This window comes from Bubalus kerabau, chromosome 12 (genome assembly GCF_029407905.1).
Source record: "Bubalus kerabau isolate K-KA32 ecotype Philippines breed swamp buffalo chromosome 12, PCC_UOA_SB_1v2, whole genome shotgun sequence".
NCBI lineage: Eukaryota > Metazoa > Chordata > Mammalia > Artiodactyla > Bovidae > Bubalus > Bubalus kerabau.
In genome coordinates, this window is record NC_073635.1 from 90,787,321 (window position 1) to 90,841,136 (window position 53,816).

Sequence of the window (53,816 nt, forward strand, 5' to 3'; positions counted from 1 at the left end):
TCCAAGTGTGTCCCAGGTGTGTCTTAGGTGAGCGCCAAGTGAGTCTCAGGTGAGCCCCAGATGAGCTCCAGGTGTGTCCCAGGCGTGTCTCAGGTGTGTTCTAGGCATGTCCCATGTGTGTCCAAGTGTGTCCCTGATATGTCTCAGGCGAGCCCCAGGTGTCTCAGGTGAGCCCCAGGTGTCTCAGGTGAGCCCTTGGTGAGCCCCAGGTGTGTCTCAAGTGTGTTCTAGGCATGTCCCAGGTGTGTCCCAAGTGTGTCCCAGGTGTGTCTTAGGTGAGCCCCAGGTGAGCCCCAGGCGTGTCTCGTATGTTCTAGGCGTGTCCCAGATGTGTCCAAGTATGTCCCTGGTGAGCCCTGGGTGAGCCCCAGGCGTGTCTCGGGTGAGTCCCAGATGAGCCCCGGGTGAGCCCCGGGCATGTCTCAGGTATGTTCTAGGCATGTCCCAGGTGTGTCCAAGTGTGTCCCTGGTGTGTTTCGGGTGAGCCCCGGGTGAGCCCCGGGTGAGCCCCAGGCGTGTCTCAGGTATGTTCTAGGCATGTCCCAGGTGTGTCTCGGGTGAGCCGTGGGTGAGCCCCGGGTACCCCCCGGGGCAGCCCGGGCATGTCCCTGGTCTCTTCGTTCCCCATCCTGCCGCTCTCCGTGGGGCCTCAGCCCCAGCTGCAGTTGGTGTGTGCTGCGTCCCTTTCTGTTTTAACCTGGATGCTTCTCTTGGCATTCCTGCTCCACCAGCCACACAGGTGAGGGCAGGGGCTGACAGGGAGCTGATTCTTCGGCAAGAGCCAGGGTTACCCCAGGGCGACGACGCCACCAGCCTGACAGGCTGTTCTCAGTGTCAGGTCGGGACGAATGTCAGGGCTCACATACTGACCAGTCCCCTGGCCAGGGTCTCGCCTGTGGACATGCGGGAAGTCTACTCCTAAACCATCATCTGCCGGTCTTCTCACCGATTGCTTTTCTAAAGACGAAAATGGCACACGGTGAGGAAAACCAGCCAGGTGCGTGGACTGAGGTTCCTCCTGGGCCCCGTGTCCCCACCAGGAAACAGATGAGAGTCTGGCCTGTCTGTTCAGGCCAGCAGGCTGGACAGGGCGGCTCCCATGAGGCAGGGGCTCCAGGCTCGTGAGGTGGGCCTGGGCCCCACGTGTCCTTCCTTGCAGGAAGCAGTGGGCAGCACGGCCTGGCTAATCCGTCTGCGAGCAGCTTAGGGATTGTCTTTTTCTGGCACCTGCTCGCTGCCCTGCACGTCCTCCACTCTGGCCGGGATTTAGCCCAAGCTGCGTCAGCGGGCTTCCCAGGGCTCCCACCGCCCGGCCAGCCTCCCGTCCCGAGGGCGGGCACAGGCCACAGGCCAAGGGCGGCGGATCAGTCCGGCTGGGGACGCGGGAGCCGGACGTGGAGAAGGCCTGGTGCCGGGATGGATTTCGGGTCCCTGGAGACGGTGGTGGCCAATTCAGCCTTCATCGCGGCCCGGGGCAGCTTCGACGCGAGCAGCGGTCCGGCCTCCCGGGACAGGAAGTACCTGGCCAGGCTCAAGCTGCCCCCGCTGTCCAAGTGCGAGGCGCTCCGGGAGAGCCTGGACCTGGGCTTCGAGGGCATGTGCCTGGAGCAGCCCATTGGCAAGCGGCTCTTCCAGCAGTTCCTGCTGGCCCACGAGCAGCACGGGCCGGCCCTGCAGCTCTGGAAGGACATCGAGGACTACGACACGGCCGACGATGCCCTCCGGCCGCAGAAGGCCCAGGCCATCCGGGCCGCGTACCTGGAACCCCAGGCCCAGCTCTTCTGCGGCTTCCTGGATGCGGAGACGGCGGCACAGGCCCGAGCGGGGGCAGGGGACGGGCTCTTCCAGCCCCTGCTGCGGGCCGTCCTGGTGCACCTCGGCCAGGCCCCCTTCCAGGAGTTCCTGGACAGCCTCTACTTCCTGCGCTTCTTGCAGTGGAAGTGGCTGGAGGCCCAGCCCATGGGCGAGGACTGGTTCCTAGACTTCAGGGTGCTGGGGCGGGGCGGCTTCGGGGAGGTGTTCGCCTGCCAGATGAGGGCCACCGGCAAGCTGTACGCGTGCAAGAAGCTGAACAAGAAGCGGCTGAAGAAACGGAAGGGGTACCAGGTGGGCTGCGCTGCTAGGGGCGCCTGGGTGGGGGTCGGTCCCCTGTGCCTCCTGGTCGGACCCGCCTGTCTGCACAGCAGCCAAGCGCCTGGCCAAGGCCGTGGGCACGGTGAGGCTCCACGCTGGACCTGCGGCTCGGCTCGGCCAGCTATTCTGGGCCGGGCCGGGTGGCTGTCCTCCGCAAAGCGCGGCCTGGGTGTAGCTGGCAAGGGTGCTGTGCCAGCTTCCTCATCCTCCTCGGTCTGTCGGTGCCCCCATGAGACGCAGCAGCCAGTGCCAGGGAGGCTGGATCGGTTCCCCAGACCCCTTCCTCTGGCTTCCCGGGACTTCCTGGTTGCACAGCGAGGAGGCTGCCCAGGGCGTCCCTGGGGCCAGTGCGGGGAAGCTGGGGCGTCTAGCTCAGCGCTGCCTGGGTCCTGGAGGGGGCAGGGGTGCACAGGGGGCAGAGGCCCCCCCGCTCTCCCTCTGGCATCAGGCTCCATTCGGGTGGGATCAAAGTGGCTTAGTGTCTCGGATACTCGTCTCCGGCAGCGCTCCGTCTAGCGCCGGTGTTCCCGTTCTGGGGCAACAGCAGCCCCCCCCACAGCACCCCGCCCAGGCCCCTGATGGCACTCTGCCCGATGGACTCTGGGGCAGCGGTCATCCTCGGGGCCATCTACCTGTAATCTTAACCCAGCTGTTAGGGAACTAAGCTGCTTCTCTCCCGAGTTCAGGAAACTTACTGAACTTTTACAGTAAAATCTGCCTAAGATCTTCCCATGCAGTGGAGAGAAAGGGCTTCCGAAATCAAGAAGGGCTCTTGTCCTTACCCAGCACAACTTTTAGAAGCACTTTAAACAGACTTCATAGGGTTTTAAGATGAGTATAGAAAGTGACTAGGGGTGCGGGGCTTGGGAGGGTGCTGGCCAGTGGGCCTGGCTGATCTCCACTGTCCAGAGGCCTGGACAGGAGGAGAGGCGGGTCTGCAGAGGCGGAGCTGGAGGGAAGGCCAGTGCTCACAGATGCCCAGGGACCCGCGTGACCTCAGGGGCATTTGCAAGGCTGATGGTGGGAGCCCACTTGCTCGAGGCTCCAGGAACCCTGCAGTCCCTGCACGTGACGGGTTCCTAGGCTGCACCCTGTCCCTGCGAGATGGGGCCTGTGAGGCACGTCACTCAGTTACTTACAGCTGCTCTGCTGCAGCTGTTCAGTCGCTCGGTCGTGTCCGACTCTGCGATCCTGTGGACCACAGCGCGCCAGGCCTCCCTGTCCATCGCCAACTCCTGGAGCTTGCTCAAACTCACGTCCATCGAGTTGGTGATGCCATCCAGCCATCTCATCCTCTGTCGTCCCCGTCTCCTCTTGCCTTCAATCTTTTCCAGCATCAGGGTCTTTTCCAGTGAGTCAGTTATTCTCATCAGGTGGTCAAAGTGTTGGAGCTTCAGCATCAGTCCTTCCAATGAATATTGAGGACTGGTTTCCTTTAGGATTGACTGGTTGGATCTCCTTGCAGTCAAGGGACTATCGAGAGTCTTCTCCAACACCACAGTTCAAAAGCATCAATTCTTCAGCACTCAGCCTTCTTATTGTCCAAATCTCACATCCATACATGACTATTGGAAAAGCCATAGCTTTGGACTATACAGACTTTTGTTGGCAAAATGATGTCTCTGCTTTTTAATATGCTGTATAGGATGGTCATAGCTTTTCTTCCAAGGACCAAGTGTCCTTTAATTTCATGGCTCCAGTCACCATTGCAGTGATTTTGGAGCCCCTAAAAAGAAAATCCACCATTGCTTCTACTTTTTCTCCTTTTATTTGTCATGAAGTGGTGAGACCAGATGCTATGATCATAGTTTTTTGAATGTTGAGTTTTAAGCCAGCTTTTTCACTGTCTCTTTCACCTTCAAGAGGCTCTTTAGTTCCTCTTCACTTTCCGACATTAGAGTGGTATCATCTGCATATCTGAGGTTGTTATTTCTCCTGGTGATCCTGATTCCAGCTTGTGCTTCATCCAGCCTGGCATTTCATGTGATGTATTCTGCATATAATTTACATAAACAGGGTGATAACATACAGCCTTGTGGTACTCCTTTCCCAATTTTGAACCAGTCGCTCTGTTCAGTTCAGTTCAGTTGCTATCGTGTGTGACTCTTTGTGACCCCATGAACTGCAGCGTGCCAGGCCTCCCTGTCCATCACCAACTCCCAGAGTCCACCAAAACTCATGTCCATTGTGTCGGTGATGCCATCCAACCATCTCATCCTCTGTCGTCCCCTTCTGCTCCTGCCTTCAATCTTTCCCAGCATCAGGGTCTTTTACAATGAGTCAGCTCTTTGCATCAGGTGGCCAAAGTATTGGATTTTCAGCTTTAGCCTCAGGCCTTCCAATGAACACCCAGGACTGATCTCCTTTAGGATGGACTAGTTGGATCTCCTTGCAGTCCAAGGGACTCTCAAGAGTCTTCTCAACACCACAGTTCAAAAGCATCAGTACTTTGGTGCTCAGCTTTCTTCACAGTCCAACTCTCACATCCATACATGACCACTGAAAAAACCATAGCCTTGACTAGATGGACCTTTGTTGGCAAAGTAATGTCTTTGCTTTTTACAACCTCTAGAGATCAAATTGCCAACATCCGCTGGATCATGGAAAAAGCAAGAGAGTTCCAGAAAAACATCTATTTCTGCTTTATTGACTATGCCAAAGCCTCTGACTGTGTGGATCACAATAAACTGTGGAAAATTCTGAAAGAGATGGGAATACCAGACCACCTGACCTGCCTCTTGAGAAACCTATATGCAGGTCAGGAAGCAATAGTTAGAACTGGACATGGAACAACAGACTGGTTCCAAATAGGAAAAGGAGTACGTCAAGGCTGTATATTGTCACCCTGCTTATTTAACTTATATGCAGAGTACATCATGAGAAACGCTGGGCTGGGAGAAGCACAAACTGGAATCAAGATTGCTGGGAGAAATATCAATAACCTCAGATATGCAGATGACACCACCCTTATGGCAGAAAGTGAAGAGGAACTAAAGAGCCTCTTGATGCAAGTGAAAGAGGAGAGTGAAAAAGTTGGCTTAAAGCTCAACATTCAGAAAACTAAGATCATGGCATCCGGTCCCATCACTTCATGGGAAATAGATGGGAAAACAGTGGAAACAGTGGAAGACTTTATTTTTTTGGGCTCCAAAATCACTGTAGATGATGATTGCAGCCATGAAATTAAAAGACACTTACTCCTTGGAAGGAAAGTTATGACCAACCTAGATAGCATATTAAAAAGCAGAGACATTACTTTGCCAATAAAGGTCCGTCTAGTCAAGGCTATGGTTTTTCCTGTGGTCATGTATGGATGTGAGAGTTGGACTGTGAAGAAGGCTGAGCACCAAAGAATTGATGCTTTTGAACTGTGGTGTTGGAGAAGACTCTTGAGAATTGCTTGGACTGCAAGGAGATCCAACCAATCCATTCTAAAGGAGATCAGTCCTGGGTGTTCATTGGAAGGCCTGAGGCTAAAGCTGAAAATCCAATACTTTGGCCACCTGATGTGAAGAGTTGACTCACTGGAAAAGACTCTGATGCTGGGAGCAGTTGGGGGCAGGAGGAGAAGGGGATGACAGAGGATGAGATGGCTGGATGGCATCACTGACTCGATGGACGTGAGTTTGAGTGAACTCTGGGAGTTGGTGATGGGCAGGGAGGCCTGGCGTGCTGTGATTCATTGGGTTGCAAAGAGTCGGACACGACTGAGCGACTGAACTGAACTGAAAAAATATATCTGCAGCTCCATGTTTTATTGGGACATTTTCCGGTTGGTGGTGCTTGGCTGTTGGGGCGATCTTTCTCTCCTGCCTGAACCCGGGGCCCCGCTGTTTGGGGTGGTCTTTCTCTCCTGCCTGAATCTGGGCCTGCTCTGCAGGGTGCGATGGTGGAGAAGAAGATCCTCGCCAAAGTGCACAGCAGGTTCATTGTGTCTCTGGCCTACGCCTTTGAGACCAAGACGGACCTCTGCCTAGTGATGACCATCATGAACGGAGGTGACATTCGGTAAGGCTCCTCTCGGCCTCGTGGGAGCAGGGCTGGAAGGGCTTGGCTGACTGTGCAGGGTCTCTGGGGCCAGAGGGGCTGCTCCCCACATGCTGAGAGTGAGTGGCGAGGGGGAGAAGTCCTGTCCTCATCGAGCCTCTTCTCTGTCTTCTGTTTGCTGGCCCTTGAGGCGTCCGTGGTCTTAGTGAGATGTGGGGGCCCCGGGGGCAATGGCAGAGCTGGAAGCACGGCGTGAGGACGTTGGAACTGCGGCTTGGCCGTCAGCCCGTGGGGAGGACCAGGGGGTCTGGATTTGCGGGCGATCCGGGGGCCTGACCCTGGGCTCTCATGGGAGAAAGGACCCGCCGGTCAGCTGGGCAGCTCGGCCATGCTTGGCCAGCGCTGGTCTGTGCGACAGGGATAAGGATAAACACCGGTGCTCCGTGGCTGCCGCAGAGAGTCAGCTAGGGCCTCTGAGACACTTAGGGACTCACATGTCCCTCCCGAGCGTGCAGGGCCATTGCTGGGCCCCGGCCTCCGTCTGGGCGCTCCTGCACTGAAACTCGGCTGGGTGAGTTGTTGGTCACCCTTCCAGGTGAGGGGCTGAGGCTCTGGCTGAGCTGCCTGTGCGTGTTCATGGAGGAGGAGCCAAGGGTCTGGAGTGTGCCAATAGCAAGAGAGCGACCTTGACGCTCTGCGTGCCTCCACCGCCCACCACGCCCTGCAGGGTGCTGGGAAGGCGCTGTGACGTCCTGTGTGCGCGGCCCTGCGCTGCGCTGGGCACTGTGTCGGCCTGTACACGGCACCGAGCTGCACTGGGCAAGGCTGCCCGCGCCACCCTGCCCCGTCGCAGCCTCTGCCGCACCACGCTCCGCTGCTCAGCGCGGTGCTCTCACACTGTGCTATGTTGTTCTGCACCATACTCCAGTAACCAGGCTGCAACCCATGCTGGAGCTAGGCTCTGGGTCAGCCGCTCGCGTCGAGCGGGCCTCGGGCTGCTCACGGCCTGCCTGCACCTCCCTTTGCCTGGCTCCTCTGCTGGTGGCTTTGGGGCCCGTTTCCCAGCCCTGTGGGCCAGGGCCGGAGGGCGGGGGTGCGGCTGGGAGAACCGCCTGCTTCTGCCGGTAGTGGCTCTGGAGAGGGAGGAAGAGGACGAGGACACCAGGGCCGGGGTCCCGGCTCTGCCCCAGGCTCCTCAGGCCGGGCGGCCTCAGCCCTCACCGTTTCCCCAAGATTTTACTTCCCGTCAGAACTGTGGGCCCGTGGCTTGTGGTTGTGCCAGAGATGCACGGGCTCCACGCGGTCTGCCCCCAGGTACCACATCTACAACGTGGATGAGGACAACCCCGGCTTCCAGGAGCCTCGTGCCGTCTTCTACACGGCCCAGATCGTCAGCGGCCTGGAGCACCTGCACCAGCGGAACATCATCTACCGAGACCTCAAGCCCGAGAACGTGCTGCTGGACGACGACGGTGCGGCGGGCTCCCTGCCCTCCTGCCTCCCCTCCTGACTCCCCTCTCCAGCCTGACAGGTCATCATTAGGGGAGGGACCAGCTTTGATAAATGCTGGTTATAGTTCCACAGCACAAAGACCCAGCTGACGTCTGTTAGTTGTTCGTTCAGTGATTATCCCCAGGGGAAATCTGGAGCCTGACTGGGCACCCGGGGCTGCAGGGGTCGGTCCAGGCGTCGGGAGTGTGTGGAGCTGTTAGTAAACAGTTAGGGCTACAGCCAAGTCCCCGCCCATCACTTTCCTTGCCTCCTCTGTGAGGAGTCAAACCGGGCTTCTTATCAGAAAGCGACTCCAGAGGCTGAGGCCTCCTGTAAGTGACTTTAGGGCCCCCTCCCCATCAGAGGCTGGACGGACACCTGACGTCCCCATAGGCTGAGGCTGCAGAGCTCGCGGAAGAGGCTGGCTGGGGGCCGGGGACCTGGACTCCAGCTGCAGGTGCTGCTGGACACCCCCGTCTGTCCACAGCGAGGAGTGGGGTCTCTCGTGTGTGCCTGTGCCATGCTTGTGCACGTGCGCGTGCCTGGTGTGCATGTGTGTGTGCAGAAGCTGGCCAGGGCTCCCGCGGCTCCAGGAAGACCAGGGCCTCTGTTCGTGGGGCTGTAGGTGACCTGAGCTGTGTTTGTTCTCCAGGCAACGTCCGCATTTCCGACCTTGGGCTGGCCGTGGAGCTGAAGGAAGGGCAGACCAAGACCAAGGGCTATGCGGGGACCCCAGGTGAAGGCTCTCTGGGGGCGCAGCCTCTCTGGGGGTGGGGGCAGGGCCTGTCCTGGGGTCCTGTGGCCTGGGGTAGGGGGCATGGTGAATGCTGGGGTGGCGGAAAACTGCTCCCTCATCCGCAGAGTAGGCAGGGATACAGCCGGGGGCCTGCACAGCTGTGCGGAAGCGGCACCTGCACCCACCCTTGGGGACAGAAGCTCCCCAGCGCCGCCATGGACAGAGCCTGGGGTCCGTGCTGAAGGCGGAGGGGCAGAGGGAGGGGGCGCTGGGCGGGGGCTGGGCAGGGGCTCAGCTGTGGGCATCCTGGGGGGCAGGCGGGGAGATGGCCTCGGGGGGTCCCCGGCCCACCCCTCCCCACCCCACATGGCCACGGGGAGGCTGTGCAGTGGGGGCTGCCCTTGTCCAGAGCGTGTGTGTGTGTTCACGCGAGCGTGCCTGTGGGGTCCTGCCCCCATCCCCTCTTTCCCCCGGCGGGTGGGAACAGAGGCTTCACAGCGGGGGACGGGGTAGGGGTCTCACCACTGAGGCCCCTGGGGGCCGCTGGGCACCGAGACTCACACGCAGACTGCCGCGCTCTCCATGCTCCCGACGGCCCTGGGTTTCTGCAGGCTTTCTCGGTAGCTTTGCTCCTCCCGTTTGCTCAGCTCTGGAGAGAAAGAGGGGCCCGGGGCTGGGGCCTCTGGGTTACATTCTGTCCTATCCTGTGCTCTCAGCTCCTTTGGGGGCTGTCTGTCCCCACGGTAGGTCTTTCTCATCTAGGGCTTTATTTAGGTAAAGGTTCTGTCTTGAATATTCTGGACCTTGGATCAGATCTCTGAGGTTCCTCCCAGGGCGTGAGTGTGTGAGGCAGACGCCTCTCGCCTCTTCCCGGGAACCGCGTCCTTAGGAGAACGCCACAGGGGCTCCTCCCCGGGGCCAGGACCCTGGTGGCTGGACCGCAGGTGTGGCCCGCCCCGCCTGCAGGGAGCCCTGCTGGCCGCCAGGGGACGCCAGGCCTCGCCGGGCGGGCGCTCCGTCCGCGGGCTGCGCTGAGCCGGGCCTTTGAGGTCAGGCGCCGGGTGTGGCCGCGAGCAGCCCCGCAGGGCCTGGGGTCAGGGGTGTCCAGTGAGGCCTCACGGAGCCCGCCGTACCTTCTTCCCCGGCCCCGCTTCCTCCAGCCCGGGTCAGCCGCAGTCCACACAAGCGGGGACTTGCATGGCCGAGCAGTGGGGAGAAGGAGACGGGAGGTTCCCCCCGAGGAGCTGACACCCTCCCTGTTCACTCCTCGCCCCCCATCGATCCTTCTTTCACGCGGCGACTTTCACCGTCGCCACTGAAGACCGCGCTGCGCGGAGGGCAGGGGCCAGCGGGCTGTCTGCCGCAGGGACGCTGCGTCTCCGGGGCCTCCTCCTGGACGTTTCCATGGAGAACGGTGGTTGGTGAACGTGTCTTTCTTGAGTCTGCGGCACCTGGAAGGCAGTGTAATTCCCTGATGGGAGGCTGCGTTCGAGGCCAGTGATTCTTCTGAACTTGACCTGCAGCCCCTGGGAGAATGTCCTGTGGTCACATCCCCCTTGGGAACTGGCCACAAACACGGGCAGACCCTGCAGGACTCAGAGAGGCTGGAAACAGACACACGTTCAGCTTTGGTTTGGAGGGACATCCAGTCATCCAAGCACAGAAGCCCCCGACTTCCCGAGCACCCCTCTGCCCCAGGAGTGCCCAACGGGCCCCAGATGCTGCCTGTCCACCGCCCCACGTGCCAGGCTGGCCTCCGCACCGGGCATGCAGGGTTGGAGGTTGGGGTGGGCTCCAGGGTGTCCCCTTCAGCTGGTGGGTCCCAGCTCCCCAGAGGTGGAGCGCACAGGCCACCAGCGTCCAGTCCGCTCTTTGGACACTGGGGCTCCGGCTTCTCCTATTGTGCCCTTTTGGGTGGCAACTGAGCGCCTGCCTCTGACCACAGCCCCGCGAACCTGCAGACCCCTTGTGAGCCTCAGAAGCCCAATCCATCTGCCATGGGCATCCAAGTGGGGCAAGATCCACCCTGGGTGGGAGGGTCTCTCCTGGGAGCGGCTGTGCCTAGGGGACACTCAGGACAAGGGGGCACCTCCCAGGGGGTGGGGCTCTGCCCCATGTGTCACGGTACAAGGACCCTGCTGGCTCCAGGGAGACGGGGTGTCTGCTCCTCTTGCTGGCTGCTGAGTCCCGCTCTTCCTGCCCAGGGTTCATGGCCCCTGAGCTCCTGCTGGGGGAGGAGTATGACTTTTCTGTAGATTACTTCGCGCTGGGTGTCACGCTGTACGAGATGATCGCGGCCAGAGGGCCCTTCCGAGCCCGTGGAGAGAAGGTATGGGTGCCGGTGGTCCTGTGTGTGTGTGGGTCACGGGGGCAGCGTCCCCCGCTGACCTGCCTGTGGCCCTCCGTGGGGAAGCACTGGGTTCTTGGGGCAGGTCTGCCCTGGGCAGGAGGGGGACATGGTGACGTCATCCCTGGTCTCCAGACGCCAGCCCTGCCCCAGGAGCAGCTCGGCCTGGGGGCTCTCCTCCCTGGTGCTGACTGCAGGCCCTGCCCAAGGCACAGCAGCGTCCCTGGGTGTCCTGGGGCAGTAGGCACTGAGGGGCTCTGGGCTGGGGAGGCCCACTCCTGCCTGGGGGCGGCCCGTCGCCTCCCTGGGGCGCTCTGCGCTGCCCAGCAGGGCTGTAAGCAGAGGCCTTCCGGAGGCCCCGTCTGTGTTCAGAACAAGAAGAGCAACGCAGAGTGTCCTGTGGGCTCCACGCCACCCAGCTCGGAGCTGGGGCTCGGGGGCTCGGTGTGGACGGCACTTCAGACGAGGCTCATCTGCTGTGCCCGCGGCCCCTCGGCCTGCCTGGAGGTCTCAGCTGTCCGCCTCTTCTGCTAGACCACCCAGGGGCAACCCTATCCAGTCCCTGCGCCTCTCCCAAGACAGTTGGGAGAACAAACCGGGTCCCCCAAGAGTGAGGACCTCCCCTTGACAAACACGTAGGGCTGTTCTGTGTCTGCACCTCTGCCTTGAACCAGCAAGTCTCCCCGACCATGGCTCAGAAGAGCAGCAGGATGCGGTCCACGCTGGCCTCGGGACTGAAGCCCCCTCAGGGCCTGTGCTAACCCCATAGCCCTGCCAGGGTCCCTGTGTTCTGGTGAAAACCAACATAAGGAGCTTTTATGAGAAAGTGAACTATCCTGGTCTATCCACTCTCTGGTCCATCATGGTCCCTCCAAATGTTCTGTGGTCCATCCTTGCTCTGTTCAGTGGTGAGGGGCCCTGGATACACCCACGACATGGACAGGTCACGATGGATGCAAGAATGTGGGCCCGGAAGAGTGACTCTAGAAGACTCCACCCCCGTGAAGGTTTAGGAGTTTCAGGAAGGGCAAATCTGACCGACAGGGAGAGGCCTGGTCAGCGTTTGGCTGAGGTGGGGTAGAGAATTCCGGGGCAATTGTCAGGGAGCTCCCTGCTGATGGAGTCGCTGGAAGTGGCCCCTATGCCCTGGGGAGCTGGCTTGAACTGTGGCCCCATGGACCCTGTGGACGCCTGCCCATTAGAAGCTAGAGGGGAAGGTCGTAGGGGTGCAAGTCTCCGCGTTCAGGGTTTTGTGCCCTGACAGCGAGGCTGAGCCGGTTCCTGGGAGGGTGGTGTGCGCCCCTCCTGAGGCTGGGCCGCGGTACAGCTGTGTCTGCAGCTGCGGGGGGTGCCGGGCGGCGGGAGGGGCCCCGTGGAGTGTCTGGGCAGACGGTGCTGCGCCCGCCATGCAGGTAGAGAACAAGGAGCTGAAGCAGAGGGTCCTGGAGCAGGCGGTCACCTACCCTGACAAGTTCAGCCCGGCCAGCAAAGACTTCTGTGAGGCACTGCTGCAGAAGGACCCTGAGAAGCGCCTGGGGTTCCGGGATGGCTCCTGCGATGGGCTCCGCACGCACCCCCTCTTCAGAGATGTCAGCTGGCGACAGCTGGAGGCTGGTACTGCCTGTGGGGGGCTGGGGCTGGGTGAAACCCGCGACCACTCCGTCCCGTGGGCATCCGGAAGCTCAGTGTGAAGCTGGCAGGGCGGGCGGCCTTGGCAAAACCCCCGCAGCATCCTTTGCCCGACGGTGCCATGGGCCCCATTCCCGCTCGTCACAACAAGCCCTGGACCGGACCTTCTCGGGTTGGGCCTCTCGGGCACCCTCGGAGGTGGCAAGGGTTGAACGGGTCTTGTTGAAGGCACCCTGACCCGCCTTTGTGCTAAGCACCCGAACCCGTGGCTGGGTGCTTCCTTTAAGGAACCCACGAGCCAAGTCAAGCAGGGTTTCTCCAGTCGTCATCCAACCCGAGTTTGCTGCCGGGTCTTTTGTGAGCAGGTGCAAGTGAGCATGGGCGTGTGCGAGTGTGTGCACTTTACGAGTGTGTGCACATGTGAGTGTGTGCATGTGTGTATCAGGGAGAGACATGTGGGACCCACCATACCCCCCGAGCCACATCCCAGGAGCTCGAGCCTGAGACCTCACGGCCCGACGCTCTCGTAGGAGTCACCTTTGAGGGAAGGGTTGGGTGGAGGCAGCCCTGGCTGAACTGAAGGTGCCGGCGCCCTGGGAGCCACCCAGACCAGCCCTGGGTGGAGTTGGTAGTGTGCAGGGGGCCCAGCAGCCCGAGTGGTCAGCACCCAGGAAGCTGGAGCTGGACTTTTGTCCCGAGGCCACACCCGGCTGGGCTGACTCGGCCCGGGGTCCATGCAGACGAGGGTGGGGCGAGAGGGCAGGCGTTTATCCTGAGCGTCCGGGTCCACCTGCAGGCCGGAGCCCAGCGCAGGGCCGGGGGCACGGCAGGGTGAGGGTGGTGAGGCTGGCACAGTGCCCACCTTTGTGACGGGCTTCCTGGGAGGGCGGAGGGGGTGGCAGGTATGGGCTGGGTTCTGATGACAGGAGTCCAAATTGGACTGAGTGTCCAGCCTTTCTCGGCACCCTGGGGGGGGGCGGTCTCATGGCTCGTCTCCGCCAGGGCAGCGTTGGGGGGGCAGACACACGGGGCTTTCAGCAAGCAGCCCCCTGGCCCCGGCTGTCGGCTCAGGCTTGGGGTCTCCTATCCCCCTGCAGGGATGCTGACCCCGCCCTTCGTCCCAGACTCCAGGACCGTCTATGCAAAGAACATCCAGGATGTGGGTGCCTTCTCCACGGTCAAGGGTGTGGCCTTTGACAAAGCGGACACGGAATTCTTCCAGGAGTTCGCCTCGGGCACCTGCCCCATCCCCTGGCAGGAGGAGATGATCGAGACGGGCGTCTTCGGGGACTTGAACGTGTGGCGGCCGGATGGGCAGATGCCGGACGACATGAAGGGCGTCTCTGGGCAGGAGGCAGCCCCCTCATCCAAGTCGGGCATGTGTGTGCTTTCCTAGGCCGGCCATGGTGCCCAGTGGGTCAGCGAGCCCTCCCACCAGCTGCTCAGCACAGGAGGAGGAGGCCGGTCCAGCCAGACCTCCCACCCCGGGTCAGGAGCGCCAGTGGGAAACGGTCCACTTTCTGGTACCATTTCGCTCAGAAAGGATCCAGTGCTGTTTCCCGAATGGAGTCCAACCTGACACACGGCTCTCCAGGGTGCTGGCGCAGATAAGCAAGCTGTCGGCCCCCAGGAGAGGGGCTGGGCTGGGGTTCGTGACACCTTCACGGCAGCTGGCCAGGCCCTGGCTTCTCAGGGCTGTTGCAGAGGTTGGCAAACCCTGGCCTCGGGGCTTGTGGGCCCCCCTGGAGAGGCCGGACTGGGGACCTAGCCCGTCTCCCTCAGTGCCCAGCTGCTGGACCTGCTACAGCCGCCAGACATGGTGGGGCCGGGCTGGTCCCCCCCTACACATCAGGGGTGCTGAGTCCCAGGCGTCCCAGAGGAGGGAAGGGCATAGGGCCCCAGGGTGAGACAGGCCGCTGGCCACCCTCCGGCTTCCCTTCCTCCTGAGACCGTCTCCAGCCAACGACACGTGCGTGCGGACCCGTGCGGCCGGGCAGCTGGGGGCAGAGCTGTCTCCCTGCAGGCCTGCTCCTGCCCCTCATGCCTCTGGGCCTGCAGAGCCTGGCCAGCGCAGGGCTGGTCTAGCTCTGTGGGGTGGGCTGCCTGATGGCCAGGGCAGGCCCCTCCCCGTCTTGAGCACCCCTCCCTCAGACCACGGCATGCAGTTAGTGCACCCGCCACCTGCGGCCCCGCGGCCTCGGGACAGCGTGATCCTGAGAAGTCGGGCCTTGGAGGCCGCGGCTCGGCCACTGGGAACCGTCGGCCCTGCCAATCTGGAGCCGCTTCCCCAGCGGGTGTGGGCAGATGGCTGTCCATCAACGCAAGAGGGCAGCCTGCTGGTGGGGATGTTTCAAGCGTGTCTTTGGCCCCTCGTGCACGAGGACATTAAAGCCCTTTCGTGATGAATAAACCTGCAGGATGGGTCTCTCTACTGTGCGCTGGTCACAGAACGTCCTGGAAGAACCCGGCAGAGGCGTCCAGCACTCCTGGTCTGTGACCTGGAACTGTACCCATACACTGACGCCGCTTTGTGTCCTAGGACAGGACGTCGTCGTCGGGTGGCTGTAGACCTCAGTTGCCTACAGCAGAGGCAGGAGACGCCACTTCTGGCCTTTCTCAACCATTTCATCTGCTCCAGGCCCCCATGGCCTGAACAGAATGGTTTAACCCTCACGGGCCGGGAGCGGCCTGACGGGGAGTCAGCACCCCCAGTGGGGCCCCCCTGCCTTCCTCTCGCGCTTAGACGGCCAGATAACTGGGGTACAGCTGAACTTCACATAAACAGCAAACAACTTTTTTACGTGTGTCCCAAATATTGCATGGGACATACACTAAAAACTTATTCAATACTTTTGGCCCAGCTGTGGCAGAGGATACACTGGACCTATGGATCAGCAGTTATTCCAGGAACTAGTGGGTCTGTATGGACACAGTCACAGAAGCCTCACACGGGACCTCAGCTGTCTCTCTCTCATGGTCTGCTCGGGGACCCCCACCCTGATAAAGTGACAGCCAGCCGCATGTAGGCACAGGCAGCAAAAGTCCTCTAGTCACCCCACTTTTATTTTAAAAAACTTTAAAACTTAAACTGTCACATAGAAAAAAATGAATCACCAAGGCCCACTCTGATGGCAGGCTTCCCTGCAGGGGCAAGGAGCCGTGCCCACCGGCCCCCTGCCCTGCCCTGCCCCCGCCCCCCCTCCCAGCCCCACCACCCCTCCCCGCCCCGTGGGCCCCCTCCCCGCCTCGCAGCCCCCAGCTGGCCCCCCACCGGCACCCCCCCCCTGCCCCCTGCTCCACCCTCCCGCCCCTCTCCAACCCTGCCACCACTCTGCAGACACCATAAGCAGTGCCCAAAGCACGAACTTAAACGCCCCATCGTGAGGCTGGGACTCTGATCCCTTCGCACTGTCATTCCCAGCTGAGCTGCAGGGACGGCCTCCCGTTCCGGCCAGTTGAAACCTCCGGGCCGGCTGAGGCCGCGGGGGTAGGTGCACAGGGTGGCTCCTGGTCGGTGCTCACGGTGATGTTTCGTGTGTCTTCGGGACCTCTGCTGGGGGCTATCTTGGTGCAGACCCCTGACCAGGCACGCCTGGAGGGGTCTCGCTGTTACTCCAGCTGTTCCCCGCCGCGCTGGGCAGGGGACAGGCTATCCAGCCCAGATAACCGGGCTGCCTGCGGCCCCCAAATGCAGCAGCAGCAGCTCGCTCGTCTGCCCCGGGCGGGTGACCACTCCCCCAGGAGAAGCCCTAGTCCCTGGCTCCCTTGGTCCTCTGCACTCACCACGGGACCCCTGCAGGGAGCAGGCTGGGCACTGGGGCCTTGCAGGCATCCCCACGCCAGGAGCCCAAGGAGACACCACTCTTCCACCCTGCGGTGGGCTCTGACGAGACCTGTGTGAGAATGTCCCCCACTGCTCCCACCCCCACTGAGCATATTTCCTTATTGACCTGGAGAAGCTGAAAATGACTTCACTGAAACTTTTCTTTGTATTAATAAAGAACAAAAAATGCAATTTCTATCCAAGTAGAAATGGGTAAAAATAGAGTTTAAAAATAGGGATGCACTCTCTAGATTATGCTATGGTCCTGGTGCACACTCCTTCAAAATCACAAAGATGCACATGCAGATGCACACAGACACACACATACACACAAATACATGTGAACACATGTATAGACATATGTACGAACACGCACACATACATGTATACACACAAGTATACCATAAATACGCATAGACACACATACATTTATATGACACACACGTGCACACTCATGCACTCACATGCATACATATGCACATATATACACTCATGCATACACGCACACAATGCACTCATGTACACACAGGCACACACATGCACTCATGCACACACTCATACACACATGCATATACACACATGCACTCATGTACACACCCATACACACATGCACACACACACATGCACTCACGCACACGTGTGCACACATGCACCTGCATACACATATGCACACTCATGAACACTCATGCACACATGCTCACATGTATACATATACACATGCACACACATGCACACACACATGCACACTTTGTCCCCATCTCTCTCTAGATCCAGAGTTGCTGGCACAGCCCCATAGCCTCCATGTCTGCACACTGCTCTGCTCCCCATCTGGGCAGGTCCCGGTAGCCTGTCAGGCCCTACTCTGTGTACACAGGAGTCCCCTTTTTTTCTGAAACTGCGTCCCACACTTGTCTGAGTGGAGCTGAGGCCTGGGAGAGGCAGAGACACCTTGAAGGAGGGCCCCCCTGCCAGGGCATCTCCATGGAGATTCTGGGGCTATTCAAGTGATACGAGCTGATTCTGATAAACACAATAACTAACTAAACATAACTGCTAATAATCATGCAACCTGAGCTCAGCAAAGGCTGAGGTCACCTCCTCTTACTCCACGATAGGACCAGCCCCTCCGCAAGTGTCCGGAGCCACAGGTTGGGCCTGAGCGAAAAGCTAGCGTCTACCTTACAGGCCTTCTGCCAGCCAAGAGAAGAATAATTTGAAAGGAAAACCTCAATTTGAAAGCATAGAATTAAAATAAATATTAGCTAGGCTCTCAGGCTTTATGTAGACAATTTCAAATGGAGATTAAATAGGCTTGATTTGATTTTGGAGAAACCAAACCTCACTCCCTCAGTGAGAGAGAACAAGGAGTTTTGCAGGTCAGCCTCCTTTTGTCCAAGATGCAGGGCTGCAGGGAGAAAGCTTATCAAGGTCCAGGGCCTGAGATGATGGGGGCGATCAGCCTGGGGGCTCCCTGTCCCAGCTCCTCGCCAGGCCCTGTGGGTCCAGATCACTGGGGGTGGCCGCCTTTCCCTGGCAAGGCAGAGTTTGATAAGGACCGCGGACAGGAGGCCAGGCCTGCGAGGGGCACGGCTCTGCCCACACAGGCATCGTCCTGCATGTCCGAGGGGACAGCGGATCCAAGGCCAGGAAGGCACCCTCCCTCTGGGGAGTCCGGGGTGGGCTTCCCGTGGGGACTGAGCACCTGAAAGGTGAGCCCCCTGCTCAGGCTTGTTAGGGGCTGGGAGATCACCATTACAGGCTTTCTTGCGAAGCCCAGAGTGTTCGTAACTTAATCCATCCATGTCCCCGAGAGCATCTCCCGTCTGGCGCATCCCTCACTGCCTCAACGGGCACGGGTGGATGGGGCGGGCCTGTGTCTCCTGGCCTCCCGTCTGCATTATTCATCCCCAGCTCCTGCAGGGTGATCGGTTACAGGCATGCTCTGCGGTCTGCCCCACGCCAGCTCCTGGGCTCTGGACCAGGCTCCCACACATGCTCCCTCAGTGATGAGGGTCCCCGCAGCACGGGGCTGAGGACCCCTGCATCTGGACCCCACCAGGCCTGCGGCTGCCAAAGGGGCTTCCTGGCTGATTCGTGGGGGTCTTCTAATCCCTCTCTTTTCAGGGCTGGCCCTGGTTTCAGAGTCTGCTGACACCTCTCTGCTCAGGCAGATGGAGGTGATGGGTCTTCCTGGAACAGGGCCGGGAGGACCCCACGGAGAGGGGTGCGTCCAGCAGGGGCGCCTGCCTGGGAGGGAGCCAGTGTCGAGAGGGTGGGGCCGCCCTTACTCGCTCTCTGCGCACACGATATTACTGGGCGCCTGTTGTGAGCTGGACGCGGTTCTAAGCAGGGCCTCAGTGAACCCAGTTTCCTAACAGGACTGAGTGGACGCCTGGCTCACCTGCCCACCACCTCCACAGGCAGTGTCGACGGCTCATCCTCCCTTCTCGGGCAGCCGGTCATGCACTTTTAAGTCTCCTTGATTGTAATTTAAGAAACGAAGTTCTAGACTCTTCTTCCTCTGCACTGTTCCAGCTGGAGTCCGTGAAATCTACCCTCCGAGGAGGCAGGCCTGGGGAAGGGTGGACGGGCAGGAGCCCCTGGACTCTTCCTGTCTTTGGTTTCTCCAAAGCTGAAGCCCAGGTAACTGAGAGGCAACGGCCGCAAGGTGAGCGGAGGTCGCCCAGCGCTTGTGCCAGCCTCAGCCCGGCAGCTCCGTGTGGCCCCTGCTGTGGCCTGGACGCCCACCCTCTCTCCAGGCGGGGAGGTGGCAGCAACACCAGCCACCCGAGCTTGGTGGGGAGGGCGGGCGGTGCGGACTGAGCACCGCTGTGACGGAGCAGTGCCTAGACGGGAGCAGGGGCCAGCCAGACGGGTGTGGACCTCTGCTGTGGAGGCCACAAGGACTGGCCGGGCCCCAGAAAGATCAGCTCCGCTTCCTGATGTCTGGGGCTGCCCGCCCCCCCCCACCCTCCCCCCCATCAGCTCATCCATGCTTATTTTTGTCTCCAGGGGGAAAGAGACGCAGGAAGACCTCACCATCTGGAATCCTTGGACTTGATGGTGATTTCTCATCCTCCCAACAGCCCTGCTCCCAGGGCCCCTGGAAAGTGGCCCCCACTACAGGCTGGATGCAACATGGCCCCCTGAACCCTGCACCCCCTGCCCCGTCAGCATCCTTTTGGCCTGCAAGCCTGGTTCCCAGTCCTGATGCTCACGGACCACCCGGGCCCCTCGGACTTCTTCTCCCTCCAGGGGCTCTGGTTTGAGTTCCGGGCGCTGGGATTGTTAATGGCCCGAGGGGGTTCCGGTGGGAGATGAGGGCGCCACGCCGGTCACCAGGAAGCCTCAGTCTCCCCTGGGGCCGGGCCACACCCCTGGGGACCCCCATTTCTCCTCTCCTGAGGGTTCTCACGAGTGCTATCGTCATCGTCTGCCCTATAACACAACAGCACGTTTTATTTCTCCTACTATTCACCTTTAAAGTTCTTAAAGGGCAGGTCTGTATGACTCATCTTCATGGTTCTCTTAGTATCTTGAACATAGAGGAAATTCAGTAAATATTTGTTGATTGCATGAACAAAAGATTAAATGTCTGTAGTCAGGTAAATACACGCTTTCCTATTTGCAGGACGTAATTACACCTTGAAATGGGACTGACCTGGTTCATATCTTGTTTCTGCCACCAACCAGCTACTTGACTTCAGAAAAGTTATTCAAACTCTTAGTGCCTCGGTTTCCTCATCTGTGAAATGGGTAGAATATTGTACCAATCAATGAAGGCAGATGTGAGCGGGGTGAAGTGTCTGATATGTGTTCACCTAGCATCACCCTCGTCCCTGACTGCCGCCTGCCCATCCCAGCTGAGAGGTGAGTCCAGGTCGGCTCAGGGCCTCTGGATGAGACCCTCTGAGGGAGTGGGGACCTGAGTTCAGGTGAGGGCAGTGGAGGTAGGGAACCTTAGAGTCTTCAAACGTTTCACACACAGCAGGAAGAAGCCTGGTGCTAGGGATCATGACTGTTTTAATCAATTATCTTCTTGATGTCAGTAATAATTGGTCCAGACTCTGACTGTCCTCAGACCAGTAGAAGAAAGATTTCCTCATCTTCTCATAATTGCCTTTGCAAGAGCTAAATTAAATTATGTTTTAAAAATACCCTGATCCCAGACTATGGCTCCCTGCAGAGCTGGGCTGGACGCAGGCGTCCGCGGCCGAGGCGGGGGCACCAGGGTCGGTCAGCGCCTTCAGCCTCAGAGCTAGTGCCTCTGCAGCCGTGTTGTCTGGGCTCTTGTGCGGGCGTCTGGGGTGGATTCTAACGATGCCCGCCCCAGGTGTGCATGCCGAGTCTGCTCTGGTTACGTCCATCTGCCTCCTGGACCTCGGCTTCCTCACCTGGGTGGGGGGGTGGAGGACCCCCGATGGGGTGCCTTGTGGGGACCTGGACACCTGCCGTGCTCCTCAGGATCCCCTGCTCAGGGGGCCCAGAGACAGTTTCCAAAGACCTGCCCAGCTGCAGTGGCATCTGAAACCTCTGGCAGGAAATGTATTTATTGGAGAAGGTATCATTTCTGGTAACGCGAGCGCATCCTTTAAGAACGGTTTCAGCGGATCTTTGGAACAACAGGCACAGAATGAGGTCTGCATGGCTGTCTCACCACCTGCACCCCGTCCTGGTCTGCACCGTGGCCACCTTCCCTGGACCTGAACCTCCTCGCAGGCCTCCCAGGCCCGCCTGCTGCCCTGCAAGTGCCCTCCCAGTGACCCTTCTGAAGCGGGCTTGCCTGGACACTCCCGTAGGCCTCCTGCCATCCCCGTGTGCCCGGCCACCCTCCTGGTCTGCCCAGGGTACCTTTCCGAGACGGCTGCCTGGCCCCATGTCACGCCCTCGGGGTGAGCAGGACGTTGCTCTGGTGGGGACCGGAGCTTCCTCTCAGCCTCACACCGTCCCCGCTCTGGTAGCAGGTGTGGCCACTCAGGCCCATCTTGCCCTCGGGTACCGTATTTCTTCTCCATTGTCCCTTCTCCTCCGAGGGCCCGTTGCTGTACGAGGACCTCTGTCCCCTCGTCCATCGGTCTTTCCCGAGTGAAGGGGACGGTATCTAGGATGCAGAGTGGCTGCCCGTGCAGTGCATGCGGGGCACGTATGGGCGAACAGTGCTGCTTTTCACACTTACACACCGTGCACAGGCGGTGTTCCACTCGCTTCAACACCACTCACTCACATTTTCGCTCCGCACTGCGCTCGAGTTTTTCCTGCTGGTGTGTGCAGTGACCCTGGACCTGGTCGAGGTTACACACAGAGCCGTCTTGTGTGCAGACCCCACGCGCCAGGGCTTTCTCTCACAATGGAGCCCCTTCAGAACTACTGGGGTTCCTCACAGAGACTTCATTGACAGATATTCTGAGTCGATTGGTCTGGGTTGAGTTCAGGGCAGCAGTAAATCTTTTTAAAAAGATCTTTAGATGATTCTCCGGGCTTAGAACCACAGGTCTTGGTCATGTCCACAAGCAGGAATTGCTGGCTTCTAAAGAATCTGCCTGCCCACGCAAGAAACTCAGGAAGGAGTCGCGGGTTCAATCCCGGGTCAGGAAGACCTCTGGAGGAGGAAATGGCAGCCCACTCCAGTTTTCTTGCCTGGAGACTCCCATGGACAGAGCAGCCTGGCGGGCTGCAGTCCATGGGGTCTCAGAAGGGTTGGGCGTGACTCAGCGACTGAGCGCAGCGCAGCAGAGCAGACAGGGACCCACCTTCCTTTCCAAACAGCGATGTCAATGTGGCCACACCAGGGGAGCTCCCTTCCCGCAGATTCTCAGCATTACCTACCGTCCCACCTCTAACGCTCTGCCCATGACAAGGCCCGGGGTTGAAGAGGGTGGGGTGGAGGCGGGGCGAGGGCGGGGCGGGGCGAAGTGAGGGGCGGGGCAAGGCGGGGCGGGGCGGGGCGGGGCGAGGGGCGGGGCGAAGGTGAGGGCGGGGCGAGGCGGGGCGAGGTCGGGGGCGGGGCGAGGCGGGGCGCGGGTGGGACGCTGCGGCCAGACAGAGCTCACCTAAGGGCCCGCGCTCGCGGCTGGTCCTCGCGGCCCCGCGCCCCACGGTCGCTGTCGCAGCAGCGGGAGAGCAGCCCTGGGATGCAGCCGCTCCCGCCGCCGGTGCCCGGGCCCATGGCCCTGCTGGACACGACAGGTGAGCGGGCAGGTGAGCCGGGCTCTGTTTCTCCGGTGCCCGAGCTCCCACAGGCCCCCTCCCACCTCTTTTCTGAGGGTCCCGACTGCGCGGGCCTCTGCCGTCTCTTCTCCACCGTCTTCTACTGCAGACAGTAAAGCACGACCCGCACAAGCCGGACTCTGTTTTCATCCTTCCACCCAACTTCAGTCTCCAAAATTTTCTAGGAAAAGGTCATTCCTGGGGCCAGGTAGCTTCTTTCTCCTTGGGCTTCCCTGGGGCTGCTGGGCTCCCCGCGCCCTCTCCAGACGATTCCATAATTTCAAGGATTTCCCTCCCAGCCTGATGCAGCCAAGCCGGGCCTGGGACACAGGAGGCCAGCGCCTGTATTCTCTGCCGGAGGCCGCCAGGAGGGGGCTGTTTTCCCGACAGGGGAGGCGGGAAGACTTCCAAAGAGAAGAGGCTCTGGGATGGGTGAAGAGATGCCTGGGTCCTGAAGGGCTTCACAGACCATCCAGTAGGAAATGGGGGTTTTAACTCCCAGCCCTGCAAAGTCTTTTTAAAAACCAGATTAGTGATGTCACTTGATTTTTAAATGATAACCGAGGAATCAGGAGTTTTTCTAAAAGAAACAATTCTGTGACCAACACTCTCTAAAACCAAATGCAAACAGTTACTGATGCTAACAGATAGTTGTTATTATAGTTATTAAGTACTTATGGTTATTGCCATTATTATATTAGAATGACTTGATTTAAAAATAACATTTTAGATTTTTCTTCTGAGGAGGAACTTTAAATTTAAAAAATGCTAAGAGTTGGTTTTTTACTTAAAAATACTAAACATTAGTGTGGCTGGGATGGGATTATGGGTGTTTTCTGCCTTACATTTCTGGGTTCACACCCTTGAGGGTGTGTTCTGTGTAAAAGTGGAATAAAAGGGAAATTGTTGGCTGAGGGCATGTCCCTGTGTTGTGGTCCATTTGCCTGAAACAGTTGCTTTGTCCCCATGGCCGCTGTTAAGAGTAGATGATTAAATAAGCTCCTTCTTTCTGGGCGGCCTGGGCCCTGTCCGCTGGGAGTGGGTGGCTAGGTGACTGCCCCCACCCCACAACACTTTGTGATGCACCCTTCCAGCTCCACTCAATGAAGAAGGTGCAGAGGGCGGGACAGTGACTCGCTCTTCTCTGTCCTTGGGAGGGGAGGCTGGGAGGGGAGGGGAGGCTGGAAGGGGAGGCTGGAGGAGGCTGGGAGGGGAGGCTGGGGGGAGGCTGGGAGGGGAGAAGCACTGGGCCGAGCCATCTTAATGTTAACACCAACCATGACCCTCTAGCTATCACATGCATCAAATCACGTCTAGAATCCTCGTTTATGCTCTCTCACTGCACCCTATAGCAGCGAAGCGGCAGGCGAGCAGGGAGTTGTCATTATCCCCACTTGCAGATCATTCATTCAGTCAGCATGAAGCGATACAGGTGTGGGAACCCCATGTCAAGCAAGAGCGCCATGGCCCCTGCTCTCGGGGTCTTCCTTCTGCAGGGCCAGGGGCTGGGGCACCTGCAGTCACTCAGCGTGTCTCCTCACTCAGCGTGTCTCCTCACTCAGCGTGTCTCGGGGCCTCCTTCTGCAGGGCCAGGGGCTGGGGCACCTGCAGTCACTCAGCGTGTCTCCTCACTCAGCGTGTCTCCTCACTCAGCGTGTCTCCTCACTCAGCGTGTCTGGCAGCCCCACAGCAGCTCGTGTAAATTGCCGGCACACTTACAAGCCTAATGGCTGAGATTTTCGCTGACAGTCAGGGCACAGCCTCACGGTGCTTCAGTCATAACGATGTGCATGTGAGACTCCTGCTGACGGGACGGGAAGGAACAAGTCAGGGAGTCTGGTTTTTTCCTCCAGCACAGACCACCCCCTCCCCTCCAAAACCTGACCTAAAAGTGCACATGTGTGATGGTGGTCAGGAACATGGCCCCCCGTCTTTTCTTGAACTCATTTCTTATTGTCTGATGTTTACGTGAAGTCCCAGGTTTATAATGCCGAGTGCAGGCTGGGATCTGCCGTAGTGTCTCTCTTGTGCCTGGAGTCTGGATATTGCAGCCTGTGTCATTGAAACAAGGCCGCTCAGACCCACCCCTTCCCCGTCTGCTGTCTTCCCAGACCTCACGTTCCCTCAGAAGCTACCACACAATCCTGACAAAGAGCTGCTTGGGCCCTGTGCTGTTTATCATGTAGCGGTTTCACAGGGAAAGTCAAACTTGGGAAAATGCGGTGAAACGGTGCAGTTAGATTGAAGATGGTTCCAGGAAGCTTCACATGGTCCTGAAGGAGACACCTTTGACGAAGCCTGTCAGGACGTCACTAACGGACTTGACGAGGCCCCAGAAAAACCATTCACCCGGTGGGTGCCCTCCTATACCCACTCATCATGCAGCTTCCTAAAGGGGCCGATCAAAGTAGAGCTGAGAGCCTTCGGAACCAGAGTGTCGTCGCAGGGAGGCGAGGGGTCAGCCAGATGGGCTCACGGAGCTAAGAGACCAGGTCCAACAGTTGGATCGGTGGTGTGAAACAGGCACTGAGATGTCAGTTAATTATTTTGAGCATAATGAATGTATAATGCATTAAAATAGTAAAAATAGCAAAGCCCTCTGAGGAGGAGGGCATTTGATAATTTCGTCAAACACTTAGTCCCATAAAATTTTGTTTCCGGCATCTTCCTGCTCTTAAAACATGCTTTACAACCGAGATTGGTCTGGGCCCTCGGGAAGAGTGGTCGAGGGCGAGCATTGCCCAGGACACAGCACGGCTGTGGGCTCCCCTATGGGGCTCGGGGCTGGGCAGGGTGGCCAGCGCGTAGGAGAGGTGAGCCCCGGGCCAGCTGGGCAGGGCGGAGGCTAGAGGCCCCTCTGGCTGCTGGATAGCCCTGTGTGACTAGTGTGACTGTCAGGTCAATGTCCAAGCTAACAGCTTCGTTAATTTTCCAAACCGTAGAAGAAGATGTGTTTTTAACTTTTGCGTCCTTTATTTCAATGTACCTGCCATGCTAAAGTTAATCACCCAGGACAGGATGTCGCCCGTGGGGAGGCAACTTTCTTTCTCTCACTCACCCATTGTCGAAGTGGCTTTGCCTTTCCATGGTCTCTTCCCCCCACAAGACACCCCAGATCAGTCGTAACAGCTGACCTTTCAGTCTCCAGGGGAAACCAACTTGTACTTGAATCCTTGGTTTCAGGCTTTAAATATGCAAGGAAAAATAAGTGATTGCTTCTGCATGCTTGTGACTCTACCAGGAAGATGCAGCGAATAGCAGTGAATGAGGGAAAAGCCCTCCGCGGGGACCCCCGGGCCCGCTGGGTCCCAAAGGTGTGAATCGTCCACGCACACCTGGGCTGTGCATGCTGTGGACACTCCTCTCAATGGTTCACCCTCAACAGGTCTTACATATTTGCAATAAAAACTATCAGAAAATAGCAGTGAAAGAGCAGGTGAAGGGTGGAGGGCCTCCGGAATGAAGTGCCCTTCTGGAGAGCTTCGCCCCAGCCAGGCCAGTGGGTAGAGCAGTGTTCCCAGGCTGACCAAGCGATTCTGAGTCAGCACGTTGACTCAGGGTTTTGGGTAATTTATTTCTGAGTATGTGACAATCTGGTTTTGGGTGGCATGGCCTTGGCCTGCTGTTCAGCTTTGCTGATTGGACTCCAGACAGCGTGTAAATCTTCAGATGCACAGTCCAGAGCGGAGGAGGCGGGTGAGTGCTGCTGGCGGGGACTGGAGTCATCTGAGATGGTATACGTGTATGTCACTCGTGTCCACCTCTGTGTGACCCCATGGACTGTAGCCTGCTAGGCCCCTCCATCCGTGGGATGGTCCAGATCTGAGATGGTGGTTGTGGTCAAATGCACAGCTGCTTCCCCAGCGAACACACATACAAACCCATCGATTTTGAAAACTTTGGTGTGGGAAGAAGCACCACGCTTTTCTTTTATCCCATTTTGTTCTGGAGTCACAGGCATCAAGACAGCTAACTCTGCAACAAACAGAACATACCAGCCTGGCTGGGTTCTGTGTGGGTCTCTCATCGGCCCTCTGCCTGGCTGTCTTTGGCTCTGTTGTGTGGTTGTTGATGACCACGTAGGGATGGGAGTAACTGAGATTTGATTACGGTAATAATTATTAGTATTACAATTATGGTTATTGTAAACAAGACTTCTTGCCTTCCCTGAGACACGTGTGGGGAAGGTAGTTCCACACGAAACCCAGAAGTCAAGGCTTGGGGGAGGGAGGTGCGAGTGATGGAAGGGTTCCTTTCTTGCTTTCTTGAGTTCTGTGACTACAGATACCAGGGCATCCACAGTCGTGCCTTGCAGTCTGGAGATGTGATTCTGTTACCTAAGCAGAGTTTGGAGGTGGGTAGCCAGGGCTGTCTTTCTGCTCTGCCTCTCTCTGGGTGCGGCTTCCCTTGTTGAGGTTTCCTCATAGAGCAAAATGGCTGCAGGGGCTCCATCTCTGTGCTCACACTCCATGCTGTGGGAAGGAGAAAGGCAGAGGCAATGGTTCCTTTAAGAGATTTCCAGTAGGTTCCAGCTGACACCCTTGTTGAAATGGAGACTATTTGCTGAGGATGTAATTACCCAGCAGAAGAGGCTGGGAAGTGCCACCTCTCAGCTGGCCCATTTCCACATCCAATAATGGGCCCCTCTGACAGGGGGAGAGGAAGGTGGTGGTGAGCTTTGCACACTTTTATACTTTCTGCGCCTCCCATTCGATGTCTTGTGAGTTTGGTGCTAAGCCGAGACCTAGAGGTGGGCCAGCAAGTGGGACCGGCTTGGGGTGGAGCCTGGGACAAGGGCGAACTCACAGAGCAGCGTGGACTCATGGGTGGCCCGGAGGGGGCGGGCGCCCTTGCTGTGCCTAGCCTGCACGGTCTGGTCCAGGCGGGGTGCAGAGGTCCTCCGACCAGCCTTGGAGCTGGGGTGGGGTCCAGGCCTGGGGAGCTGCCTGGCTGTTGCCGTGGGCTGGGGCCGGGGTGGAGGGCTGGGGGACTTGGGACCCGGGGAGGGCTTGGCCAGCCGGATGTTTACTGAGAACTCGCCGTGTGCAGGCGCCGTCCTAGGCAAGGGATGTCAGGGAACAAGGCAGAGCACCCTCCACCCCCGCAGGGCCCATTGTCTGGGGGACAGCGTTAGGGAAGTGGACACAGAACACGTGCATGGTGACGGTGGCTTAAGACACTCTGGGTGCAGCGGGGGCCTCGGGGGAGGGTGGCCAGGCTCCTGTTCTCACTGCAGGCGGTCTGATGGAGGCCCGGGTGAGGGCGGCTGTGCAGGAGGACCAGTGGGGTCTGTGTGGTTCACCAGGTGACAGCGAGGCAGCGGGAGAGACCTCAGGCTGGGCATGGGAGGGGGCGGCGAGCGGTCACCACTCTTAGGACTGGGGTGGGGAGGATGGAGGCAGACACTCGCGGTCCCCGGGGAGTGCGTCCCAGGCCCTGCCTGTGAGCAGAGGGCTGCTGGCAAGAGCTGCTGGGATGCTTATGAGGTGCTGGGACCCTCCCCGAGCCCAGCACCTTACCCACCGGCCCCTCCTGTGCCCTCCCCCGGCAGAGTTTGTGAGAAGAAAGAAGACGGCCCTGTGGTTTGTGGGGGCTCTGCTGGCAGTGTCCGCCTCCATCCTGACCGTCGGCCTGGCCGCAACCACCAGGACTGAGAATGTGACCGTGGGCGGCTACTACCCCGGCATCATTGTGAGTGTCGGGTCCCTGGGGGCGGGTCTGGGGGCCCAGGATAGACAGTTCCGTGTGGTGCTGAGACACATCGCCCCAGCCCCGCAGAGGTGGAAGTTTAGGTGGTTGGCTACATCGTCAGGTGGCCCCATGGGGTGCAGGGTCCTGAGAAGTGGGGAGGGAAAGGAATCGGAGCCAAGGAGTGTGATAGGCCCTCCCCAGGGTCCCCAGAGGGAGCCAACCCTCTCAGAAATTGGACTTGGACTTTAAAAGAGGCCACGAAGCCTGGATGGAGGTATGCTGATACGGCCGCATGGGAGCAGCAGAAAAATGAGCTGATGCGGTCCACATCTCTGCCTCTGGGTAGTGACCCCCCGTGTCAAAGTCACGGCCTGGTCAGACCTGGCAACAGCAGCCCCCAAATCCGAGGTCATCGAGGCTCTGAACTATGAGGTCGTGTCCGCTGTCGGCAGTAACGTTTGCTCCTGACGCTGGTGCTGCGCTCAGGGAGCGCTATGACATCGCCCTTTATCAGACGCGATGCCCGGGGCGCAGTCTCACACAGTGATGAACAGAGACCTTAAAGATGAAGCTTATTTAATTTCTCACTAAGAGTATTATCCAGAGGAGTAATGATGCTGATGCCATTTTAGCAAGGATGAAGGTGTTTTACAAACGTCCTTCGTTTCGTCTTTGTATTCTTTATTTCTGTACTTTCTGCTGTATGAATCTACGTTATCTCCCTGTGTGCCCTTCATGAGTAACCCCCCACGAGCAGTGCTGTGCGGATGGTGTTCTCAGTGAAATCTCTCGAGAATCTGGCTTCCTGGCCTGTGTCCTGGACGGGCGGGGGGAGCTGGGGCTGGCGGCTGCGAGGATGTGTCCTCCAGGTGACCTGCAGAGCGTCAGGATCAGCCGCGAGGAGGTCTTCCATGTTCTCCAAGCTTCGGTGGCTCAGGATCTCACCTTGAGTTCACCTTCAGAACGTCCCGGGTGTGTTCAGAGCCTCGCTCTGCAGGGAACCTGCCTCCTGGGCAACGACCTGGGCAGAACTGGCTTCAGCAGGATGGTTTTGAAAGCAAACGGTGGACACGACAGATGAGCTTTGTTCAAGGCAAATGAGGATGAAAATCACTTCTGGGGACACACAGCTCCAACCCTGTGGCGAAGGGTGTGTCTCAAGCAGAAATTGGGCGAGAGGGTGCAAACACCTCAACATTTTGGAAAGAGGATTTTTTTCAAATCTGAAAACATGGAACTTAAGGCAACCATAGACATATTTTAATTTATTTATATTGGAGGGGATTTTGCTCTCTTGGATGGTGGAGCAGGACTGCAATATTTGGAAGAAAATGCTCATCTTTCTGTACTCCTTGAGAATTTTTAAATTACTGATGAAAACTGCATCTGTGTGTTCATGTCTGTCTCATGGATGTCCTCACAGAGAAGACATTCATGGACACAGGTAGGTCTGACGTTTGTGCATTAAGTTTGGTGCCATGGCCTTAGAGATGCCCCCGCCCTGCTGGCCGCCCCCGCCTGCTCCTCATGGTCACTCGGAAGCCAGCAGGCGGGCAGAGCTGCGGGCACCATCCGGTGGGCTCCAGAGCTGGGTCTCAGGCCGCTCTGTGTGTCTGCGAGGGGCTTGTCTCCCACTGCTCTGAGCAGCAGCCCCGGCGTTCCTGGAACTCCACTCTTCAGAAACTGAGACGTTCTCCCCGGGGTGGGCATGGTGGGGTGAGGCTGCCTGCACCCCGGGGCGCTGAGACATGCACAGCCCGGGGGTTTCCCCGCTGCACCCACGTCACCCGCTCCCGGGCGAAGAGCCAAGGCTGGGGGGGCAAGCGGATGGTCCCGGGAGTTACCTGTCCGCCTGCTCAGCTGAGTGATGGGTGTCAGCCTGTCTGTCTGGAACAGCCCTTCCGGCTTCCTGATCTTCCCCAACAGGTCAGCCGTCCTCCTCCAATGGTCCAGGAGAAACCCTGGGACGGGCCTCTCTCTGACTCCCTGACACAGAGGACGGGTCCCCGTGAAGATGTTCTCCGTGTTGGGGTGGGGGCCCCTGACGCTCTTTTCCCAGAATCAGTTCAACTGATGTGTTGTTCACATCACTCAGTGTTCAGCTCAGTGATATGTTCAACTCAGTAATGTCCGACTCTTTACGACCCCATGGACTGCAGCACGCCAGGCTTCCCTGTCTTTCACTATCTCTCAGAGTTTGCTCAAACTGATGTCCACTGAGTCAGTGATGCCATCCAACCATCTCTTCTTCTGTCATCCCCTTCTCCTCCTGCCTTTAATCTTTCCCAGCATCAGGGTCTTTTCAAATGAGTCAGCTCTTCGCATCAGGTGGCCAAAGTATTGGAGCTTCAGCTTCAGCATCAGTCCCTTCCAATGAATATTCAGGACTGATCTCCTTTAGGATGGAGTGGTTGGATCTCCTTGCAGTCCAAGGGACTCTCAAGAGTCTTCTCCAACACCACAGTTCAAAAGCATCAATTCTTCGGCACTCAGCTTTCTTTATGGTCCAACTCTCACAATCCATACACAACCACTGGAAAAACCATAGCCTTGACTAGACGGACCTTTGTCGGCAAAGTGATGTCTGTGCTTTTAAATTCGCTGTCTAGGTTGCTGATAGCTTTTCTTCCAAGGAGGAAGTGTGTTTTAATTTCATGCCTGCTGTCACTGTCTGCAGTGATTTTGGAGCCCAAGAAAATAAAGTTTGTCACTGTAGGAGTTCAGGTATTTGAACACAAGATGAGAACATGGTTGGGAACACGGTTGGCAACACAGACAAGAACACAGCAGCTTCTGTCATCGCCGGCTTTGATGGCTCTGGAGAGGCCCACCCGTCGGGCGTGAGCCACCGCCCACCCCATCCCCACCACTCGTGCTTCCAGCCCCGGCGGTGGGGGTGGCCAGCCGTGCTCTCTGATGGGATGTCCTGAGGTGGGCGGTCACTGCTCCGTGTCCGCTTTAGGCTATCAGGCCTGTAACCTGAGCGCTCTCTCCCTTGTTTTCCTTTGGCGTCAGCTGGGCTTTGGATCTTTCTTAGGAATTATTGGCATCAACCTGATGGAGAACAGAAAACAAATGGTGAGAATGTGTGTTGTTTCAAATACGGGCAGTGGGGCGTGTGTGGGGCGTGTGGGGGGGTGTGGGGAGTGTGGGGGAGTGGAGTGTGTGGGGGGAGTGTGGGGCAGTGTGGGCAGTGGGGAGTGTGGGGGTGTGGGGGTGGGGAGTTTGTGGGGGGAGTGTGGGGGGGTGTGGGCAGTGGGGCGTGTAGGGGGAGTGTAGGGGGGAGTATGGTGGGGAGTGTAGGGGGTGTGGGGGGAGTGTGGGAGGGTGTGGAGGGGGTGTGGGGGGAGTGTAGGCAGTGGGCGTGTGGGGGGAGTGTTGGGGGGAGTATAGAGGAGGTGTGGGGGGGTGTGGGGGTGGAGAGTGTTGGGGGGGAGTGTGTGTGTGGGGTGTGGGCAGTGGGGCGTGTGGGGGGAGTATAGGGGAGGTGTGGGGGGTGTGGGGGTGGGGAGTGTTGGGGGAAGTGTTGGGGGGAGTATAGGGGAGGTGTGGAGGGTGTGGGGGTGGGGAGTGTTGGGGGAAGTGTTGGGGGGAGTATAGGGGAGGTGTGGGGGGGTGTGGGGGTGGGGAGTGTTGGGGGGGAGTGTGTGTGGGGGGTGTGGGCAGTGGGGCGTGTGGGGGGAGTATAGGGGAGGTGTGGGGGGTGTGGGGGTGGGGAGTGTTGGGGGGGAGTGTGGGGGGAGTATAGGGGAGGTGTGGGGGGTGTGGGGGTGGGGAGTGTTGGGGGAAGTGTTGGGGGGAGTATAGGGGAGGTGTGGGGGGTGTGGGGGTGGGGAGTGTTGGGGGGGAGTGTGGGGGGAGTATAGGGGAGGTGTGGGGGGTGTGGGGGTGGGGAGTGTTGGGGGAAGTGTTGGGGGGAGTATAGGGGAGGTGTGGGGGGGTGTGGGGGTGGGGAGTGTTGGGGGGGAGTGTGTGTGGGGGGTGTGGGCAGTGGGGCGTGTGGGGGGAGTATAGGGGAGGTGTGGGGGGTGTGGGGGTGGGGAGTGTTGGGGGAAGTGTTGGGGGGAGTATAGGGGAGGTGTGGGGGGGTGTGGGGGTGGGGAGTGTTGGGGGGGAGTGTGGGGGGAGTATAGGGGAGGTGTGGGGGGTGTGGGGGTGGGGAGTGTTGGGGGGGAGTGTGGGGGGAGTATAGGGGAGGTGTGGGGGGTGTGGGGGTGGGGAGTGTTGGGGGAAGTGTTGGGGGGAGTATAGGGGAGGTGTGGGGGGTGTGGGGGTGGGGAGTGTTGGGGGGGAGTGTGGGGGGAGTATAGGGGAGGTGTGGGGGGTGTGGGGGTGGGGAGTGTTGGGGGAAGTGTTGGGGGGAGTATAGGGGAGGTGTGGGGGGGTGTGGGGGTGGGGAGTGTTGGGGGGGAGTGTGTGTGGGGGGTGTGGGCAGTGGGGCGTGTGGGGGGAGTATAGGGGAGGTGTGGGGGGTGTGGGGGTGGGGAGTGTTGGGGGAAGTGTTGGGGGGAGTATAGGGGAGGTGTGGGGGGGTGTGGGGGTGGGGAGTGTTGGGGGGGAGTGTGGGGGGAGTATAGGGGAGGTGTGGGGGGGTGTGGGGGTGGGGAGTGTTGGGGGGGAGTGTGGGGGCTGCGGGGGTGGGATGTGGGCGGGGCATGTCCCCCTCACAGCTCTAGCTGTAGGTGTTCCTAGGAAAGCCCTGCCCCAACCCAGCACCCCAGAATCAGTCCCTAGCTTTGCACTGTAAGCCCAGACTCGGGCCTGAGTGGCTGCCGTTCACATCCTTGTCTAAGTGAGCCCCACCCCTGGGACTGTGGGTTATGTCCCACAGCTTCATGTGGTGTCTTAGCAGCTAAGGTTGGGGCACAGGAAGAAAAGTGTAGGGCTGGTCATTAGTTTAAGTCACTGTGGATAAACTTCAGGCAAAACCACGCACATGTGAGCATTTGTGCTTGAGTCAGGAGCCCTCGCATATTCTCCTGCCTCTGGGGTATGATAGCGTGTAGCTTCTCCCAGACTGGGGAGAGAGGATCAGCGCAGAGCCAGGAGGACTGTGGTTCGCAGGGCTTTGCAGAGGACACGTCCACAGCTGTCTGTCTGTGGGCTATGCATCCCAGCCTTGATCGGTGCTACAAACCTAAGTTTTATTGAGTGTTTCCATTTGGAATCTGTGTTGCTGATGTACCCCTTTGGGAAATGGAGCTGTAAGAATGCTAGTTAGTTTTGCTGGTTCAGTGTGGCAGGCCTCTGTGCGGTTCAGAAGGGATGTCCGTTTCTGCCTCGTCTCTCATCAGACGGCGCTGCTGTTTCCGCCTCTACACGCGCTTCCTCTTCCTGCGGGCTCACCAGTGCCGCAGTGGCTGCGCGGGAGTCCGTGGCATGTGAGGAGGTGGGGAAGGTGGCGCCTCTCTGGAAAACAGCCTGGCAGCTCCTCAGAGGGTTCCAGCCAGAGCTCCCGCAGAGTAGGGCGAGTGCTGTCTGTCTCACGCCGGCGACTCTGGTGGGTGTGACGGGGGCTTGTAGTGAATTTGTCCTTCCTTGATGAGTGACGCTGAGCTGCTTTTCATGTTCTGGTTGGTTTTTGTACATCATTTTTTGGGAAATGTTTATTCAAGTCCTTTGGCCATTTTTAAATTGGGTCACGTCTTGTCAGTTCTGTATACTCCAGACACACGTCCCTTATCTGACAGAGGACCTGCAGGGGCTCCAGCCATCCTGTGGGGTGTCTTCTCACCTTCTTGATAGTGTCCTTTGAGGCATAAAAGTTTTCAGTATTCCAGTTCCAGTTCAGTCTCTCAGTCGTGTCCGACTCTTTGCAACCGCATGAATTGCAGCACGCCAGGCCTCCCTGTCCATCACCATCTCCCGGAGTTTACTCAAACTCATGTCCATCGAGTTGGTGATGCCATCAAGCCATCTCATCCTCTGTCATCCCCTTCTCCTCCTGCCCCCAATCCCTCCCAGCATCAGGGTCTTTTCCAGTGAGTCAACTCTTCGCATGAGGTGGCCAAAGTATTGGACTTTCAACTTTAGCATCAGTCCTTCCAATGAACACCCAGAACTGATCTCCTTTAGGATGGACTGGTTGGATCTCCTTGCAGTCCAAGGGACTCTCAAGAGTCTTCTCCAACACCACAGTTCAAAAGCATCAATTCTTCAGCGCTCAGCTTTCTTCACAGTCCAACTCTCACATCCATACATGACCACTGGAAAAACCATAGCCTTGACTAGATGGACCATTGTTGGCAAAGTAATGTCTCTGCTTTTTAATATGCTATCTAGGTTGGTCATAACTTTCCTTCCAGGGAGTAAGTGTCTTTTAATTTCATGGCTGCAGTCACCATCTGCAGTGATTTTGGAGCCCAGAAAAATAAAGTCAGCCACTGTTTCCCCATCTATATCCCATGAAGTGATGGGACCGGATGCCATGACCTTAGTTTTCTGAATGTTGAGCTTTAAGCCAACTTTTTCACTCTCCGCTTTCACTTGCATCAAGAGGCTCTTTAGTTCCTCTTCACTTTCTGCCATAAGGGTGGTGTCATCTGCATATCTGAGGTTATTGATATTTCTCCCAGCAATCTTGATTCCAGCTTGTGCTTCATCCAGCCCAGCGTTTCTCATGGTGTACTCTGCATACAAGTTAAATAAGCAGGGTGGCAATATACAGCCTTGACATACTCCTTTCCTTATTTGGAACCAGTCTGTTGTTCCATGTCCAGTTCTAACTGTTGCTTCCTGACCTGCATATAGGTTTCTCAAGAGGCAGGTCAGGTGGTCTGGTATTCCCATCTCTTTCAGAATTTTCCACAGTTTATTGTGATCCACACAGTCAGAGGCTTTGGCATAGTCAATAAAGCAGAAATAGATGTTTTTCTGGAACTCTCTTGCTTTTTCCGTGATCCAGCGGATGTTGGTAATTTGATCTCTGGTTCCTCTACCTTTTCTAAAACCAGCTTGAACATCTGGAAGTTCACAGTTCACGTATCGCTGAAGCCTGTCTTGGAGAATTTTGAGCATTACTTTACTAGCGTGTGAGATGAGTACAATGGTGCAGTAGTTTGAGCATTCTTTGGCACTGCCTTTCTTTGGGATTGGAATGAAAACTGACCTTTTCCAGTCCTGTTTCAGTATTAATGAAGCCCATTTGGCTTACTTTTTCTTTTGTTGCTTATGTTTTGGTGTCATTTCTAAGAATCTCATGGCAGTTCCAAGGTCATGAAGATTACCCAAGGTCTAGGAGTTTTATCACTTACGTTTAAGTCTGGTCTGAGCATGTCTGCATAGTCGCTTCAGGCATGTCTGACTCTATGTGACCCCATGGACTGTAGCCCACGAGGCTCCTCTGTCTATGGCATTCTCCAGGTAAGAATACTGGAGTGGGTTGCTATGCCCTCCTCCAGGAGATCTTCCCCATCCAGGGATCAAACCTGCCTCACTTATATCTCGTGCATTGCAGAGAGATTCTTTACCACTGAGAGTTGATTTTGTATATAGCATGAGACGGGTCCACATTCCAGCTTTTGCCTGAGGCCTGTGGTCGTTCTCCTTTTCAGTGTGTGGATTCACAGCGCTTGCTTTCCAGGGTCCTGGCTGGGCTGCGTCCTCTCTCACGTGGATCCTGTTGTTGGGGCGAAGCACCCTGTCTCCACCCAGCTCTGGGCAGCCCTCTTCATATCACAACCTTATCTGCTTGGTATTTGCATTTTAAAATCACCTGCCCTTGTTGGAATGTAGACGGTGGGCCCACCAGCGATTCGAAGATGACCTTCTAGCTACTGAGTAACAGCTGTCCCTCTCCTAGGAGAAGAGACCCCGACTGGACAGGGAGGTGCATTCACAACATAACCCAGAGCTTCCTATGGTTGCCAGGGCAACAGACACATCCTCTCTGCAACATCTGTGGGGTCTGGCCACCCTCACACAGGAGAGGCACCTTCTGGGGGGTGAGTGGTCCTTCTGCTAATGTTAAACCACTAGCAGCTGGAGGGGGCCACGAGGCCTGGGAAGGATGAGGCGCTGTGACGGAGCCCAGGACACGCAGGTCTCGGCTAAGAGGACGCTGTCCTAACGCTTGTCCTGACAGGTTTCCTATTTCTAGCCTAGGGCTTGAAGGAGAGGACTTCCAATGTCTTTCCCAGCACCGTTGCCTGGACCCTGGGTTCTCGGGCACTTCCACACGTGCGGTCGTCCCTGAGCCGAGCTTATCACGCTGGTGATCATGCTAACACTGACTTCTAACGTTTCCTGAAGGTTGACGAGGACGTTCAGGTCGTGGGGACCTGTGCAACCTGAGTCAGACCACGTTTACACATCTGCAGCAGGCAGCCCTGTGTGCCAGGGTACCTTGGAACTTGTGTGCTTTCTGTGAAGCCAGGAGGCAGTTGGGTGCAAATGTGGTGTGAAGGTCTTTCGGCTGAGACTGCAGTTCAGAGCTAGCTGCCAGCTAGGACGAGGAGCGCGGGTCTGTGAGGCCGTCAGCTGCTGCCTGAAGGCCTCAGCAGGGCAGCGGGTCTGATGGCAACTCTGCCCACACACCCATTTGTGATGAGACTGGCAGGGCCCTCGCCCGGGCCAGCACTCAGCCCAGGCACATGGGCCGGGCGGAGGGCCCCGTGACGGCTGCCCGCAGACCTGCCGGCCCAGCAGAGCCATCTCCAGGGGCCGCTCTGCTGCTCGGGGGCGCTGCAGGGCCCTGGGGGGAGGCGGCGAGGGGGCAGCGCCCTCCAGGGGGCTGTGTGCCTGTCCACTGGAGCAGGCTTTCCGGCCCGGTGTTGGGCAGACCCAGTACCTGCACAGTGAGGAGGGGCCACGAGGAAGTTCGCCCGGCCACCTGCCCCTTGGGACAGCCCCGTGGCTGAGCGGGCCGCCTCTGGCCACGTTCTCGAAGCTGAAGATGAGCTGCCGTGTGCATGAGTGTCGTACTCTACTTGGCAGCTTGTTTTACAGAAGTCTGGGTGAAAGTTCCGGTCACTTTACAAACTTCCCAGGACGGAGAACGTGCCCTCATGTTGTGGATTGCGTGGCCCTGGGAGGGGTCCTGGTGCAGGGCTGACACCAGCGGCCCTAACAGGAGGGCACACGGGAAATTTCCACTTTTGCTCTTTGTTTTCATAAACCTGAAATCGTTTCACAAGAAATATAAAAAAAAAATGTTAAAGAGATGGCCGATCTGAGACAAGAGGACAGGTTCTCAGCCTCACGAATAATAGAAACGCGGGCAGTGAGAGTGAGGCTTGTCTGCTGTCAGATGGGAGGAGGCACATGGTGGAAGCGGGCAGCGTCCTTGGGGTCATCAGGGGCGCGCATCAGGCTGTGGTGCGGAGGGCCCACTCATCCCCTGGGTTCTGGCATGCGGAGGTGCCCACTGTATCCCTTGGCACCTGTGGCCCCTGGGTCCCCAGAGCCCGTCCTGCAGAAACACTTGTGTCTGAGCCCAGGCTTTTCTGTGGAATGCAATCAGGGTCTTGGTAGCAGAGTTTGATACAGCAAGGAACTGCCAGGCTCTGGGAGGCCCTGGCTTGTCCACGAGGCTGTGTGCTGGGATGACAGCTCCCTGTGTACCTGCACCCCCAGACCCCATGAAACAAGCAAGTGACCGGGTTGGCCTTGCTTGGGGGGGGCATCCCGGCCAGCGTGGCGGGTCTCCAGCGGCCATGGTGGGAGGTGAGGACCCCACGGAGCTGCCGCGGGGTTCCAGACGAGGACCGGGGAGGTGCCGTGGGGTTCTGGGCAAGGATCCTATAGAGTTGCCGTGGGGTTCCGGGTGAGGACCCTGAAGAGCTGCTGCGGTGTTCCAGGCGAGGACCCCAGGGAGGTGCTGCGGGGCTCCGCGGGGACTCGGGACCTGAGCAGGGGGGCGTTGCAAGGTTCCGCCGCGCCCGAGCTGCTCCTGTCTCTGCTTCCAGCTGGTGGCGGCCATCGTGTTCATCAGCTTTGGCATGGTGGCGGCCTTCTGCTGCGCCGTCGTGGACGGCGTGTTCGCCGCTCGGCACATTGTGAGTCCTCCCCCGGCTTGTCCTGGTTCAGGTCTCAGGTGCTGTGTGCGTTTAAGAGATTGTCAAAAGTTCAGTTTCCTCTTGCGGAACCCAGCTCGGTGACCCTCACTGTCTGCGTGCCCTTGTGCTGTCCGGTCGCTGGGCTGTCCTCCCCCCCTTCCCCTTGTTGCCCCCACCGTGGCCAGTCGCCATTAGACCCGAATTCCCCACCTTCTCCGTGGCTCTGGGGTGAGCCGTGGTGCTCCTGCCCCATCCCCCGGGGGCTCTCGCTGGCCGCGGCCTTGCCCCTTCGGCTCGGAGCCTGCGGTGACAGGTCTGAACTCGCTGCGGGTGGCTGCCGATCTGCGCTGAGGCTGCCCTTTCCACTTCCCTCCAGGAGCCCAGGCCCCTCATGGCGGGCAGGTGCCAGTTCCATTCCAGCGGAGCTGGCTATCTACATGACGTCCACCAGACGGAGGTAAGGGCCAGAGCTCGTCCTCTCTCTGACCCGCAGCCTGTGTCCCGGGGACATGGCCCTGTCCGCGTTGGACTGTCCTGGCCCCAGCGTGTATGTGCCCTGTCTTACCACGCATCTGGTGAGGAGCGGGGCATCTGCCGTCACCTTCACCCTGGACTCACAGTAGCCCTGCATCCACTTGTCCAGCCTGTGTGGCTTTTGAGATGAGCCTTTTATTGACTAATTAGCGCTCACGTGGGTCCCAGCTTGCTGGCCGTCCCGGGCTGAGGACACAGGGTGCTTTCACATCTGTTCTGGGAGCGACGGGGGTGTGGTGGCTGCGTGGCCCCCTCTGTCCTGCCATCTCTTATCTCACTGTCCTGTCTGTGAAGATTGGTCAGTTTGGTTAAACACAGCCTCTGACGCTGTGTGCAGAGGTCAGGCAGGAGAAGTGTGGGGCGGGTGGTGGGGAGAAGGTGGGAGCAGGCGCGTGGTTGAGGCCTCGTGGCTTCTGCGGACGCCGCCTGCTGCTGCCTGCCCACGTGGGACACCCCTTCTCTGAGGGCCTGGCCCACACTCCTGGAGGGAGCTCTGGGGCCTTGTCCTGGTCAGTGGGGGCCATTGCCCGAGTCCCTGTCCTCACTCAGGCACGTTCTTCCCCGCAAGTCCTCCCTAGGGTCCCCAGCCTCCCTCTGCGGCTGGGTGGTCTCTGCTCCACTTACCGCCCACATGGGGGTGGTTGGCTCGTGACGCTGGTCACAAATCGCTGAGGAAGGAGGGGAGGCCTCTATGGTGTGGGGACAGGCTTGGTCAGATGGAGCTGCTGGGAGGTCTGGAAGGGTCTCCCACCCGGAGAGGTCCCTCCCTGGAGAGTCTCCCACCTGGAGAGGTCCCTCCCTGGAGGCATGGAGCCGAGGCCCTCTCCCCCGCCTCGTCCAGCAGCAGGCGCTGGTCACCTGGTCCCTTACCTCCCCCAGCAGGGAGGCTGCGTCGCCCACCAGCCTCTGCACCTGACCTGGTAGAAGACCAGGCGGGTCAGGAAGCACGCACTCGGGAGGGGCGGCTGCCTGGCTTGGGGGCAGAGAACTGGGTGAGGGTGAGGGCAGGGCAGGGCAGGTGTGGGCGCCTGGCTGCCTCTCTGCTTGCAGGTCACCTGTCACTCTCTGAACGGTGGGTGTCCGCTGAAGGTGAAGAGCAACACTTGCTACTGCTGTGACCTCTACGAGCCGGGGGTGAGAGGCCGCAGGGCAGGGGCGCGGGCCCGGGGCCTGGGCAGGCGTGTCAGCGCGGTTCCCTGGGAAGGGGCTGGACGCAGGAGCGGGGCCCTGGGGTGTCTCAGAGCCTCATGCCCTGCCCCCTCCCCCAGGGCTGGAGGGGGTTGTTCCAGGGTTTGGTCCAGTCCCTGGAGGTAAATCTCAGCCCTGTGGGGACTGCCCCCCGAAGCCTAGGACCCCTGGAGTTTTGGGCCCATGTGGGGCCAGCAGGGCAGTGTGTCCTGCTCTGCTCAGAGGCCTGGGGCATTCCCTGGTGAAAACGGCCTCGGGCTCCGCTGCCTGCTGCGTCTCCCTGCGGAGGGCCCTGGGCCCCACCCTGCCCCGCCTGCCCGCCCAGGCAGCGCCTCTGCGGCTGCAGGTGACGCGTGCCCTTGCCATGCAGCGCCCGGAGCCCCCCGTCTGTCACGCGTTTGTGGGCGTCGGCGCCGGCCGGGATGCGCTCCAGCTCTACTGGGTGCTCCGGGCCTCGGCCGCGCTCAGTCCTGGGGCCGCTGCTGGGGATCGTCACCGCGGCTCCTGGGGGCCTTCAAGGACGCCGTGAGTGCACTCATCCCCGCCAGGCTAACCGCAGCCTCGGCCCTTCAGCCCGTCCTCCCTGAGGCGTGAGCGGCCTGAGCCCACTCAGGGACAGAGCAGGACGTGGAGCCTGATCCTCGAAGGCCTTGCCACACCTCCCTGGCCCGAGGCCTGCGGAATTCCAGCGCCTCTGCCCCGTAGGTCCGGGGCTCGGGCCTACACTTCCCCAGGCACAGGTGACTCCGTGTGCATTCCCGAGAGCCGGCCTGAGTGTCTGGGCGGCTCTCCCCGCGGCTGGCATCCTCCCCAGGGGACCGGCTTCTCCAGGCCGTGTTCTCAAGTGGATCCTGTGGGGCACCTCCCACAACTGCCCCCATCCTGGGAGGTGCCGCATGTGAGGCCCCCGACACCCGGGCGTGCCCACAACAGCCCGCACCAGCAGCCATGCTCCCGTCACCCAGCTTTAGAGAAAAGGCAGTGTGAATGCACCTCCAAATGGCCCCCTGCGGCCCAGACCCCAGCGCCTCCCCCGCTCAAACAGCCGACGGGGGGCTTGTTACCGCTGCCCCGGAGACTGGCTATCGCCCGCGTCTCTCAGCTTAGCCTGGAGCCTCTCAAGAGCTGTGACATGTTTCTGGAAGGTTTCCTGACCCCAGATGAGTCCTGGGAGACCACGGGAGTCCCCGGTGCCCCATTAACCACCCTTCTCCCTGGCTTCCACTCTGGGCCCTGCAGACCCCAGGCCCGCTTTCTGCTTGGTCACAAGGCTCGGCAACCAGCTGGTCCTCTTGCCCCTGGGACGGCCAGGGTCTGTGGGGCCTTCTCGGGAGGCTTCTCCTGCAGGTCAGAGTGTTCCCCTGGCAAATCTGCGAGGACAGGGAGGTTAGACTCGATAGATGCACAGTGTCTGGTTCCGGGCCCTGCGAGCCTGGCGGAGGTGGCTGGTCTGTCCCCAGGGACGGTGGTCAGCCCGATGGGCTTCCCAGAATGGGTCCTGTGCTCACTGAGTTTGTGATAGAACCGCTGAAGCTTCTCTGGGGAATGTGGCAACCTCCCAGAAAGGCCACTCATTACACAGGATGCAGCTGTGTGTAAGCTACGTGCTGGACAGTTTCCTCTTGCAAACCCAGAGCTCTGGGTGTTGGGAGAAGCAAGCAAAGTGACTTTTTAGAATTTACACCTATGAGTAGATGCTCTTGTAAGTGTAGTGCATCTTATAATTGAAGAATTATCTTAAACGGAGACACTTAACTCGCCACCCGAAGGTCTCTGCTGTCAGGGCTCTGGAGGCAGGTCCCAGGTGAGCTTTACTTCTGGTCAGAGGGAAACCCGCGGGAGGACGTGGACGCTGTCACCTGGGGACTCCACAGGATGACGGCTGTCTCCTGCATGACTGCTGGACGGGGCTCTCCAGAGCCAGGCTCGGCTGATGCATCTCCATCCTCTGTGGCAGGTCCCGCTGGCCCAGCTGGCCTACGGCCCGTCCACGGCGCCTCGGGTCCTCTACGACCCCGCCCAGCAGATCCTGGCCTGCTCGGGCTTTCGCCCCAGGCCCCCAGCCATCCCGACCTGCTCGTCCTACCCACTGCCCCTCCAGGTAGGCCGAGTGCCCTGGCCGGGGGGTTGCTCACGTCACAGGCAGCCCTCACCTGGGAAGTGCTGCCCAGGTGGGACCCAGGGGCAGGGGGCTTGGGCTGAAGGAGTGCGCGGTCTGTGGCTCCCCCTCCTGATTAGGTGGGGGTGGTGAAGCTGGTGTGGACCAGCAAGGGCGCGGGATGACATGGAGGGCATCCCGAGGCCCCTCTCAGGATGTTCGACGGCCCCAGGGGTGCGTTTTGGGTGCCCTTTGCTCCTTGTGGCCCTGGAGACCCAGCCAGCTGACCCTTTGGGGCCTCAGCTTTCCTAACCCCCATCCGGGTCCCCTGGAAGTTGGCTGCAGTTTCCTGGCCAGAGCGACTGGGTGGGCCAGCTGCCTGGCCCCCAGGATGTGCCAGAGTCCCCGAGTGGCGCCTGCAGGTTTCCAACCTCCAGCCATTCCCCACCCTCGACAGCGGCTACCACGCAGGCTTCACTCTCACACAGCTCTGGAGGCCTCGGGGTGCTGTGGGAGGAGGCGTGTGGGGCGAAGCCTGTTCATAGAGCAGCATCCCCGGAGCAGCCACCAGCCACCGGTGCAGCCCCAGCGTGACAGCCAGAGTGCCCTCGACTGTCGTCCTGTGGCCTCGGGGGCAGAGGGCCTCTGTTTTGGGGGGTGGTCTTGGCACATCCTCTGGTCTGTATCGATGACCACGAGGGCCTGATCAGCTTTTACCAGCAGCACGTGTAGGAGCACAATTCCATGCACAGCAGTAATCAGACTCCGAGGAGATGCCGTGTGTGTCTCGTCTGGAGGAAAAGGACAGATGGCTGCTCCCAGCTCTGCTCCCAGCGGAGGAGGAAAGGGACTCTGCAAGTGTTCTGTCCGGTCACTGGCAGCGGAAAACACTCCTACATGACAGAGGGAGTGAGCCGCTGCTGGGGCTGTTTTGAGCAGTTAGTCAAAAGAAAATCACAGAAGGGAACTCACCTTCCTACTCCCTGGGCTGCCTGGTCAGGAAATGCAGGAACAAGGACCCACCGATAATTAACTCACATCCTGTAACGAAGGACCTTGTACACTGTCACTAAGGGACTTGCATCTGGTAAATAAGGGCCTCGCATCCTTTACTAAAGGACTTTTCGTCTGCCCTCCTGATGGTATCACCTGTGTGAGCAGAGCCTGGTTTAACTCTGCTCTGTGGTGGCTTCCTCCCTGGTTCCTGGCGGTTTGTTCCTTGTTTCCTGGTGGTTTTCTCTGTGGTTCCTGGTGGTTTTCTCTGTGGTCTGTGGTGATCTGTTCGTTTCATGGTTCCTGATCATTTACTCTGTGATCCTTATTCATTTATCATGTGGTTCCTGCCAGCTCCTCTGTGGTTCCCACTGGTTGATTCTGTAGTTGGTGTGGTTTACTCCCTGGTTCTCTCAGCGGCTCATTTCCAATGAAGAACAGAGCACGCACGTGCACAGTGGGAGCTGCAGTCCCCACAGACCTGAGAGGATGTTCTCTAGAGATTTCCTCTGTCGTCTGAGGTCAGAAAGAAGTGTGAATTTGAGAGAGAGAAAGCAACAGAGGTGGGCAGGGACCCAGGGCCCTTGGATCCCAGAGCCCCCTTAGAGGGTCTCCAGGAGGAGGGGCAGGCAGGCGGGTGCCCCCTGGCCCTGGGCTCCTGATGGGTGGAGTTCAAGGACCCACTTGGCCCCACTGCAGACCAGAGCCTGCATGCACTCACCTTGTCCCATTGCAGAAGGGGTTGCTTGCTTTACTTACTTAATGTTGGTTTTAAGCAGGCATTTCTAACCCTTAGAAGTTAAGAAAAAAAGAGAAATTTAAGAGGTTTGTTGGCTGGTGGAAAAAAACTGGGAGTTTTATTTGTTTAGAAGCTGTGCCGTGCCCCAACATTTTCTTCGCAGCATCACTTTGCATCTAGGTGTGTTAGTGTGGGTTCTCCCGACATACAGGGCCAGTAGCATGCCTGCACAGAGTAGACACACAGAAAGATGTATTTATAGATGGAGGTGGTACATGTATAGACTTATAGGCAGAGAAATAGAGAGCTAGAGGAAGAGAGTCCAAAATCTGTAGGGCAGGCCACAGGCTGGAGGCCCCGGGAAGAATGGGTTTTGCAGTTTGCGTCTGAAGGTATCTGGAGGCGGAATTCCCTCTGCTTGGGGACCTCAGGCATTCCTCTTCAACTGATGGGATGAGGCCCAGCTGTAACAGATAGTGTGAGCTGCTGGTCTACATGCTCATCACAGCTACAGAACACCCTCAAGATGACATCGAGACGGCAGCCTGGCACCTGGGCACTGACCGTAGTCTAGCCAAGTTGATGCATAAAATTAACCATCACGCACTATGGAAAACATTGATGTTCTTGGTTTTCCCCTTAAAATATGAAGCATTGAGTAAGCCCAGGGCCCCACACGAGCTGGGCAGCCTTTTCCTGGGACAGGGTTCACGTGTCCATGTGTCCAGTGTCAGGTGGTCGACGGCCACCCTCTGAGTGTCGAGACCAGTGTCCCGCAGGCGAGGTGGGGGCCCCATGGGGCTGAATCAGGGCCTCCTGTGGCCCCTGGGAACTCAACCTCATCAGGAAGCAGTCACCGCCTGCGGGCCTGGGCCTGGGGGCTGAGCCCAAGTGGGCTCTGAGGGGCTCCCATGGGCTGACGAGGCTTTTCTGTTTGATTGCAGCTGCCCGGTGGCTTCACGGCCTCACCTCTGCCCGAGGACTCACAGCCTCAGCCCAGCTCCAGCTGCCGGCACCCCCTCAGCGCCCCCACCCACCTCCTCCCCGGGGAGAAGCCCCCTCCCTACACACCGTGATGCAGAGGGTGGAGATGGAAAGCAGTAGTTTGGTCTGTTCAAAGCAGCCCCCTCCCCACTGTGGCTGCCTCCTGGAGACCCTCCTGCAGACCCTCCCTACAGACCCTCCTGCAGATCCTCCCTGGCTCATCTGTGCAGGAGAGGCCAGGAACCTGCGGAGGACCCCAGTGGTGAGGCCGCTCAGGCCCCCTCCCCCCCTCCCCCGACCCGTGAGAGCACACCCCCAGCTGAGCTATAATTCCCGCTGAAGCGGCTGGGCTCTGGCCTCACCGCTTACAGAGCACTTTCGTTTCTCTTCTGTCCTCCTCATCTGTCATCATGCATGTTACCGAAGGAAGTGTGGCTGTGCGCGGTGAGGGCCGCTTCCCAGGAGACGTGCTGTTCACGTGTGCGCGTTCCCGGGGAGGGCAGGGTGGCCACCCTCAGCGCGGCCCTCCTGGTGCGCGTCTGCCCAAGTGAAGTCCTCCCGGCTCGAGTATAAGCTCTGCGTCCACGGCCTGTGCAGGCCGGGGGTCCGCGTGGGCTCTGCTCCAGTGGTGTCCGGGGGTTGGGGGGCGGCGAGCTCCTGGGGCTGCGTCTGTCCGACTGTCAGCCCCCGGGGTGTCCAGCAGAGCCGGGTCTGGTCCTCAGCGGGGGTACCCCACATGGGCCCCCAGCCTGCAGAGCAGGCGCCCCTAAGATGCCGGCTCTCTGAGGAGAAACCCCTGCAGGGGCCATCTGGGAGCAGCTGTGCCCAGTAAAGACCCAGGGCAGCTCTGCCCGCGGCCAGACACGCCTGAGGAAGCAGGTGAGCGCAGGCCTGGAGCTGCTCATAGACCTGAGACCCACTTACAGCCCGAGGAAAGTGGGCGGGGAGGAGCGGTGTGGGGGGAGGGGAGGAGCAGTGGGGGGGGGAGGGGAGCGGGGGAAGAGGGGGGAGGCGGCCGAGTCGCAACAAGACGCGGTCTCCGGCGCCCCCTGCCGGCGGGGACGCAATTGCGCCCAACAGACCCGTTCCAGCCCCCACGTTCAGGACGGTCCTTAGGTTCACACGCGTCTCCCTCTTCCGAGCGTGTGGATGCGTCTCTACAGCAGGGAGGAACCCGTGCAGTGTCTGGCCCCGGGGTGAGCAAGCAGGGCGGGTGGGCACCGACTCCCTGGCCCCAGCAGCCGCGGGTGGTGTCGGCCCCGTCCCCCCACCCCCGCCCCCGTCTGCCTTCAGCAGTGTTGTGTCTACCGGAACGCGGTACGTCGCTTCATTGAAAACATTTTCTTGCTAAAAAATAACTAAACAACCACAATAGTAACATCAAAGCCCACTGATCAGGAGTCACTATACAACTATGATAATAAAGAGTTTGAGATATCACAGGACACACGCTGAGCTCCGGGACAAGAGGCCACAGACACAGGAGATATCACAGGAATTACTGAAATGGGACACAGAGACAGGAAGTGAGCAAACGCTGCTGGAAAAATGTGCCAGCAGGCTCACTCCGCTCAGGGTGGCGCAAACCTTCAGTCTGTAACAACAACAAAAAGGGCAGTGTGTGCAAAGTGCGGTAAAGCAAACACGCCTGTGTTTTGTCAGATGTGGGCTCACGAGCTCCGTGTTGCAGGTGGGCCCAGCCCGGCGCTGGCCTTGCGGTCTTTGTGGGCAGGACACGGCCCCACCCCCTGCTGTCCTGGAATCTCAGCTCCAAAGGTTACAAACCCAGCAAGGCCACTCGTCAATTTGGAATTTTAGGTCAAAGTCATCGTGACCAATCCTGCTGAATTCTTTGATTCGCTGTGGGCATATTGTTAAAAACAAACCCAGCAAAATTTAGGCGGAGTAATTCCATCGGCTGAGATGGACCCTGTGGCCACTGAGAAACAGTGTGGAGGCTTTGAAACGTCCTTCACTTGGCTGGCTGGCTGGCTGAGGACTTAGCCTCTCTGCAAAGCTCTCCCTTCTGGGGGCGTCACATCACGATGGCAGGTGTTTGGGGCCTGGAGAGGCTGAGTGTGTGCCCCAAGCCCCAGGGCGGGTGCCCCTGTGCAGGGAAGGAAGGGGGCGTCCGGACCGCAGCTGGGGACGAACTGCTGTCCTCTCCCTAACGTGAGCCGTCCTTATCACAAAGGCAAGGAGGCGAACTCCTGGCTTTGCAAAAGTTACACATACAAATTTAGGGGCTTTTCATAAAGAGTTTCATAGTCACTGAGATATTTCTTTATGTTGAGGAGTACATCAGGGTGTTGGTCACAAGTCAGGAGCCATCGAGTGACCCCAGCGGGCTGAGGACTAGGGCCCGGCTCCTCTGTCCCCACTGCAGGCACGCCTGGCTTCCCGCCGTTAGGGGAAGCGGCCAGGAGCCCCCTCCCCAGCCCCATCACGCGTGTCTGCTCACTTCGCTTCATATCAGGTGAGGTCCTGTCGTCCCTCCTTCTCTTCGTGGTGTCTGTTTGCAGATGCGCAGTCTGTCCCGGCTTCCCGGGGACACTTAGTGGACCTTGCAGGCACTTAGGGCTCTGCGTGTGTGCCCAGTGGCCTGCTTGGGGTCAGGGCGTGCCCATCCAGCTGCCCTCCCCGATCGCCACCCTGAATGCATCACAGGACACAAACCACACCTCACAGTCCTGGATGGACAAGTGCTCCTTGGAGCCAGAGAGACTGTGTCTGTCTGGGTCGGGTGGGCTCCCGGAGGAGTCCTTCCTGTCCAGGGGATCCTTAATTTCACGTACTCGGTGTTTTGGGTTCAAAGTGCAGAAACACGTGATGTTTAAACGCCTTCAACCATGTTGCATGAAAGTGAATCCTGGGCACAGGGCTGTGGGTCAGCATGAGGGCTTCCTGCTCTGCCTACAGCCATCTTGGGCTCCGTGCTGTGGTGTGAACACACCTTCACGTGTCCACAGTCGTCACTCCTGGAAGTGTCGGTCAAGGTGGGGATACTGCCTGAGCCCAGGACCCTCTGTGGCCCCGAGGCTAGAGCCTCTGGGGGGAGGGCCTGGCTTCCCTGGTGCCCTGGTGTTGGCACCAGCTCAGCTGCTGCCCCGTGGGGCGCTGGCATCCTGCCCTTTGGGAGCATCTGACCTGGTGCCCACCCTGCCAGGCAAGAGCAGGAGAGGAGAGGAGAGGAGACAGGACATCCGGGCCGAGCCCCAGAGCTGCTCTCCTTGGGGGTCGGCTCAGCGCTTCCAGAGGGCGGGGCGCCACACCTGAGCAGAAACTCCATGTCCAAAGGCTGGGTGGTGCTTGAGACCAGGAAGGAGTTCTCTTTCCTCTCCTTTGGTGCCCTGTCCCGCCCCCTCAGTTTCTGCACTCGGATATGAGCCCTGAGCCGGGGGCGTCCTGGAGCCAGAAATCCCACGACTGACTCCCAGGCCTCTGGCTTCCTCAGCAGGTAACGGCAGAGCTCAGCGTGGGCCTCCGCTGGGGTCTGACCAGGGCTCACCCCTCGCGCTGCCTGAGGTCAGGATGTCTACCAGCCCCGCTGACCCATCCGGGGTCCCACAGCAAGCGCTTCACCCGCCCAGAGTTTAAGAACCGAAGTTCAGCGCAGCCAGGGGTCTGTGGTCTGCAATGTCGATCCACTCAGTGGTTCCCGGACCCAAGGTGACTGGACGGGGAGGACCTTGGTCCGGGGCTGCAGGGAGTGAAGACGCAGCCCCTGGAGCAAACGGCAGAGCAGTTGTAGACCTGCAGCGAACCTGCGCCCCAGAACGTGGGCTGACCTTTGACCTTGGACACGACCCCCGGTGGGGTCATCGGGCTCAGCGTTTCCCCAGACTGTCCACACCTGCGTCTCCTGCCCATGCTGTCTGCCCCGCCAGGTATTTCCATCTCGCCTGGAGCTGATAAAAAGTATTAAACTCCAAAGCCAGCAATTTTGCTCTTGCCACAAAAATGTCTGTATCCCTCAGCCCAGCCATAAAGAATGTGAACGATTCAGCCCCAGCCTGCTGGTGGCTCAGGCCCTCTCCCTGGCCCCCGGGACTCCCTCCCCCGCACACCCTGTGTGCCCCCCTCCTGCCCTCCAGGCTCTGGGGCAGCTCCCCTGCCTGGCACACAGCACCTGCCCCGGCCTGGCCTCAGCATGCTCCAGGCGCCCTTCCCAGGGAGCATCTCTGCCAAGGCCTCCCCAGCCCAGAAGGCTCACCCTGGATCTGATGCCCATGCGGTGTAGCTGCTGTGCCTCCAGGCACCACCACGGGGTGGGTCCCGGTGGGGCCCACCTCTGCCGAGTGACCTGCCTCATCCTCGGTCACAGACGGGCTGGAGGCTGGGGCGTGGGATGGCCAGGGAGGCTGTTGATGGGAACAGGGTTCCCTGCTGCCATGATGGAATGTTCTAGAACTGGACACAGTGCTGGGTGCACAGCCCTGTGAAGGTGCTAAACCCTCCTGAGTTGCACACTGTTGGAGATTCTGGTGTGTGAGCTGGATCACAGAGGACACGCTCTTTGAGCGTGGCCAGGGGACCGTGCGTGCTCAGTTAGCAAGGCACCCATTAGCAGCAGCATTGGGAGCCTGCAGTCACCAGCACCCCCCAGGCCTGCCCTCCTGTTCTGACAGCCCTTCGCCCCCTCTGGGTGTGGGGAGAGCACACTGAGCTGTTGGGAGCAGGCATGCCCTCCCGGTGCCCCGAGAGGAGTGGGCAGGGCCTCATTCCTCAGCAGCTCGTGGATGGCACCTGCCTTTCTCTTTCCTCTCTGCTCAAACTCTAATCACAAAACTGAATGACTACTATAAATGGAACAGAAAGCACGCTGAGAACCCCGGTGTATGCTGCAGCTACTCAGAGCAGGGCCATCACCGAGGCCGGGGCTGCCCCCCACATCCTGGGCCCACCTGCACGCGGTTCCGCTGTGTGTGGCTTGTCCTCTGCTGAGCTGCGTGCCCGTGACAGACCGCGGCGCTCCGCCCTGAGACGGGGACCGTGACTGCCCCTTCGGCTGTGGGTGGCCCTGGCTGGTTTTGGGGTTCCTATGTGTATGTGGGGCTCCCGGTGGGATTTAGGGTGCACGGGAGACTTGGACTTTGTTGGACAACACCCAGCCCTGGTCCTTGGGGTCAGCCCAGACTAGTCTCAGCTCCAGGCTGCCAAGATCAGGTCCTACTCGACGCGAGAAACTTTCACAGCTGTGGGCGCAGGGGTTCCTTCCTGTGCTGTCTGTGCCCGCATTTCCCCCTTATTGATGAAGCTGGCCCCGTGGACAGACACCTTGGCCACTGGCACTTCCTGTCCTGTCCAGCAGCGTCCGGTCTTCTGTTGGGTCATTACTCTCACCGATTTGCAGGAGGAGCTCTATCCTTTCTTGGTTAACACGGTTACCCCACGTTAATCGGTCACTGAGGTTCCGGGTGTTTCCTCTTCTCAGCTGGTCTTGTCGCGCTCCTTATGAATCGGTCACCGTGGTTCCCGGCGTTTCCTCTTCTCAGCTGGTCTTGTCACGCTCCTTATGGTGCCTTGATGAACAGATGTTCTTGATGATCGGTTGGTTTGTTTGAAGTGGACTTTATTTTTTAGAGCAGTTTTAGAATCACAGCAGAATCACCAGAAGGTGCAGAGGCCTCCGTGCAGCCCCATCAGGGAAGAGACTCGCTTTTCTCCGCTGTCACCCTTACTCCTTTGTTGAAGATCAGGCGACTCTTTCTGGGGTTCTGTTTCTGGGCTCTCTGTCTGTCCAGTGATCCACTGTTCACTCTTTTGGTAACACCGGGCCGTATGACTGCCGCAGCTTCATAGTCTTGAAGCTGGGTAGCTTCCTGCAACTTTCCTTTTCTTGAAGTTCTTGATTTTAACACAGCCCAATTTTTAAATATTTTTCTTTATCATAAGAGTATTTTGTTTTATTATATATTTTAAAGAAATACTTCTAAAAAATCCTAGTTCATGAAAATACTCTTCTATCAAAGGGGTCAGCAAAGTTCCTCTGTAAAGGCACAGGTTTCGAGGGCCCATAGCTGTGAATCCACCACTGAGTCCTGACTAGAGCAGCAGAGAAGCTGTAGAGAATTGGAAGTTAGTGGGCAGAAATGTGTGCCAATAAAGCTTTATTGAAAAGAGCAGAGGTGCATCACAGTAGGCCCACTGGCTAGAGTTTTACCTTAACTTCTAAATGCTTTATAGATCACCTTTAGATTTAAATATGTACTCTATTGGAGCTAATAGTATGAGTTGTGTGAACTGGAGTCAAATGCCCCATCTCTGTAGTGCAGAGGTGTCACGGGGTGATTCCCCCAGGGCATGTGCTGCAGTGTAAGAGACGTTTCTGCCGTCACAGTGTCTGTCTGTGTCTGGGGGGACAGCAGGCAGCGAGGGCAGAGGTTTCAATACCACCAAATGCCCTAAGAACAGCCCTTCACACAACCACCATTATCAATTAATCCATACTATCCAAAAACCAAAAAATGAAATGCAAACAAATATTGCAGTTCTTCTATTTAAAAAACAAAAACACTGAGGTCAACTCAGACCACATATGACAGCAGCACAGGGTACTGAGCACAGTCAGACCCACCCCAGCCCCTCCTCCAGGGAGCACCTCAGACCCACCCCAGCCCCTCCTCCAGGGAGCACCTCAGACCCACGCCAGCCCCTCCTCCAGGGAGCACCTCAGACCCACCGCAGCCCCTCCTCCAGGGAGCACCTCAGACCCACACCAGCCCCTCCTCCAGGGAGCACCTCAGACCCGCCCCAGCCCCTCCTCCAGGGAGCACCTCAGACCCACACCAGCCCCTCCGACCCACGCCAGCCCCTCCTCCAGGGAGCACCTCAACCCACGCCAGCCCCTCCTCCAGGGAGCACCTCAGACCCACCCCAGCCCCTCCTCCAGGGAGCACCTCAGACCCACGCCAGCCCCTCCTCCAGGGAGCACCTCAGACCCACCGCAGCCCCTCCTCCAGGGAGCACCTCAGACCCACACCAGCCCCTCCTCCAGGGAGCACCTCAGACCCGCCCCAGCCCCTCCTCCAGGGAGCACCTCAGACCCACACCAGCCCCTCCGACCCACGCCAGCCCCTCCTCCAGGGAGCACCTCAACCCACGCCAGCCCCTCCTCCAGGGAGCACCTCAGACCCACCCCAGCCCCTCCTCCAGGGAGCACCTCAGACCCACGTCAGCCCCTCCTCCAGGGAGCACCTCAGACCCACGTCAGCCCCTCCTCCAGGGAGCACCTCAGACCCACCACAGCCCCTCCTCCAGGGAGCACCTCAGACCCACGCCAGACCCTCCTCCAGGGAGCACCTCAGACCCACCACAGCCCCTCCTCCAGGGAGCACCTCAGACCCACGCCAGACCCTCCTCCAGGGAGCACCTCAGACCCACCCCAGCCCCTCCTCCAGGGAGCACCTCAGACCCACGCCAGACCCTCATCCAGGGAGCACCTCAGACCCACGCCAGACCCTCCTCCAAGGAGCACCTCAGACCCACCCCAGCCCCTCATCCAGGGAGCACCTCAGACCCACCCCAGCCCCTCCTCCATGGAGCAAAGTCAGACCCACCCCAGCCCCTCCTCCATGGAGCACCTCAGACCCACCCCAGCCCCTCCTCCATGGAGCACAGTCAGGCCCACCCCACCTCCTCCATGGAGCACCTCAGACCCACCCCAGCTCCTCCTCCAGGGAGCACCTCAGACCCATTCTTCCTCCTCCTCCATGGAGCACCTCAGACCCACCCCAGTCCCTCCTCCATGGAGCACCTCAGACCCACCCCAGTCCCTCCTCCATGGAGCACATCAGACCCACCCCAGCCCCTCCTCCATGGAGCACCTCAGACCCATCCCAGCTCCTCCTCCATGGAGCACAGTCAGGCCCACCCCGCCTCCTCCTCCAAGGAGCACAGTCAGACCCACCCCACCTCCTCCTCCATGGAGCACAGTCAGACCCACCCCAGCTCCTCCTCCATGGAGCACAATCAGGCCCACCCCACCTCCTCCTCCATGGAGCAGTCAGCGCCACCTGAGCTCCTCTTCCATGGAGCACAGTCAGGCCCACCCCACCTCCTCCATGGAGCACAGTCAGACCCACCCCAGCTCCTCCTCCATGGAGCACAGTCAGGCCCACCCCACCTCCTCCATGGAGCACAGTCAGGCCCACCCCACCTCCTCCATGGAGCACAGTCAGGCCCACCCCACCTCCTCCATGGAGCACAGTCAGGCCCACCCCACCTCCTCTATGAAGCACAGTCAGAACCACAGTCAGACTTATCCTGCCTCCCCGTCCCGGAGCACAGTCAGAAGTCATGAAGTTCTGTGTCCGCCCCAGGCTCGTGTGCAGTCTGGCCCTGGAGCTGGTAGCAGCAAGGCCGCCAGCTGGCCAGCACAGCTGGGAGGTGTCTTGCAGCCTGTGGCTCTGAATTGGCCATAAGCTTTTCTTGGCCGTAGTTAGAACAACCCTTGGAGCCCAGTGGAAGTCTGTATAAACCACGTTAGGAAACAGATTGGGCCTCACTCTCCCTGGAGGGAAGATGAAGCCACAGTGGTCAGATGGCCCCGAGAGCTGGCCTCCACCTGTGTCTGTGGCGTCTTGTCCCGGAGCTCAGTGTGTGTCCTGACTGCTCTCTGGCCGTCCTGGCCTCTGTGAGAGAGGGGGCGGCCAGGTGCAGGCTCCCAGCTGACTGGGGGAACATTCCAGAACATTCCAGAGCCGTCTCCAGAGTAGATGAAAACCAGAGAGCTCGGTGGGAATGCTGTGGTGTCAGGGCTGAGAGGTGGATCAGCCTGAGTGGCTTTGGGCTCCTGAGGCCGCCTGTGGTCAGATGGTGAGCAGCAGGGGGTCCCCTGTGGGGCATGGGCAGGACTGTGCTTGCCCCCCATTTCTCAGAGCCATGCTGGCCAGCTCCAGGAAGCCGTGGGTGGCAGGCAAGACCCGAGCAGATGGCGCCCCGACACTTGGCTGCCTGCTTACCTGCTTCAGGATACACTTTGGGGTTTGGTGTCTGAAAAAAATAGACTCACTTTTGAGAAAAAAAGTCTATTATAAAAAACAATCCAGTTTGGGGATGGAGCCAGCAGGTGCTGGAGATGCCCCTGCAGCCTATGCTGTGATGGTGCCCGCAGTCCTGGGCGTGTCCTGCTGCCGCTGCTCGGTCTGCCGAGACCCGTGGGTCCCACGCGTTCCCCGTGGCTGCCCCCCGCCCGCTACTCCTGGAGCCAGAGCGCGAGGCCCCGCCCACTTGACCTCCT

At 59.0% G+C, this 53,816-nt stretch overlaps 2 protein-coding genes across 2 annotated transcripts; both read left to right on the top strand.

Annotated features, from left to right (window-relative positions):
- The first annotated feature begins 1,416 nt into the window (after positions 1-1,416).
- Positions 1,417-13,719, top strand: GRK1 (G protein-coupled receptor kinase 1). The gene is made up of 7 exons (XM_055541889.1): positions 1,417-2,106; positions 6,014-6,141; positions 7,435-7,592; positions 8,264-8,347; positions 10,552-10,676; positions 12,107-12,308; positions 13,421-13,719. The coding sequence occupies exons 1-7, from the start codon at positions 1,417-1,419 to the stop codon at positions 13,717-13,719; spliced, it is 1,686 nt and encodes a 561-aa protein (XP_055397864.1).
- An 8,558-nt stretch (positions 13,720-22,277) lies between these two features.
- On the top strand, positions 22,278-42,044 carry TMEM255B (transmembrane protein 255B). Its single transcript, XM_055541920.1, is given in 11 exon segments — positions 22,278-22,332; positions 27,905-28,044; positions 31,060-31,122; positions 37,950-38,039; positions 38,416-38,496; positions 39,624-39,707; positions 40,132-40,226; positions 40,228-40,263; positions 40,265-40,286; positions 41,719-41,862; positions 42,000-42,044. Coding segments are annotated over 11 exon segments (855 nt in total).
- The last annotated feature ends 11,772 nt before the right edge of the window (positions 42,045-53,816 follow it).

Bases quoted from the DNA above. Each gene is read 5' to 3' on its own strand.
- GRK1 (XM_055541889.1), top strand. From the start codon at position 1,417: ATGGATTTCGGGTCCCTGGAGACGGTGGTGGCCAATTCAGCCTTCATC. The intron at 6,142-7,434 runs GTAAGGCTCCTC...GTCTGCCCCCAG, and splicing joins ATGAACGGAGGTGACATTCG to GTACCACATCTACAACGTGG. The intron at 10,677-12,106 runs GTATGGGTGCCG...CCCGCCATGCAG, and splicing joins TCCGAGCCCGTGGAGAGAAG to GTAGAGAACAAGGAGCTGAA.